The sequence below is a fragment of the Microtus oregoni genome, unplaced genomic scaffold (genome assembly GCF_018167655.1).
Source record: "Microtus oregoni isolate MIOR12 unplaced genomic scaffold, Mior012 000035F_ref0000213, whole genome shotgun sequence".
Lineage (NCBI taxonomy): Eukaryota > Metazoa > Chordata > Mammalia > Rodentia > Cricetidae > Microtus > Microtus oregoni.
Window position 1 is genome coordinate 17,027,069 of NW_024543094.1, and position 72,089 is coordinate 17,099,157.

Consider the following 72,089-nt stretch of genomic DNA (forward strand, 5'->3'; position numbering starts at 1 on the left):
CACAGTTTATATCTTGTTCACTAAGACTATCTGTTTTACGCAGTCACATGTCTTCATTCTGGTACCATTCACCTCATACAAACCACCCCTACTTTAAACATACACACTTGTAATTTCATCTGAATTTTAATAGTTGCTTCATATTACCCATCCTCTACATCAGTAGTAACATAGCTGTTTCTCTTATGAAATTAGGAGAATTTTCTGGGGCCAAGGTAAACTGTTCCTCTACCCATCTTGTTAACTGTGACAAAGATAGAAACTCTGAAACTCTCATTATGCGTACGATATAAAACAAAAAATAACATTTGTCCCAGATTCTTTTTCTATTAATTTCCATGGGTGAAGATATCTATAACAAGGTCTATAAATACAGTGCTGCATTTCTACAAACCATTGCAGAGGTGTGAAATCAAAGTGACTATAACATTGTCCTCTTCAGTGGTTGAGGTGATTCACACTGAATTGCCTATAGAGATTCCCTAAGGTTCCACTGTCAAAAAGAAGCACATTTATAGGTCTTATAGGTCCCTGCCTCCTAGAAGACCAAATGCAAAAATCCGTAACAAAATAAGCCATTTGAAGTATTCATGACTTTTTAAAAAAATTATTATAAGAGAAGTAGTTTCAGAAATTAGCATCTGAATCACTATGGCTGTGGCTAACCTCAAAGGAATATTGTTCACAGCTGCCAGGAAAATAGGGATGCCAGCAGTTTAGATGGACTGAAAATAATTGACACCTCCTTGGGAAGCATTTAAGATACCAGCGAAAACACCTGCCACTGTTCCCAGAAAAGAAACATTTCTGAACAATTCTGCCACCCCCATCTCAACTTCTCTGTATTAACACTGACCTGGAGAGGCAAAGTGATTACCTCTCTTTTATTTTGCATACCAACTCATCTTTTGAAGGTTCCATAGTAAGAATAGCAAAAAATTTAAAAGAACAATAACAAAAAAAAACTATAAAAAACTAAGGCTCACAAGATTTCCCTTCAAAAATGTATTTCTTGCCAAGAATAGCTACATAAAAAATGAGCAATCAGAAAGAAGACACATAGGGAGTTTATCCATACCTATAATATAGCTCTCATGTATAACCAGACACGAGACTCTTTGCCATACAATGTGAGTTTGTGTTTGAGAGTCATCCATTCTCTACTGTTGTACGTGTACAATCAAACAGTGCCTGAAGAAACAACCAAAGAAGTAACTTTAACTTGAAAAGATTCAGTCTGCCATTTCTAAAATCAACAGCCAAATAACAATGGAGCATAAAGACAGCCTATTCCAATAGATTTGAAGACTTCAAGTGGTTTGGTTGCTACTGAATATCCAAAATGTATGCAGTCTATACGGAAATGAAGAACTTGCCTTTAAAAATAAGTAATCTGGGGTTGGGAAGATGTTACAGTAAGTAAAGTACTTGCTCTAGAAGCGTAAGGATCTGTGTTCAGATCTCCAGCATCTCCATAAAATAACAGGCAAGGGCGGTCATGTACTCCATTATTTCCAAACCTAAGGGATAGAAGCAGGGTGATCCCTAGAGCTTATAAGCTACCAAGTTTACCCGAATTAGTCAATTCTAGTCAATGAGTTCAGGTCATTGAGAGACCCTGTATCAAAATTTAAAGTGGAAAGTAATGAAGGAACACACTTAACATTGATCTCTGGTCTAAGCACACACACACACACAAACACACACACACACACACACACACCATGTATACCATGCATGCACATAGATAACCCAAAAAGAAACTGAAGATGATATTTGTTAATTTGGGGTAATTTTATGTTTAATTTTGGGGTTAGTATGGAGAAATTTGTATATGTGTGTATGTGTGTTTGAAATATACATATAATAAAGTCTAATATATCCAATATAAATGAAGTAAAACATTATAGACAAAGCTCATGACAATGGATGGACAGGCCCATGAAAGAGTCTCTATAGTGCAAAATCAGCAAGAAATATTATAAAAAGTGTATTTGCTAGACCCTGAAAACTTTGTAGGTAAACTAGGTATCTAGGAAGACCACTTTCCTGTTTAGGTCTGTACTCCATTTATTTATTGGATTATTTGTTTTTCTAATGACCAATTTCTTAAGGAAATTCTCAAAATCCTTAGACATCAGAGAAATGCAAATCAAAACAACTCTGAGATTCCATCTTACACCTGTAAGAATGGCCAAGATCAAAAACACTGATGATAACTTATGCTGGACAGGTTGTGGGGTAAAGGAAATACTCCTGCATTTCTGGTGGGAGTGCAAGTTGGTACAACCCCTTTGGATGTCAGTGTGGCGATTTCTCAGATAATTAGGAAACAACTTTTCCTCAAGACCCAGTAATACCTCTTTTGGGTATATATTCAAAGGATGCTCAATCATGCCACAAGGACACGTGCTCAACTATGTTCATAGCAGTTTTGTTTGTCATAGTGAGAATCTGGAAACAACCTAAATGCCCCTCAACTAAAGAATGGATAAGGAAAATGTGGTACATTTACACAAGTGAGTACTACAGAGCAGAAAAAAATAATGACATCTTGAATTTTGCATGCAAAAGGATGGAGCTAGAAAACATCATTTTGAGTGAGGTAACCCAGACCCAGAAAGACAATTATCAAATGTTCTCACTCATAAGTGGTTTTTAAACATAAATCAAAGAAAACCCCCAAGTCATAATACCAGAGAACCTAGACAACAGTGAGGACCCTAAGGGAGACATACATAGATCTAATCTACATAGGTAGTAGGAAGAGACAAGATCTCCTGAATAAATTGGGAGCCTGGGCACCTTGGGAGAGGGTTGAAGGGAAGGGGAGAGGCAGGGAGGGAAGCAGAGAAAAATGTAGAGCTCAATAAAAATCAATATTTTTTTTTTTAAAAAAGAAGACCACTTTCTTTTATTCTGCTTTATACTTCTTCACAGTGTTCTCAGCTCTAGGATTTTCCCTTCCCTTAATAAAGAGGGCAACAGTGAAGACAATTACAGTTGAGGGCATTATTATCTAAGTCTATGGTCATAGAATATACATAAGAGGGGAGTTCTTCATCAGGCATACTTTGTGGCTGTGCTCCAGATAATGACTCAAAAGCTCTGTGATAGGGCCAACAAAGTTTAAAAAGTTCTCAAGGAAGATTCAGGACCATTCACACTGAGAATCAACCACCTAGAAACATCCATTGGCCCCCAAGCTGCATATGGTTGATACTATGATAGTTCTTCAATTAGTTGAACACCCACCCTAGGGTCGCTGAAGGAAGCAGAGATAGTTGTAAGAAACATGAAAAATCTTGACCAGAGGATGGTTTAGTAACATCTAGAGATCAGTTAGTGATTGGACTTATATTTGTTTCCTAACCCTTCTTGTTTCAGGTACTGAAAAATAAATAGGGAAAGGCAGAAGGTTTAGTCAATAAAGTGTTTTTCTTAAAAGCACTGAATTTTATCCAAAGAACCCATGTTTTAAAAAAATATATATGGCCATGGTTGGTGGCACAGGTTTATACTCCCAGTGCTGGATAGATAGACAGAATAGAACCCTGGAGTTGACTGGCAACTGCCCAAGCCTACTTGGCATGTTCCAGGCCAAAATGGACTTTTCTCAAGAGAAGTAGGTAAGCACCTGAGGAAAGTGCTTTTTTATTTTTAATTCTTTCTACCCTTCTTCCCCAGTGTTCCCAAGCCTTGCAAAGTAGCAATAAGTCTGCTTCATTTAGAACACTGCCTCTTTCATCACTTATGCTCAGCCCTTTGGCCAGCTGTAGATTTCTGTACTGATCACTCTCTACTGTAATCAGAAGCCTATCTGATGCAGACTGTTCATGACACTAATCCATGATATAGGCATTGGTTTTTGGAAGGCAGTTTGAGATCTTCTATTTCAGACCTCAGGCAGATATCAGAATGCTTTTATGCCTAAGTATTATATAGTTGCTATATAGTTTTATAGGTTATCAGATCTTTGGCCTTTACCTTGAACCTATACTTGACCTGATGAAGAGAGAGCTTCGCCTAGACAAATGGTTGTTAGATCTCACTGCATGTAGAAAACCACTCTTCCCTCTGTGTTGTGCTTTTCAAGGCACGACAAGGGGTGTGCTCAGTGTTTGTTGGGGTGATTGCTGAGTATTGTTTCACACAGTAGGCTTCACATTCTACAAAAAATGAAGCGAATACTACGTATTCACTTATATTTGGAGAACCTATCACCACACGTCCAAAGCCCTGCTTACAATCTGTCAGCAATGAGGACCTTTCATCCTGAAAGTTTGTCCTCCACTGTGTGTTTTTAGCAGCCTTACTAGGATCCTGCTGTGTCTGTGCGGTTCCCACAGACCAATACCGTCTCATTAGCCTGTTGACATTTTCAGCCCAACGTCTGTGGACTCCAGCCGTCAACTCACTTAATGGGTCACACTTCTGCACTTGATATCTCATTATTTTGTCAGTGGCCCAGATTGAATCCTGTGGATGGAAGGCGGCCTCCTATAGGAGTGTTTTCAACCCATGCCATTTTAATTTACTTTGGGAAGAACTATCTGTATGTATCCAAAATATGTTCTTTCATATCTCACGTCACATCCAGTTACTCAGGGAAAAACATACTAATGTTTAGCTGTTCTGGGATTCGGCAAATAAAGCATCATGTGACCACCTTTATACTACACAGCTCACCTTGATGAGAATGTGGGTGTGTTCATATCTATGTGTGCTTCCTTTCCTCTTTTGAGAACCAGCTAATATTAAGGCAAAATTTATTTTTGAGAAGGAAAAAAGAGAAAGAAGCTGTAATACCTTTTGTGAGCTACATTCACCCCAAGGCATTTATCATAAAATGTACTTTGTTTCTGATTCCATCATTCTGACAGCCAGGATGGGAAGCAACTACGTTGGGAAATTGTCAGAAACAATCTCAAGCAAAAACTGTGGTTCAATTCCATTTGAATGTCAACAATAAAAACAGAGGAAAGCCTTCATGAGCAAATGTTCAAACTTCAGGGGAAAAATAATCAAAGGACTGGTTATTCCTATGTACTCGCCTAAAGATCCATAACGTTGTTTGATGTGCACATGCAATTGAATGTAACCTTCTACAAAGCTAAAATGATCAGAACAAGAAAATTCACCATTTGAAATATTTGGGAGGAAAAAAACAGGCTTTCTATTATTCTTTTGTCTGAAACTTTTAAAGAACAACAGTACCCTGTGAAAAATACAGAAATAACACATATGTGTGTATAAATATATATAACATATTATATATATGTATATATATAAATATATGGGAATGTTTTCTCATTGTCTTTTGTGTTATAATAGGAAAAGAGAAAGTATACCAGTTTACCAGAACAGGTTCCAAAAATGTAATTCAAAGAAAATAAATACGACAGTTGTAAATCATCAATCACTTCTCATGACCTTTCTTATTTTAACCATAAGAGAACAGAGACACAACTGGGCAGCAAGTCACAGAAGAACTCGTAAGGAAGTTGTACCAGATGAAGCAGACACCCAAAGGTCTCTTCTGCCTATACTTTTGCCACAGGCTTGTATGGGATTTTATTTCTGTTGTGTCCTGGCTATACATTTTTAAAAAGCACATAATGGCATGCAACCCAGCAGGGTGGGAATCTGATTAGACCCCAGTAAGGCACTGATAAAAACAGGAGGCATGTTCAAATGACATGACATTTTGAATGAGCAGCAAATGTGGATCCTGGTGTGTTTGGCTTTGTGTTTGTTCTTGTTTCCTTGATTCTTAAACCAATTTCTTCTCAGTGGAAAATCTGCTTTCCTGAAACAGCTCCTAGGATGCTTCATAGGTCACATGCTATTTCCAGGACCTGGGAAGAACAGCGTGTGTTATGAATGAAATGCAAAGCATCAATTCTGAATCTCTCAGTCCATGGAAGCTTGGGTCAAGTTATTACCTTTGATTTTACTTTTCAGTTGTTATTAAGTTCTTTCTTTATTGACTATCTTGCTGGCTTCTGTGCCAATCAACCTCAGTTCAGCCACGCATAATTCCTCCTTGAACATTAGAGGTGAAATGGGCTAATCAGCCCAAGCTTCTATTGCCTGTTGAGCTAAGACTCGGTCCTATAATTTCATTTCGCCTCAATCAATTCAATGCAAGACATGTTTATCCTCGGCACAAAGCCCATGCAGGCCATGCTCATCGTACAATTTTCAGAAAACCCCACATAGTACCTGTTCTCATGACATAAATGTGAGTGGATTTCCAGGCATGTCTTTGGACATATTTACTTTATATTTTAAAGTATTTGGTGAAATTGAAGCATTTGGGAATTATGTTATTATGAAAACTGTTTGTTAGATGATTAGTAGTGTTATTTCTGATAATGGCATAGTAAAAATGTCATGTCTGTATCATGACCTAGCTTGGGGTAATAAAGTGCTTCCTTTATAAGCTGATATATTGGATTCAAAAATTTAATATAAAAGATATTAAGGGATCAAAATGAAAGAACTGATGGGTTATTTCTATAAAACTCTCATTCAGGTATATTGATTCAGTCAACTTAAATGCCATATTCACATGTAAACAATAGTTCTCTAGTCTTGACATGCTTTGACTAGGACCACAGGTAGGGCCTGGAAAATTTTCTCTGCTCTTACGTTCTATCTGTACCTAACATGATTTCTCTTTCTGCATACTTACACCGAACAGCCACATTTCAGAAAAAGGAAATCAATGACAAAATCAAATGCATATATTTATTATTTCAATCCTGAGCAAAATTAAAATATCAGTACGAATGATACCACTCTTCTGGACCATGCTTTCTATGATCATGGCTGTCCTAGGTAAGTCTGGTAGGGGTCTTACTTTTAACATTTATTTCACAAGTTCTCTTGTTCATTCTACCTTCAATTAAAATCTCCTCACTTTTGGAAATCACAGATTTTTGTTCTTTGTTTGTCTCACAATAAGTCAAAGTGTCCTCATTTTGACCACCCACATCACAATAAACAAAAAGTGGCTATAACCATTATGGATTTAAAAAAACAGAGGGAAATCTTCAACTGTTACTGCCAGGTTTTTGCATGCTTTTAGCACATAGGCGTCTTCTGGTTATGTGCAAAACACTGCATATGCACAGAGAACTTGTCAGCTACAGAATGCTTGAGGCTACAGACTTCATAGCAAAAGGGTTTGCATGAGCAGATGTTTATGCCCACACTTCATCAGCTAAGACATCACTGCACATTTGCCTAAAGAGTAAAAGATAACAACTGAACATATGCAGGAAGAACAATAGAAGACTGTGTTACCCAGATTGCTTCAAATGATACAATCCAGAAAAGGTTAGGAGAATGAATAAGAAGAGTGATGAACGGTGCAGGGTTTTTTTCATACCGAGGTTCATTCTCTATGCCTCCCAGAAGAACAAACCCCTCAAAGACTTCTTTAACACAGAATACCCAGATTTTCTTTCTCCTTTCAGGTTTGGGAGTAATGAGTAGGTTAGGGTTTCATGAATTCTGGGTTACAAACATTTTTTAAAAGCATATAGGACTGACATGTCAGGCTAGGGGAAAAGAAAGAAATGAGCATTTCCAGTGTGTCCATAACTTACTAGTTAAAAATAGTACTTCCTCATTTAATCCTATGATGTCATTGACTCCTCCCCACTCTGATTTTTATGTGAAGAGTTGGAAATTGGAGCAGTCCTGCTCCTAGAGTCACAAAGCAGGTATAAGTAGGATTCAGGTGGCTGTCATTTTCCATTCTGCTGAACCACTCCACTTTCAGTAAATTCTGGAGCTGTGGGGTTATTGAAATGCAGGAAAGAAGAAAACAACCTTCTAAAAGTCAGAGTAACAACTTAGCTGTGCATAACAGGCACAAGAAGGTAGAGAAAGCTTCGGTTTGAGTCAGGGGTGGTACTGTCAACATGCAGCATCAATCAGGCATATCCCAGGGAGGATGCTGGCTTCAGAGTGCCAGCAGAGGTACTGGAGTTTACTGACTTGCTCAGTGCCACCCCCAGGCATGGAGCCACCCTCCTTGTTGTACCTTGTAAGTTCATTCTCCCTGTTGAGATAGAACATGCCCCAGAGGATCGAAATTTTGTGTATGGGCCTGGCGGTGGCGGCGCACGCCTTTAATCCCAGCACTCAGGAGGCAGAGGCCTGCAGATCTCTGTGAGTTCGAGACCAGCCTGGTCTACAGAGCTAGTTCCCAGGACAGGCTCCAAAGCTACAGAGAAACCCTGTCTCGAAAAAACCAAAAAGAAACAAAAAATTCTGTGTGTGGTTACAGGATCCTGACATGATAAGCTAACAGATGGCTTCTGTAGGCAGGTGTTTTCCTCATCGACATCCTTTTCTGTTTACTCTTCTTCAATGTACTTAGATTTGCATTTCTTCACTTGCCTTCCCAAACATTGGCGAATTCTCTCCCTCCACTCTCGGTCCTCTTTATTTTGAATTCTCTTCACCCAGCCATTGTCTACTAAGTTTTACCTTTCTAAAGAACATGTGACTTTTAGTAGTCTGCATCGTCTCTGGAATTGAGCTTGCACAGTGTGCCCACCATCACACCTAGTGCAGATCTTCTTCTTCTACCTGCACAGAAGCAGTCTACTTGGTCATCTTTGACCCCTTCCAGCCCTAAGACTTTCGGCAATAAGTAATGGCTTCTTTTTTTCTACTCTTTTTCAGTATCCCCACCCAAACACTGTGATTTCACCATTGTAACTAATCATTGCTGGCGTGGATAGTGTGCATAGTGTCCAGGTAAGTCCAGTTGTCTGGTCCTGCTCGCCTCCATCTCTCTTCTACACTGCTCTAGGAATACCTTTTCAAAATCTCAAAGACGGCGAGTGATGCTTTGCTTTTCTAATACCCTGCTTTCATTCTCTAACCCTGAAAGTGATGGCTCAGAGTCAAACTGCTCACGTAGGATAGCAGCTTTCGATTCACTGGGAGAAAAAAAAATAGTATTAAACTGAAAACCTGTGCATACTAAACGCAAGGAAACTAGTTTTTGGAAGCAGGATTTATTTTTCTCATAAGATGAATGTTAGCAATGACATAAAGAAAACATCTCACCTATGGAAGAAATTTATGAGAAAAAATATGAAGGAAGAAATTCAATGTCTGGGGCCAAGTTAAATTAAAATTCCAGGTAAAGAGAAATATCAGGGCAGCACCTCCTAAATTAAACTTAATTGAACTAGATTAAACTGAATTAAAATTGATTAGGTGAAGTCTGACATCATTATGAATCTTTATAATAATAATTAATAATGTTCATTGAACACCTGGTTGATATGGGATATAACACAGCCCCGTCCCCTGAATTAATAGTCCACATTAAGGAGGTCTATAAGAGTGAGCTGAAGGTCCTGGAGTGATGGCTCAGTGGATAAAAACACTGGCTGCTCTTACAAAAGATTCGGGTTCAATTTCTAGCACCCAAACGATGGCTCACAATTAACTGTAAGTCCAGGTCCAGGGTATCCCAGAACCTCTTCCAGTCTCTGTAGGTACCAGACACAAACACAGTCTACAAACGCACAAGCAAAACACCCCTACACATAAAATACTTTTAGAAAAGTGAATTGGAAAACTGAAAGAAGGCCTAGCTTCAGGCAGACAAGTTATGAGAGAAGGGACTGCATCAAAAGGTTTAGTTTCAGACTGGAAATTATTGCATAGAATGATGTGCGTGTGTGTGAGTGTGTGTGTGAGTGTGTGTGTATGTTTGTAGTGTATTCAAATATTCATATGCTTACATATATCAGTATATGCATGGGGTTCAGAAAAGAGTTTTAGGCTTTCTTTTCTATTACTCTCTACATTATTCCTTTAAGGCAGGGTTGCTTACTCAATCTGGAGGTTACATTTTTGGGGCAGTCTAACAAACAACAAGTACCAGCAATCCTCCTGTCTCAAGTCTCCTCTAATATTCAAAAATAGGAGAAAATAATATCTATTTATGTATTTACACACAATATGTGTATATACATAAATCCATATTTATATTTAAGAACATATGTAAATGGACATACATAAGCCACGGTACATCTGGAAGAGAGAGGACAAATTACTGGAGTTAGTTCTTCCCTTCTATTGTGAAAATCCCAGGAATTGTACTCAGATTGCCTTAACCTGCTGTGCCATCTTGTCAGCCACCCTCATAAATTCTGTGTAAATATTCAGCAGAGAAATGAGTTTCTGGAAATTTACCCTTTCTGGTAGTTACTTATAAAGGTGGGAAATTATTGGTTTTGTTATAATAGAAAACAAAATTAAGTAAACAAGTTGTATAAAAGTAGCAAACAAATATATATATATATATATAATTCTAGTTTGCATTTAGAAAGCATCAGTTGTTATTGGATTTAAGTTTTAATGTTATTTTCTTTTATTTTTACAATAGCGATTTTGGGGGAATGTTTTAAAAATCATTGAATTATTTTTCTTGTACATCTTATAAATACTGAGATTATAGTAGCAGTTCTGAGACCATCATGAGCCACGGTAGTCCTTTGGTATTAAGTAAGCTGGATTTCAGAATGTTCCTTTGAGAATCTAAGCTCACTTGCTTTATTATAAGGTCATAATTTTAAAGGATAAGCCTAACCTTCCTGGGAATAGAAGTTTTACATTTCCTAATGTCTGCCTCTTTTTTTTTTTTTTAAGATCCACTCTGCAGCTAAAGATGGGGTTCCATCTGTGACTGGATCTGTTTCCTCTCTTTGGGGCACTTTGGAGAATAGATGTGCCCTGCCAATCATTACCTTTCACTGACGGTTCTTAAGCTATTCCTTCGGGGAAGTTGACAGTGGTTTATTCACTGCAGAATTGAAGATGTCAATCATTGGTTCAGCGAGAATATGTTCCCTCTTATAAAGAGAGGCTTTCAATAAGCTAGCTCACATGATGGCCGTGGCCTGGTAGAGGTACAATGGTCAGAGCTGTGGTTCTGTGACAAGAGTGCTTCCTCTGAAGATCCATGGCCCCTCCACACATGTTCCCAGGAGGGCTCTATAAACAGTGGCAAGTTGTAGCTTTCCATCAGAAGCATATACAGCAAACACAGAAGGACTCCTCAGAATTTGGAAATACACTACACAAGTCAGTAGTGGAACGGAACCTTTAGTCCATGGCTCTTGTCTTAGCAGTGAAAAGATGACAAAAGTTTTTTTATATTAGTAATAAATACTTAAATATAGGAGTAAATCTGAAGGAACTTGTGATTTGGCAATGTATTTTTATATCCTATAGCCAAGCCAAATCCTATGGAAAAAATAAATGACTAAAGTTCCATAATATTAAGAACATATAGTATATGATAAACAGCATTAAAAGAATAAAAGGTAAGCCACAGACCAGGACAAAGCATTTGCATAACAAATATTTCATTAAGATAAGAGGTTGCAAAATGTAAAAAGAGCTCTTGAAACTGAACTCTAAGAAAGCAGCTCAATATAAACTGAGTAAATAAGGTGCATGTGAAAGATACAGAAGGGCACATTTTCATCAGCCTAAGTCATTGGAGGCTGGAAATAAAGCATTGAGATCCCACTGCTCATCTGTGAGAACAGTAAAGACTCAAACACAGACAACTTTGAATACAGGTGAGAATGTGAGGTGGTGGGAGCTCTCACGCACACCGAGGAGCAAAGCTAAAAGAAACAGCAGTTCTAGGTGACAAACTGTCCATTTATCATGATGCTTCAAGGCTAACTGTATGATCCAGCAGTTATATATCATAACATAAGAGTTATGTATGCTCTTAGTTATTTCTCAAAGTAAATTGAAAACATATGACCATAGGAAAAAATCTATACATGAATATTTAAATATAAGATTGACAATAGCAAGAATTAACAATTGGAGACAATCTATCTTTCAACACAGGAAGGACTATATAATGTGGGGATACAAATGAATTTTACAGTGATAAGAAATGACCTATTAGCCATAAACATCCATCTATAAATGATATATTCATGGTGCTTATTGAAAACAGCTAAGCTGAAAATGATACCAATGGTACAATCCCAACTGTATATGACTTTGTAGAACACTGGAGAAAATTCTGTAGTCTTTGGTCCACAGGAACAGAGAAGACTACTGGGGCATTGAAACTATTTCTTGTGGTATGTAGTACATAATGTTATTGACTTAGTAAAATTCATCAGAAAGCAACTAGCATAATAATAAACTATAATGATTTCAACTATTGTCTTTAGAGAGTACTAATGCATCAATATTAATTCATCAATTATAACATATATGCAACACCATTGCAGAATGTTAATTGGGGACACTAGAGATCTGGGAATTTAGAGATGTATGGAAATCTTCAATTTACTGGATTTTTCTGTAACTCTAATACTGCTATAAAACACACAGAATATTTAAAGAAACATACCACCACCAGCTTTAATACCTAATATTCAGAAACCTAATATCACCATATCCAGTGTTTGTGGGAATCCTAGTCATCATTAGAGCCAAGGATTATTGTCTGCAGTAAGAAAATGTAATACAGTAAGAAAATATAATCTCTGGTTATTTAGTCAGACAAAGAGCAAATTTTGTTTTTTTCAATTTTGTTTTTTTTTCAAGCAGCAAGATATCATTGTGTTTGCTGAAATGTGTACTTGTCAAGTATTTTTTTTCTGACTGACTAATGGATACTCTATCTACTTACATCACACGAACACTATTTTACCTAAGTTTGTCACCTTGAGCTACTAAACAAGCTGGACACTCTTACTATGTATTTGATGGTTGATTGACATGCAAAATACCTAAGATGCTCAAAACACACAGCTTTCAAAAATGTCCTAATGAGCAAAGTTATGAGAAAAAAGTTAGTGCCTTTTCTAGTGTTCTCGGCATATCTTAGGCTTTCCAGGAATGTTATCCAACTTTGAAAAGTCAAAAATAAATTGGTAGACTTGGCAACACAAAGAGCTTGCAACCTCATGAGATCATTCCTTACAGTGAAATGAATAACGAGTTGATAGCACTCAGATGTATTTGCAATACAGTGAATTGATCACGTCAATTTCTGCCTATTCAAGTGAGGGTAAGTCACTGATATGTGTTGAATGAATGTATTCTCTGATCTACAATCATTCAAGAATTATCTGGTAAAGATAATTTTCAATGTGTCACTTCTGTAGTGTCCCTGGGAATTACTATCCACAACCAAATATGATAGGTAAAGCAAAACAGCACATGAGAGGTACAGAGAACAAGAAGACATCACTTGTGTTCTCACTTATGGGCACATTGACGCACTAATAAATCTGGAAAATACAGAAATAAAGTGAATGGATATATTTAGAACACATATGTAATTGTATGTTTCTTTGTGAATATCCCAAATGCACATATTTTATTCACGAGTGCCATAGTGAGAATTTAGCAATATAGAACAAAGGAAAATAATACGAATTATTAACTAAACAAAGTGAACATTTGCATGACAGCATAGCAAGTGTTAAAAAGTCTTATTAACACAAATCTCTAACTAAGATAAAGCCACACACAATTCACAAATGTACATATACATATATGCACAAACATACACACAAATACACATATATCCACATTCCCATATATGTACATGCACATATATGCACATACACAGATACACATGCATATGCATGTACATACACACACAAGCACACATATGAAAGATTATTAGGATAAAGTCATTAAAACAAACAGGATTCCTTCTCAGCCTCACAGGGAGACATCATAGACTATATTTTTTAAGTTTCATCATATTCTTTCCCTCTCCCAGGAGAGCTAATTTCTTCACTGCACTCTTGAGTCATGACAGATAATTAGGAAATCTGGTCAGGCTTTTGTGGGAGCATATTTCTGCAATTTTTATATTGTTATAAAATAGCTTCAGGGGATGCACACATACAAAAAAATGGAAAATAAGGGCAAGAGTACATTAGCCTAAAGTATAGCTTTATTGTTTTCCATCTGTTGTAATTATGAAAATAAACTCTTTCGTACAAAGATCAGCAGGATAAGTCATCAGAAAGATGTTGTGTCTAGCAACATATCTTGTTACGTGTTATAAATAAGAACATATCATCTGTATGGATTTCCATTCTCTTTTCCCCTTAGGAGCAAAGTCATTGCAATCTTCCCATTAGAAGAGTCACTACCTGTCCCCAAACCAACAAAGCTTCAGGGAATAGGATTTGTTTCAACCAAATCCTTCCTGTGTATGCGATTCAGATTTGCATTTTCACCTACTTCAAGGTGACTGAAAAGTCATGATTTTAAGAAAAGAACAATTTAAATATCATGTTTTTCAGATTGTACTTTGTGTCTACACAGTGAGTCAGAATAGTGTGTGCACTTTATATCGAGAGTGTTAGTGTGCCCAGTGAGATTCCTTCAGCTAAGTTTTACAGCAACAAATCAAGCCAGGCAAATTCGGCTTTGTTTGTCCTGAGGCTTAGAAATTGACAGTACCTAAGGTGATGGATCCTTTCATTAAACTGTAAGTACTAACTGTTTTAAAACTGTATGGTGATTTCATACCTAAATTGCTATTATCTCCTTCTTGAAGATGAAGCCTAATTGGCATTGATGATGCATAAACAGTCAAAATTAAAGTTTTTTTTCTAAATATTATATTTACATTTCTCTTAAATTAATGCTTTATTGACACATATTGAATAATATTGGCACTTTATATGTTTTTCATTAATAATAGAAGAGGGAAAGTTAGAAAAATAGGATTTTAGTTTTTGAATGTATTCTTTAAACCACATGGAACCCTCAAATCTAATTTTTAGAAAATTTAAATGTAGATTCTCCATCCTGTTTTAAAAATGCAAACTCATACAGAGATGGTTCCTAAGAATTATTTTTTTCGATTCTCTTAACTATTATAGTTCTCAGACATATTTGACTATCTGCTACTCTCAGAAACTCATCAATTTTATGGATTCAATACACAGCTTAAAAATACAACTAGTAAGTGGCACAGCACAGAGAAGGAAAGAGGGTCCCTTGGTTCCCCATTTCCTCTAACTGTAGTGACAAGACACACGAGGGCACAGTCTTACTGCTGTTTTACACAGCGGAGTAACAGTGTGTTCTTTCTAGTTCATGACCCACATGAAGGCCCGACGACAGCTGAGTCACAGAGGTCTAACAAGCTCACTGTCTAGAAGACAGACAGCTCTAGAACACTGTGAACCTTTACTTTAGAATTCCCCACAATCCGAGAACTGTTTACATATTTCCATTCCCATGTTTTTCAGTTTGAGGTGTTTGAGCAATGAATGCTGTATTTCTCTACTAATACTGGATCTGAGTTCAGTTTTCTAAAGACTGTTTACATGCTGAGAGTGTAGACCAGGAAGATGGCAACCGATACTATGGAAGAGCAGTAAGGAAGGTACTTCTCTAATTTATTGATTGCAATTTAATAGTAACATACTTTGTTAATTGGATAACTTTGTATCATATGTGCTCTTACCATCAGACCCATGGAACTTACTGTATTCCATTTTATGGACTTAGTTGCTTCATATAATCTATAAAACTATGATTTTTAAAAAACTTCACTCTGATGTAGCATCTCATGTTAAAAACCTAGGAACATAGTGTGTATCTTAAAAAATGATAGGATTCTAATGTCTCTCCCATCTCCGGCCATGTGATCCAAGTGAGTCCAAGGGACTGACAATTCTAAATGATGTTAAATGCATTTTTGAAAAAAGTAATAATTTTCAAATTCCACAAAGAGATAAACAAGGAAATTATCAGTTTATATGGCATGTTTTATGTTCATTTTGGAAGAACAAAAGCACAAGTTTTTATAGAGAGCATGTATTACAATCATTGCTGTTAGGACTGAGAGCCTTTGCTGGAGAATAATTCTGTTTAAATTTTGTAACTTTAAACTTTATCAATATTTATTGGAAAATGGGTAATATTTGCATCTTGGGAACAGAAATTGAAGAATAAATGATGGTAAAATAAGGATTGGTCAAAGTCAATGAGATGAAATACCTCCTAGTGCTTGTAGGAAATGAGAAAAAAGTAAATTACCCATGCATGAGGAAAAAACTACAGACATAATAAAATTACCTGTGGATGATATATATATATATATATATATATATATATATATATATATATGCTGAATAACTTATTTTGGAGAATAAGAAGGATTACTGGATAGAAGGATCACCCTCTAGTAGATGCTTTATGATAACTCTGTGGTTTAGGAAGACTTCTTTTAAGCAACAAAGGAAACAAGTATGATAATGACAACAGAAAACACTGAACTTCCTAGTATTGTGTTGGGACTCTATAAATAGCACACCATGGTGTAGGAGGCTCTTTGTCTATTTGTTGCTTTCATTGGTTGAATAAAGAAAGTGCCTTGGCCTTTTGATAGGACAGCACTTAGGTAGGTGGAGTAGACAGAACTGAATGCTGGAAAGAAGGGCAGAGAGGCAGAAAGCTGCCATGAAGTTGCCAGGTCAGATATGCTGAATTTTTCTCTGTAAGCCACAACCTCGTGGTGACATACAGATAATTAGAAATGGGTTTAATCAAGATGTGAGAGTTAGCCAATAAGAGATTAGAACTAATGGGCCAGGCAGTGTTTAAATGAGTACAGTTTTTGTATGATTTTTGGATGTAAGCTAGCTGGTCGCCGGAACGAAATAAAGGGACCTTCTCCTACAACACCATTTTCAATGCTATGGAGTCTGAAGAGCCGATGTACCATGGAATTGTAAGCTCTCAATGTTTTCATTTTTGAGAGATATTCATCTATGTGTATGCTTCATTCCTCAACTGTGGCTTGTTCCAGGCATGGTGAGCTTTTTTCTCTTCTTACTATGATCTAGTTTCCATTTCCATGTCTCCGCAAACCCTTCCACATGCTTCATGTCATCTGCCTTTTTTGTGTCCTTTGAATTTTCAGAATGCAAATGTGTCTTTTTTTATTTCATCATTTTTTATTTTATTTTGTTTTTTTATTGAAAAAAAAATTCCGCCTCCTCCCAGCCTCCCATTTCCCTCCCCCTCCTCCCACTCTTCTCCCCCTCCCACCACTGCTCTCCCCCTCCCTCTCCAGTCTGAAAAGCAGTCAGGTTCCCTGCCCTGTGGAAAGTCCAAAGTCCCCCCTCTCTATCCTGGTCTAGGAAGGTGAACATCCAAACTGGCTAGGCTCCCACAAAGCCAGAACATGAAGTAGGATCAAAACCCAGTGCCATTGTCCTTGGCTTCTCAGCAGCCCTCATTGTCCGCCATGTTCAGAGAGTCCGGTTTTATCCCATGCTTTTTCAGTCACAGTCCAGCTGGCCTTGGTGACCTCCCAACAGATCAGCCCCACTGTCTCAGTGGGTGGGTGCACCCCTTGTGGTCCTGATTTCTTTGCTCATGTTTTCCCTCCTTCTGCTCCTCACTGGGACATTGGGAGCTCAGTCCAGTGCTCCAGTGTGGGTCTCTGTCTCTATCTCCATCCATCGCCAGATGAAGGTTCTATGGTGATATGCAAGATATTCGTCAGTATGGCTATAGGATAGGGTCATTTCAGGTTCCCTATCCTCAGCTGCCCCAGGAACTAACTGGGGATATCGCCCTGGGCACCTGGGAGCCCTCTAGGCCCATGTCTCTTGCCCACCCTAAAATGGCTCCCTTAAATAAGATATGTGCTTACCTGCTCCCCTATCCAACCTTCCTTTATCCCAATCATCCCGTTTCCCCAAGTTCCCCCATCCTCCCCTTCTCACTTTTCTCTCCCCATCTCCCCTTACCCCCCTCCCACCCCACCCCCAAGATCCCAATTTTTTGCCCAGCAATCTTGTCTACTTCCCATAACCAGGAGGATAGCTATATGTATTTCTTTGGGTTCACCTTCTTATTTAGTTTCTTTAGGATATCAAATTATAGACTCACTGACCTTTATTTATGGCTAAAAACCAATTATGAGTGAGTACATCCCATGTTCATCTTTTTGGGTCTGGGTTACGACACTCAGGATAGTGTTTTCTATTTCCATCCATTTACATGCAAAATTCGAGAAGTCATTGTTTTTTACTGCTGAGTAGTACTCTAATGTGTATATATTCCACACTTTCTTCATCTATTCTTCCATTGAAGGACATCTAGGTTGTTTCCAGGTTCTGGATATTACAAACAATGCAGCTATGAACATAGTTGAACAAATGCCCTTGTCATATGATCGGGCATCTCTAATATTTATTCATTTTAAAAAACAAACCTGATATTACTTTTTCTTATTATATGACTACAATGCCTTGAAGAGAGGAAAGGTTCATGAAAAAGTAGGAAAAAATTCTTGTGTTTATGTTCACAGATAACCACAATTCACAATTATATATAAGCAATTCAAGCACTCATCCTACAAACAGTACTCTAGGCATCACAAACTTGGGAAAGTATCGTGAGCATTATTTCCACATTGTCATTTTTTTCTTGTTGTTGTTAATCTCAGTTAACATGTGTGTTACTCTAAAAGTTTGAACTATGTGAATTTATATGCCAGTATGATCTCATAGTACATAATGCAGGCATCTTCAGATATGGCCTTCTGCTTGACAACATCAGTAGTACCTCTAAATTACATGAAAATGGCATGCTTGAGAGTCACTATGTTGGACCTTCATGTAGAAACATGCCAGCAATGACCACAGCAGGTTTGATCTTTGCCTTCCTTCTGTGAAAGTGTAATCATGTGGTAGCTATAACGAGAATGCATTTCCATATTTGAGTTCCCTTACCATAAGTGGAAAGGACATGGACAGTAGCTTGCTGATCCATCCAGTCCCCAAACTTGTGTCCATAATAACTCCTGGTCAGTATTTTGATTTTAGTAGATGCCTAAATTATCACTGCCCAAGACTATATAATAAATGGGGAGGTGTTTTAGATTCATTATTATAAAAGTTGTACCAGTTTTTCTTTTAAATAAGTGAAAAAATTTGAATAAATGTATGAAGAAATGTCATACGACCACTCATGTGGTAGAGATAGGGGGAATCATGAATTTAAGGTCAACATAGGATACTTCATAAATTCTAGGACAATCTGCACAATGACATCAAACTTCATTCCTTTCTACCTCCCAAACAGCTCAATTCAGAAAATAAAACAAACAAACAAACAGGTTATCTTGTGGCCTCACTTATTCTACAGCAATGATTCTTTCCAGAATCATTTGGTTATATAATTTTTGAATGGCACCACTCTATATGCGCCTTACATTGAATTGCAGCAAAAATAATTTCTCTTAGAGTATCTTGACCCCTCTGTTCAAGTAAAATATAGAGGTTAGGGTAAAAAGAATGTTAGATTTTAATTAATGTCTTTAAGGAAATGACTAAAATATGTTGAAATATTTCCATAATAATATTTAGTTTAATGTAAATCTGAGATTGCAAAAATATTCTTTATGTAAGATTCTTAAAGCAGTGTAAGTCAGTGAAGCTCATTATCATAATTATGAGTGTGACCTGACTGTGTAAAGGCTTCAGTGCTGTGATTGTTGAACAAACTCATTTATTAGATTTTGTGGGCATTTCAGAAGAACCTATTCAGAATAATACTTTTCTTTAAGGTTATATTTTATTTAATTTTTTTAGATAGTATCAGAAATTTAGCCAGTGTAGATTGGCTGATGCTGCGTTCCTGTATATATATATATAGAGAGAGAGAGAGTCCAAATATTAGCACATGATAGGAATTAACCAATGTTGGCATGAAGACATTTCCAGATATGTTTTTATGATATTGCAAAAGAAAGGGTTGTTATCGTCTATAACAGTACACTTTCTGCTTAAGAGGTACCTCGTAGCAAGAAAGGCTCACGTTGCCAGTTTGCTCTATGATTTATGTCAGTCTCCCTTGACAGGAAACACCTTCTGTGCTTATTTGATGGTCTTGGTCTATTTTCTGTTACTGGAACAGACAGACACAAACTTAGTAATTTAAAAGTGAAGCAAGTTTATTCAGCTTACAGTTCCGGAGGATGGGAAATCCAAGGGCACATCTATGTTGTCTGACAGGGCTCTCTTGCTTTGCGGAAGTATCACAAGAATATGGAAGCAAGAGACAAAGAAGAAAAATTTGGTTTTACAACTCACTTTGTGATCAACCTACTTTGATCACCCTAACATTAACCCACTCAAGAGAACTTAAATACCCTGTTTCAATACCTCCCAGTATATCCCATATCCCAACACTGCTGCCCTGACATCAAGCTTCTAACAGGTGACTTCGGGTGAAACTACCAACTTCAGCAATGACTTTAAACAACCTAATCTTCAGAAACATGGTAATTTTAGAAGCGGGAAACCAGAAATAAGACAAAGATAAAAAGTTTCTAATGGCAAATCAACATTTAACTCCGTAGTAGTTTTCACGTGAGGTCTCACATCAACATGAAAAGAAAATGATTTTTGTGACTGTGTGCCTAGATAGATCTCTTTCTTGTGTTTCTAATTGCAGGTTTTACATCAAAGAAAAATGGAGGAACTGATGTGTTTTGGTTTACAATTAAGATCCTAGATTAATGAGAAATGCCAACTTAACGTCTCATTGTAGATACAGGGTAGGGAATGCCACCATCTTTCTAGTGATGTACTAATGATTTTGAGTAATTACTGAACAGGAGTTCATAGATAATATCAGCTGACAGAGTTACAGGCTAGCCTTAACAAAATTTAGTTCCTTAACTAGAGTGTTATTAGTCTGTATCATAACTCCATAGTCATAAAAACAACACTGGATGTTTTGGTCTTTGTTTGTTTGTTTACTACAAGGTATCATGTAATTCATGCTTGTCTAAACTCTCAAAGTAGTAGAGAATGACCTTGAACCTCCGGTCCTCTCGCCTTCACTCCCCTACTTTGAGTACTATGATTGCAGCTGTGCATCTCCACATCAAACTAACGCAAGTGGAATATCTGAACTAAACTAGTAATAATAGCTGGTTTAGTTTTATTAATGTTTTTTTTTATTTTAACTATTTTTATGCTTTAAATTTATTTTATTTTTGTTGTGCACATTCTATGCCAAGTTAGAGCACACAACGATCTGTGGGATTAAAGTTAGTTCCTCTCTGAGACCTGATTTCTTGTTCTGGATGGGAATGTTTAGGCAGAGGTTCTCAGCATTTTAGAAAGCTTCCTGTTGTTAGGTAATACAGTGACTCAACTGTGGCTAACTTTTGTAACAAGTTCACCAGGTAAAAACTGCCTAGCCTCAGGAAGGCTTGAAGCTATTCCTATATTTCTGAGGAAGATATAGCCTTCCTATACGCATTATCCCACAGCAGTGAGTGAAAGCAAATTCTTCTTCCCTACATTATATTTTATTATAACAACGAAAAGTGTTGTGGAAAAGTATACCATATGGTAAAGTATACTGATATCTTGGTTATTTTATAACTCTATGTATATAAGCATTTATAATATATATGTAATATTAATATTACAATTTCTAATCTTTAAAAATATTCTTTGAGGGCTGAAGAGGTGGCTCAGAGGTTAGGAGCACTGACTGCTTTTCCATAGGACCTGGTTCTATTCCAAGCATCCACACGGCAGCTGTTGAAAGGGTTTGCTGGTCGTAGGTTGCAGTCTACCATGGCCGGGCAGCTTTCTCCAAAGTTCTGCAACATGAGGAGTCTGCTGTTTCCTACCTGCCTTTATCTAGAGAATGCCCCTGGGCCAGAGGACTGGCCTTATCTGAAAGCTTTCTCTAAATCAGGATGTCTGATCTGTCTCTAGAGTGCCCCTTGGCACAGTGTCCTGCTAGAAGTCTTTCCCCTGCTGCACACATAGTAATTAAGACTTGTATTGGGAGCTTTTGCCATAGGATCCTGCTGCTTCATACAAAGCCTTATGATAATAGCATGCCACTTAATGCAAAATAGGGTTCTTCCCCAGTCTTTCCAATCTTATGTATTTACTAGACTCTGAAATAAAACTGAACTGATTCACCCAAGTTGTATCAGGGAGGACTGTCTCCATTGTACCCACAGCTGTCCCAACCCTGTTCCCTGCTTCTTTTCCTTCCACCCTCATGGACTAATGCACCAACAATCCTAAGGAGGAAGCAGAGCCACATCGGTAACTCCAGTTTCAGCGAATGCACCACCCCTACAAACATACATAAAGGCAAAACACCAAGGCACATAAAATGAAAATAAATAAATTATTTTAAAACACATTCCTTACATGTATTTTGCTTAATGTTAAGTTTTTGCTTCTTTGAATTCTTGTCACTCATGTCTTTTTAAGTGTGTGTCTGTGTGAGTCTTCTTCTCCAAAGAGAAATCTATCTACTCAACTCAAAGTGAAAATCTTTATACTGATTATATTTTAGAACCAAAATTACTTTTCAAAATATAACAAATGTGAGTTATTCTTTGCAAATGTGCACAATCTAAGAACAAATATGATCAGGTAAACAATGTTAATTCTAGTAAAGTCAGTCCTTGAACAATGGAAAGTAAAAAAAAAAAAACTCAGCATCTCAAGAATTTCTTTTAACCAATGAATCTTGGCAGGAAATAAAATTGAAGGGAATTCTTTTTTATCATTAGTCCACAAGGCTGAAGCCTTAATGTCTTTTTAATATTTAAAATTTTTTAATGATGGTTTAATATTGTGTTGTATAGTTCTTAAGAGCATGAATCCTTGCTGATTCAGTTAACATGATGAAACTATTTTCAGTGTTCAAACATCATAAGATGATATTAATACTCTAAGACACATTAGAATGTATTTCATAATAACATAATAACCATTGAATGGGACATTTTCAGAATAAAACATGAAGTCTTTCACTTGGCTGTCCCACTGGAGAAGGCTATCTTTAAAAAAAATAGTATTTTATAGTTCCCCAAAGAGCTATGAATCCCATATCTGCCAAAATAGATTAAGCAGTTGGTTTGGGAGATAAGAGCTCCACAGGGAAAACATTTAGGGTCCAATTAAGTTTGGATGTCGACAAAGCTAAGTGGAAAGGAGGTCCACGATGCCAGCCTACGAGGTAGGATTTACAGCCACTGAAGATTGCTTGATAAGTACTAAAATTGCAGGGCAGCTCAGAGCCTGCTCCAACTCTGTGTTGAACAGCCATTCAATTGCCCTTTAAGTGTCCCACAATTATGATCACTGACTCTTAGAGTCCTTCCAGGTCAACCTGTTATCTTTGTGACAAATTCTATAGAACCTCCTAAATATCCTAAAGCAGGACGGAAGGAAAAGGGGGTAGCCATCCTCTGTTTAAACTCTTCCAAGGAAGAGGAGATTACTACTTGACAAGGCAGAAAATCTTTTAAAGGAGAGGGTTTCTTTAAAGTTCTTAAATTGAATTAGTTCTTCATATTCCTCATGCTAGATTGCTTATATTATAGAGATATACATAATGAAAACCCTCCATGCAGGATGTACAGCAACTACATGGAGGTTTTAGCCTATAACCCATTAGTAAGTACTCAACTAAGGGTGAAGTTAGTCTTTCAATAGACTCTTCTGTCAAATAGTGTTAGAAAAAACAGCATTGCTAAATATTTCTAATCCTATGGGATTTCTTAGGAAATGAGGGCGTCAAACATTTAGACATGCCGTAACAATGCAATTTTCCACTACAATTTAGCTCAGGTGAGACTAAGAGCAATTCTGAGCAGAGCCAATGCTTAAATGAGCGGGGATGACAAATGGAAACAAAAGAGGCCCAATGAGATAGAATAGCACGTCAGAGAGCAAAGCTAGATCAACACACAATGGACACAAAGGCTGCCCCAACTAGCTTCCCTGTAATATGTCAGCATGCAGTCGTAATATTAGAGTAAAGGTGAAAAATGCTAAGAACAGCAGAATAGACAGCTTTTTAAGCTATGTGAACCATAGAGAATGAGAAACTACTGAGGAACGTTAAAGAAACCACCAATGGGACCTTGTCAGTTATCAGAGCACTGAAGGGCCCAGACCCTCACCACACCCTCTCTCCCTGCTTTGGCAGTGATGACAGACTGTAAGGAAGACCCAGCAAGAAGTAGGCCCCTGACTCAGCAGGATGTGTTGAGACACCAACCTTGCCCAACATTGACCTTATTGCTGGGAAGAAACTGCCAGGTATCCTCCATGTGGTAAGGAACCAATCAGAAGTTAGCTGGTGGGCTCTGGATGTGCTTTACTTATGATGGTGGAATGCAGTAACACCAGCCTCCACCTCAACAAGCACAACATACGAATCCTCGCCAGTGGGTATGAAAGTTTTCTAAGTTCACACTTGTGTTGGTACCTATATGGGGTGGGGTGCACACTTTTTGGAAGAACCCAGTATGTGCTATCATCTTTAAGAAACACAATTTACATGGCCCATAGGTCCTACTTCACTTTTAGAAAGCTCCAGTTTCTAAACACAACTATCATTCTTCATAGTGTTGTCTCCTTTTAGAATTGTCCTAGATTTCATAAAAATCACAAAGTCACCGGCTCTCCATATTCATAAATACTAAATCTGAATTTGCTTTCCACTTTTCAGGATGCTTGTGAAATGGTCCTTAATTTCTAAGCAGGTTATTAAATTTTCCTTACAAAATACAGTAGGCTTTTTAGTGTTTTCATTGTCCTTAACAGAGAAGAAAATGCATTAAGTAGAATACTATTATGCTGTTTCTTTTTCTATTCCAGGGGAGTAGAAATGTGTGTTCCAGCAACTCTTTGTTTGATAAGCAAATTGTCCTTTCAAAGAAAATAGTGTTCTGCTTTTTTTTGTTTGTTTGTTTGTTTTGGTTTTTGTTTTTGTTGTTCAGAACCTGTGTGTGTGTGTATGGGTGGTCTGTGTTTGTGAGTTGTGTTTGTGTATGTGTGGTTTACATAGATGCAATCATCGTATCTCTGCTGAATAATTGTGGGAGTCCTCTTTCCTTCTAGTGCTGTTGACCACCAGGTCAAGAAAGGAAGGAGGCATAAGGGGTGACAGATATCTTTGTACACAGCCCATGAGCACAAAGGAAGACAGCCCTCAGGGAGACAGATTTCTCGGAATCTGTTCAACTTTATTCCAGAATGTAAGGAATATATAAGATTGGGGAACCTGAGGACAAATCCTAATTTGCATTAAGTGCCACGCTCCTGTCATAAGACTTAGTATGTAGTAGTAGGGTCTTACAGCAAAGCTCCTTAACATAAGTCATCTTAACATGAATCTGTGCCAAGAAAATAAATGGGAAAAGTGTACTTAAAGTACACTTTTGCAGTGTACTGCAAATGACAAAAGAAATTTCCCATGGTTTGGAAGAAATGGTCTGGAAATGGAAACAGGAAATAAGGAGCCTTCAACCAGTCCCTCAGAAGCATGTATTAATTGGATCCGGTTTGACAAAACAAAGTTTTGCTAGTGTTGGGAGATGAACATGACTAAATCCTAGTATCCATGGAACTATACATGTGATTTGTTGTATTAAGAAAATCCAAAACTTAACCATTCTAATTCAAAAACAACATAATGTGTTGGATATACATCTCCTCAATTTAATCCTCTTCGCTCTCATTTCCCCAAAATGCCTCACTATAATGACACAAAAATCCAGGAATGTTTGTAGGTACACAATTTCATTCCATGCTTCGATGGGGACATGAAATGGAATACTGCCAAGTGACCACTAGGGAATTCTTGAGAGCACCCTGACTTGCAGTTGCCAAGAGATAAAGTCAATAAGCGTGGAAGCTTTCCAGTTAAATGGCTGTTTCCAGGTACCAGAAATAGAAGTGGCATTTACTAATGGGGTGGGAGATGTCTTGTTTTCTAGTAGTAGTCTGCATCATGGTAGAGTTTCAACCAGTGGTTTTGCCTTGGCAATTCCCAGGTACCTTTGTTGAGGAAAAATGATGACCTTGTACAATGTGACTATATGTGTTTCCTTATGTGAAGACAGGACCTCTGGGCTCTTAAAATGAACAGAAGTCTTGCCACCCACTTAGCAACATAATTGAGGAGCAGGTGTGTGGCTACTTCACTTTGATTACTCTCATTAAACAAAATTAATATAATGATTATTTGCAAGGTACTTTTGATCATACTTAGAAACTACGTGTAGAATTATCAAATGTTCTTTGAGTTGGGAAGAAGGTTAGTTTATTAAGTTGGGAATAAAGTTATACATAATGTATCTGTCTTCATTAGGGTTTTTTATTGCTGTGAAGAGACACCATGACCACAGCAACTCTTAGAAAGTTAGCATTTAAAGGGGATGGCTCACTGGCAGTTACAGAGGTTCAGTCCATTATCACCATGGCAGAGAGCATGGACATGTACAGGCAGATGTAGTGTTGGAGCCAAGAATCATATATATTGATTGAGAGTAAATAAAAAGTTGACTGACTGTCACACTGAGGGAACCTCGAGAAAAAAAGGCCACAAAGCCCACCCCCACAGTGACACAACATCCCCCAACAAGACCACATCTCCCTAGAGTATCACTCCCTTTTGGGGCCATTTTATTTCAAACCACCAAAGTATCATTTATTTCTTATCACATTTCTGACTTGGTGCATGGGATTATCCTATGCTCTTTAAATCTTGATTATGGTTAATTTGCTTATGAATCCATAGAGTTAGTATTTTTTCATATCCATCTGTATAGACTGTAGATTCAACCACTAATTGCCATAAAAACAAGATACATTGATTTCTATATCTGAAACTTGCTCCAAGCTCTACTATCTCTCTTCCACGCATTTAAGAGAGATTTAACTTTGTGAGAGTAGGAATTGTGCCATAGTGTCCTCTTGGGCTCAGCAACTAGAATATTCTCTTTCACATAATGACATCCTCAACCAATTTTTAGATTGATTGCTCTAGTAACTCTTAATTATTCATTGATCTTCTAAAGAATTCCTTATTTGTGTGTGTGTGTGTGTGTGTGTGTGTGAAGTATGTGTATAAGTGTTTTCCTGAATGTTGGTATATATACCATATATGTGACTGTTGCCAGATAATGCACGAAACAATCCCACACCAGTTAGGATTTAAAGGGGTATTTATTTTAGGGGTAAAACTTACAAAACACCAACCGTCAGGGAAGGAGTCTAGTCACTGGAGCAGGAGCCGGAACCAAGGCCAGAACCAAGAGAGAAAGCTGAGGCTTGCAACTCTTTTTTAAAGAGAAATAGGCCATGCCACAGTGAGCTGGTATTTCAGTGGCTATTGGCTGAAGGAGCGGAAGGTGCTCCCGCAGTAAATACCCAAAGATGGTATCAGATACCCTGGTACTGGAGTTACAGTCAGTTGTAAGTCACCATGTGGGTGCTGGAAATAGAACCTGAGTCCTTTGCAAGAGCAACAAATGGTCTTAAATGTTGGTGCATTGCCCCAGCCCCTGGCCTGAAGCTGAGAATGGGTCAAAGCATGCCTAAAACTCACAATTTTCTCATCCTGAGAATAGCAGGAGGAGTTTGGCTGCTCCCCTGCTTTGTTCAGGTACCAATAGACTTCATTGGGCACAGATGTACCCCCAGCTCATGTAGCAACAGATAAATTTATGCATCAAAGGCTTCAATGACTAATTGCTGTTTATCTGAATGCTGAAACATCCAGAACTGGACTTTCTTTATTTTCTCTATGACCTTATAAGTTTCCTTCCCTTGGGCACTGCTGCTCCAAACTATGCATATGAAATACCCTCAATGTTCCTTCCCAAGCCAATAACATATAAACATATAGATCCAGCTGGCCATTTTTTTTTGGAGTTAACTATCTCCTGCCTCCTGCCCCCTCCTACTCCCTCTTAGCTGTCTTTCTACACAGTTACCCAAGCTTCATGTCCCTCACCCCACTTTCAGGCTAGTGTGCAATAGTCTGCAATAGTCCAACCATGGCAGACAAAGCGTGAATTGAGTCTGACAAGCCCTTATGTATTGATTGTAATAGCATAGAAGAACTTATAAACCTTATAGTCTAAAATAATCATTTTGTGCACACTATTTTTACAATTACTATAACAAGCTCTCCCTTAAATACTTCCTTGAATAAAGTAGGTTGTTGGCTTGTTTTGTGTTTGTAGATATATGGTGAGTCTATGTTTATGTATGTATAGGTGCAGAACTGATGGGGCTGGAAGAAGACATTGGGTGTCTTTCTCTACCCCTATATGCCTTATTCTCAGGAGATGGGGGTCTCACTAACCTGCAGCTCATCATTTGACTAGACTTGATGGCCAGAGAGCTCCTGACCTATCTCTTTCTTCCAATGCTGCTGTTACAGGCACATGTAGCCATAAGCTAGCTTTTACATCAGTACTTCAGAGTCAAACTTAGAATCTCTTGCTTACTCAGCTAGCATATTATACACTGATCCATCTTCCCAGCCACAGGAACTATTAATATTACTAAGTTTTGAATATGATGGCCTGTCCACAAAGGTTTCTATTATTTTTAATTTTAGCTAATTGTAAATTATATTTTAAATCTTTGTTAAAATTAATATTTGTGCTTATTTTAAACTTTTTATACATTTATACAATGATTTATGGCATTATTACTCTTCATCACCCCCTTCTAATTCTTCTTGAGAGACACCAAGTCTTCTCCCTCTAGAATTTATGACCTTTTTTAAAATTATTTTTAATATCCCGCTGAATCTTATTAGCACTGACCATATATGATAGTATGGAGCCTTCCACTGTTGTATTGGAAACCTACTAGCAACCACATCCCCAAAGAAAAATGGCTCTCATTTTCTTAGCAGCCATCAACTGCCAACAGTTCCTTAACTAATTATGAGGTTCTACATCAACTACTGTCCACAGCAAAAACAAGCTTCTCTGACCAAGGTTGTGAGCAATACAAGTCTATAGGTATAAACAAAATATTAAGACAGATGTTTGACAGCATGACTATTGTGCTAGTTTAACAGCACCAGCAGGTACCCTCTTAGGGCCTATGACCTCTCCTGCCATGAGCTTTTGACAGGTGTAGTAATAGGCATAAAATCCTTCCTGTGGTCATCCCTGGAGATGCAGACACTTGAAGCTAGCCCTCTGCACTACTCTCTGCATTTCTACCTCCAGCTTCTCCCATGCTTCAGTGCATTTTCTTCCAGTGACATCAGCTTATGCTCTCCTCGTTGGACCTCATTTGTAATGTCCTGCACATTTTCCAATTCCTGTTGCCTGACAATAATGATTATTTTTCCAGCTCCTGATTGATGTTTACAGCACCCTTTTCACACAGCATCTGCAGATGTCATTTTCTGCTCATTCTTGTATCATTTAAGAGGACAGCGTAAAAGCACATTCCAACAGACCGCATACCAAAATCTTAGCCGGAGATCTAGATTTTACTTCATATTGAAGTGATAGTATCTTATTCGTCATGTATTCTTTTTTTTTTTTTTTTTTGGTTTTCATGCATGTGTCTGTGCCTGTACTTGTGCATGTGTGTATGTGTAGGTCTTTGTGTGTGTGTTGGTGTTGGTGTATGTGCATGTGCTCACACATGCTCATGTTTGTCTGGAGGTAGATGGTTCTGATTGACTTATGACCCCCAGAATGTCTTTTTCCCACCCTAGCACTGGGCCACCATACCTGTCTTTGTTGTTGTTGAAAAATACTGGTCCTCATGCTTGTATGGTAAGCAGGTTACTGGCTGAGCCATCTGCCCAGCCGTTATCATGTTCTCTTTGTATTAAATATCTTACCAGTACTTCAGTCATGAAGCAGCACTCCTCTCTAGGCAAACATAACAGTAAACATGTCAATAATTTCAAAGCAGTTGATAATCTTTAATGTAAAACAGCCTAACACCATTTTTACAATAATCCTCCCTTTCTGCCTGTCCTGAACTATTTAATTCTTATCTTCATACACAAAGTCTCAAATCCTAGTTCTTTAACTGATCTCTGTTGTTAACTGTCAGAATTTATTTTTTTTATTTCAGCCTCATATGAAGGGAGAAAACTTCTTTATTAATTTTTTTCTTGTCAAATTTTACAGTTGGATGCCCCAACCAGTGTGTACATGGGGTATGACTCTTATATTTTCTGAATATGAGAAAGAAAACGGAGCCTAAAAATAGAAATATACTCTCTAACATATCACCTCCCCAATTCCAGAAGACTTTTCAAAAATAATTGCCAGTGTTCCGGTAACTTCATTAGCTTTTCCCTTAACACTGTAGTAAGTGTGTCAACCGGAGCTGCAGAAACGATACAATTCAGTAATTTGAGAAGAAATTGGGGCCAGCTCCTTTGCAGTATCATAGACTTTATGCTTTGCTTTCTTACCTCTTTCTGCCAAGTTCTGGCATTTTTCCACTTTTCATTTAGACTCCCAGAGAGTTTTCATACTAGGACTCACCCTTCAAAATGCTGTCTCTCGGGCTTTCAGGCACCTTCAGGCTGATATCTAACTTTCCCCTTTCTCCTTCAAATTGAGTAAACACTTATACCTTTTCAGCCATGGACATGTGGTTGCCAGTGTGTTAAAGCAAATAATAATAATAATAATAATAATAATAATAATAATAATAATAAAATAAAAAAAGGAGATTTGGGTGTGGAAAATTATGAAGCACATTTGTTTTTCCGGGATCAGCAGACATGGTACTTTCTTACTGGACGAGAAGTAAACGGGAGTGTCCTTTACAGTATCAAACAGTGTGAAAGGCTTTGTTCATACAAGTGAGCTTTCACATGGTACTTTCTAGAAGCTATACTTCCCTCTGGGCATGCTTCTTCTGTATTTTAAACATACAGTTCAGAGATATTTTTCACAATACTTAAATAACAGAAAAACATTAATGAAGAGTCAACATCAGTATCTCTTTGTTAAATATTTTTTTAATTTATTTATTTATTAAAGATTTCTGTCTCTTCCCAGCCACCGCCTCCCATTTCCCTCCCCCTCTCCCAATCAAGTTCCCCTCCCTCGTCAGCCCAAAGAGCAATCAGGGTTCTCTGCCCTGTGGGAAGTCCAACGACCACCCACCTCCATCCAGGTCTAGTAAGGTGAGCATCCAAACTGCCTAGGCTCCCACAAAGCCAGTACATGCAGTAGGATCAAAAACCCAGTGCCATTGTTCTTGAGTTCTCAGTAGTCCTCATTGTCCACTATGTTCAGCGAGTCTGGTTTTATCCCATGCTTTTTCAGATCCAGGCCAGTTGGCCTTGGTGAGTTCCCGATAGATCAACCTACCCCTGGATCTTTGTTAAATATTTTTAAGTTTTTTTGCTATTTTTGAGATTATGATATAATTTATCTCTTCCTTTTCCTCCATCTAAACCTTCTCATATACCTTTCCTTGCTCTCTTTCAAATTCATGATCTCGTTTCTCATTAATTGTTAAATGCATGTATGTATATACGCACATACTCTTTAATATAGCCTATTTAGTTTGTATAATGTTACTCATACTTGTGTTTTCAAGTCTTACCATTGTCTAATGGCTATTTAGATGAATACTGCATATATTACTCTAAGTTAAGTAGCATGTGGCTCTGCATACTTTAAAGCTACCTCTCACACACAAGAATATACTCTTTTCGGACATATGGTGTATTTCAATCTTATTCTTTCTCCACCTCTTACTCATTTCAGATCTTTCCACCTCTCTATACCCCTAACTTCATGTTCTGTCTATCACCCCCTCTCCCCCTACTCCTAAAAAACATAAAAAAAAATGAAAAAGACCAAAGGAAACAAAAAAATCAGAAAGACAACAACGACAAAGGATATCAAAATAAAGCAAAACACAAGAAGCATCTTCAAATGGAGTCTAATATGTATGGGCCAACCATTCCTAGGCATGGGGCTTGCTGTGGAGTGTAACTGATACCCAGTGAGACTCTACTGGAAAAAGTTGATTTTCCATCTCCCAGCAGGTATTAATTGCAAATAACTTGTGGATTATGGATGAAACTTGTGTCTACCTCTCTTCCATACTGAGGTTTTGCCTGGTTTGAACTTGTGCAAGACTTGTGCTTGCTGTCGCAGCCTCAGTGAGTTTATATTTGAATCAGCCCTATTGTATCTGGGGGATTCTGTTAGCATCAGTGCTTTCTTTTGTTTTTTTGAGATTCTAATAAAACTACCTTTTCCCCTCCCCTCCCTCTAAACTCTCTCATATACCACAAATACCTCCCATATATTTCTAAATATAACCTAATTGGTTTGTATATAAAAAAAATCAGAATGTTGACATTCATAAGGATATTTTAAGACAATAGAATTTGTTTTGTAACTTTGTTTTGAAATTTCCATTATTCAATCCTGTATATGTTCTGCAAATAGAAATCTTGGATTCTGGAAATCATTTGTTGATGCTTTTATTTAATTCTTTTCTATAATGTAAAATTACCCTATATAGGACTGTGTGGAAAAAATAGAGCAGTAAGCGGAATGTGAAAGCCTAAGGCCTTGACCCAGTATTTTATTTAGGGTAGTGGAGGTTGGCTTTAGCGCTCCCAGCATGCTAAGGATAAGCTCCCCTACAGAGCTACCTATCCAGGTCTACAGCCTGGAGGGGAGAATTTATTTAGCATAACACATATAGCCTAGCATTCACATAAAGCATTTAGACAAATAAAAATCATCTTTGGCCATTTACAATTAGAATTTTAAATCAGAAGACATTTTTATAAACTTGCTAAGTAACCTTTAAAATGTTAATAACAACAATAATTTAAATATGTATGCCTTTCCTTTTGTTACTTGGAAAAATTGAAGTATCTTTCTTAGTGACTTTCTATTCCCAACCCTTCAAATGTGGTGAGTGACAGTTAAAACATAAAATATTCATACCAAAAGTAATCAATCTGCTTATGTATCAAGGTCAGTTTTATTGTAAGTGACATTTTCCCTCCAAATAATTTACTTTTTATAAATTGCATTATACAAACAAAGCTCTCAGTTCCATCATGGATGAAAATAATTATTAGGTTCTAGAAGAGGAATTACTTCATTGATATACTATATTGATTTACAGTAGTTTAAATCTGAAAAAAAATGTAAACTAAGAGAAAGTTTAGAGTTTTCTATTATACAGGTACATACATGCTCTCCACATCTATGTCACATGAGCAGGTGTGTTATTATAACAAATGAAACTACATTGACATATCATTATCATTCAAAGGTCACAGTTTGTGTTAGGGGCCAAGGCTTGCATTCTGTTCTATGTGTTTTGACAAGTATATAATGATATGAATCTACCATGTGGAATAATTCTACTGTCTTCCAATTCCAAGTGTTCTATTTATTTGTTTCTTCCTTTCTCCTGCAGACCTAGAAATCACTAAAATTTTGACAGCTTAATTCTTTCCTTTTTGTTTCCAAAATGTCATGTGACTGGATCATGTACCGTGTAATTTTTTTAGATTGGCATACTTCACTTAATAATATATGTTAGAGTTTCCTGAATATATTTTCATAGCTCATTTCATTTTAATAGAACAGAAAATACCCAGTTGGCTCAAAACTCAGGCCAACTATAGAAGTTGAACATCATGTTAGAGGAACCCTCAATGCAGTGTCTTTAGTCAAAGTCACCCATAGTCTCAAGACCAAAGCCAGGTAAGCAACCATAGCTTTAGCCTCCAAGAAATACACCCAGGTATCAGGCCCACTCACTGCCTGACCAGTCCCTATATTCTCAAGGCCAGTGTACTTCTTGGTGCCAGATCAGTCTTGTACACCAGATCATCTCTGATTTTATAAACATTCTTCTGGAATAAGTTCAAGGTCTATTGATAGTATCTCCCAACCAGCAGGCCATCAATAGCTATAGGCAAACTCTTCAGAATTTATTCCAAGCCTATTCATCCACTTAAAAGAAACCAGGCCATCTGCCTTCAGATCTCCAAAAGCAAGTCTAGCTGAACAACATACCCAAGGGCCTGCCTAAAATTTCCCTCTCAGCAGACTCAGGAGTGAAAGGTATTTCTAGACAATGCCCATATTCAAAACTTGACTTAGTCACTTTTTCAAATCTATGGACATCAAATAGCTACAAAGATAAAGAGCAATCTGACAGAGCCAGTGGATCCAAATCAACTCTCAGTAGAAACCTTAAAAATAAATGAAAATGGATACAAATAATCTGAGAGTATAAATCTAAAAAAAAAAAAGCAGAAAGTATCTGTGGCATTGTTTTTTTTTTTTAAAATCTGACTGCAAACATCCAGACAAGAAGGTAATAATGGACTAAACAAAATTACAAGGTACTGAAGATGCTTGGCACAGAAAAGGATACAATGAGCAAGAGACAACCTATGGGCTGGGAGAAAATATATCTAAAGCCTACATATGAGGATATTAAGACGCCAAATATGTAAAGAACTGATCCAATACGATGGTATCTGTCGAATAAGCTAGTTATCATGGACAAAATACCCTAGTAGGAATTTCTCAAATGAAGATTTACAAATTGTAAACAAAAAAGAAAAAATTGTCAGCCTTATTAATCATAGGAAAACACAAGTTAAAACTATAATGAGACATCACCACACATCTTTTAGAATGAGTATTACCAAAAGACTTAACAATGTTGGTGAGGACATACAGGAAAAGAAACTTCAACGGATATGAATATAAATTAATACAGTCATGGTAGGAAAATATATAAAGTTACTCAAAACCTCAATATAAAATCTACCAAGCTATCCATATAGGATGTAGACTTCTGGATATTAAACCATTATAATAAAAAGATATCTACCATCTCATATTCATTGCTTAGTATTTATAGTATCCAAGGGATGAAATCTACTTTAATGCTCAGGAACAACAAAAGAGTGGTGTAAGATGTGATGTGCACACACAATACTGTAGACTGTTTTTCTTTTTATTTATTCTTCTCATACATTTTCATATATAGTAAGAATTTCTTTTGACCACCAGCTCTCAAATAACATCATGGAGACTTACTATAAAGTACGAAAACTTAACCTTACTTAGACTTGTTGCCACCTAGCTCTTAAGTCTTAAATTAATCCACTTATATTAATGCATGTTCTGCCAGTCATCTTATTACCTCTGTTCATTATCATACATCCTATGTTCTCCAAATCTGGCTGGCAAACCCTGCCTCTCTTCTTCACAGAGTTTCTATCTCTTCCTGGAAGTAACATCAATCTTCTCCTGCCTGGCTATTCATTGTTTATCTTTATTGAACCATTAAGAAGGTGCCATGGTAGAAAAGTATTTTTACAGTATAAAAAAAATTGTCATACAACATTTCCCCTTTTAATCTAAATAAAAAAGGATAAGCTTTGACTCTAGCATAGCAAAACTATATACAATAAGAATAATTATCAAGAATTTTCTAAATAAAAAAGAAAAGTTTTAACTCTCACACAGTAAAAATTTTATACAAAAATAACAATTATCAGATAAGAATTACATTCACAATACCTAGTCCCTTAGTATTTTCCAAATTCTAAGTATTCTGTTATCTATCCTATCTTGGTGAGTCCAAAGTTTTATTCCTAAATCACTGGCTATCATAACTTCTATTACCAGCCTAAAAATATCATTTTAGACCTTAAAGCATTTTTTTAGACAAATAACTTAAGCTTTTCTGTCTCTCAACCATATAAACTCATCACTTGTATTACAAGTCTAAAAATATCCTTCTAGACCTAATAACATTTTCTTAGATAAATGACTTAACTTTTTTTATTTCTTTCAATTTTATAAACTTTACATCTCTTTTGTAAGTTTCTTTTCTGAATTTGGTTACAAAACATATAGTATAACTTTCTAGTCTTCAACCCTCATCAGTGACCCAAAAAGGATAAAATATTATCTCAGTGAACAGAAAGTGCAGAGAAAGCAATTTCAAAACTATAGAAATGACAGACAGCTGGCTACCTGCACAGCAAGCAAAGGTTTCTCTGCAGTGTTGGGGTTTCTATCTTCAGCCTACTGGCCTAGAATATCTGACAGACTTTTCTGTGGAGCAGGAATTTTAAAGGACTGTCCTACCTTGTCTTGGTAAAGTTCAGCAGTCACCTTTTTTTTGTGTATTGCTTGTCAAATTTGGACAACATACTGTCAGTAGTCAAGGCTATGACAGTTTCTTGCCCAGTGACTAACTTTGCCACAAATGAAAGCAAATTCCATATGGAGGTTCTTTAATGTCCATCATCTTCTCTGAAGTAGATTAATGTTGTCTTAAATGCCATGTTCTATAGATCCCTGAAGTATACAAAACCACCGATTTATACAAAATAAATTACTGTTTGACCTTGAAAACTTACCTAACAGGACTACACGTTTGATTGTATAGATGGCTGACTAGTAACCTGCATTTCTTAATTATCCTAAGTAGTTTGTAATAACAGCTTTCAAAGACTAGAACTTTGCATTACATTTTTAAATGAGCTAGATAGGTACAATAGCTTAAACAAGTGTAGAAATATACACAGTATGTTATAAGAAAAATAACTTAAATTTGTATCAATACACAAAATTACCTTAAACAAGAGGATAAAATATGTACAGTATACTGTAATAAAATAAACCTTAATTTTAGAACAACATACAAAATTCTATACCAATATAAAATAATGGTTTAAAAGTAGATGCAATAATATACCCTTTTATTCTATCATTCTTAAATTCCCCCTTTTCTTCCTTTTTATCCTTTACTGCCATTTTTTTCAACTGTAGATAGGAGGACAGAAGAAAGAAAAGAAAGGAGAGATCCCTGAATCTAAAATCTAATCACCTTTGCTTGTTTTTTGTTTTTTTTTTTCCCTGACAATGATCAATAACAAACTTCAATCAACCCATAACCCACTGAAAATTACCTACCTCACCTCTTGGGCTGCTCTGTTCTTAAAATTATTTCCTATTGTCTGTGGTCAACAGCATCTCTAGAGGACCCTGAGAAATTTGGAATAATGGTAAAGTCCTAGGAGAACTAGTTGCATCTTTTATTGTCCAGTTCCTGTGTTATAAGAAAATGTAGGATTTATCTGAATTCCTGGCTGGAGTAGTCAACCACAGATCCACTCTTCCTCTGTTTTGTGTCAGAAAAGGGCAGGCCTCTCAGGGAGAATGTCCAAGTATGGCATAACAAGTTACAATAAGACTAGGGATGTACATTCATGTCATGGGTGGATGAGGTGACCCAGTAGGAGGAAAAAGGTCCCAAGTGCAAAAGAAGAAAATCATGCTACTTGAAAGATCACAGATAAATGGGGAAGGGGTCATATGTTAAATGAAAATGTCTAGTGAGAAAGACAAATGATGCTTCACTTCATTTGTGCAGAGGAGATAAAAATGCTGAACTCATGCTTGCAAAATGAAGATTACAACAAACATGGCAAGAGAAAAATGGGAAATTATGATTAATGAATCCAAAATTTCAATTAGTAGGAATATGTTCAAAAGAACTGTTCTGTGGTAACAATGCATTGTATTGTTTAAATCACAATAAGGGTATATCTTAAGAGTATTCATTCTGAAAATAGCTGTATTAGGTAATGTACATATACTTCAATTTATTATTCCTTGATGTATACCCATCATCATGCTGTGCACAGTGAACGTGAATTTTATTTATAATATTGAACATGACCTATCACCTAAAAAAGCTTGGAGAGTAAGCTTTTTCTGGTCAGCTCTTGAGGTGGTTGAGGAAGAAAAGATACTAAACACTTCAATTAGGTATCCATGTTTCAGTGAGCCTCAGATAAAAAGGGTAGCTAGAGAAGTCTGGAGTTCTCCTAAGTCGATTAATTGTGGTTAATTAGCTTCTTCTGTATCAAATTTATTAAGGAACAGAGGGTGTTTTGTGTACTTCAAGATGGCTCCTCTCTATTCCTTCCTTTGCTGGGATGTAGGGATAGCCCAGCCCAGCCGCTTACACTGGGAGCAGAAGTATCTTTTGGTTTGCTGACTGTGAGGGTCTTTGCAGGTTCCAAAAAAAAAAAAAAAACAAAAAAAAAAAAACTCTCAATTGTGCTAGTGCAGTGGTATGATCCAAGCTCTTTGCAGTTTTCATCCATGCTGAGTGTTGTGCAGTCCTGTAGGAGATCATAAACCTGGCTTTGTTTTGATGAGTTATGCTTATCTTTGTCTCCCCATCTGCTTCCTGGAGTTGGTAGTGATAGTTTGTCATGTGTCCTCATTTCTCTGACAGGTCTAGGAAAAGCTGATTATATTTTAGTTTCTTTCATTCTTTCTTTCTCTTTTTTTGTTATTGTTGTTTTGATTTGGTTTTACTGGATATTGACAAGAAGTAGACACTCTGAATTCTTACATGTTGTGCTAGAGAAAAGAAGTTGAGAGAAAGAGGGGGGGAAGGGAGGAGAGAGAAAAAGAGAAAGAGAGATCAGTAAACACTCAGAAAGCAGTGTTTAACTTTCTTTCCTGAAATCCTGCCTAGGAGCCCCTGAAACCTTCTATAATATGCTTAAAATGAAAGTATTACAGATGGCATTGAAAAAAAATCATGTAAATATCAATTATTGTCCAATATCTAGTGAGAAAATAAAAAATAAGGGTCCTTGTAATTAGAGCGGCTCCATGTGCTGACTACATTTCCATGGCAGTCACAGGGCTGCACTATTCATTAGATGACGACTTCATTATAGGGTACAAAGCAGAAAATGCCAGCACTGTCTACACTGTGAACTTGAATACGTGAGCCTATGAGGACCTGAGATTAGTTTCCTTCTCCTGAAATGCAGAAAACTTAATTACATATCTGAGAGGCTGTCAGAAGACAGAAATAGGAGTCCCCTAGTTGTTAAAGTCCCAGGAAGCAGATAGAACTAGTATCGTATCTTATATAGCCCCCATACTGATGTTTACAGAATGGTATGCAGAGTGCTGTACTACAGTGCTTTAGAGAATGTAGAGAAATGAAGATGCTAAATACCAAGTTGAAAATTTTGGGACTTCCAATTTAGAAAGGGGGACTCAATATGAACTTAGATATACATATATGAGGTTGTGCAGAAGGCACAAGAGACCATGGTCATAGATCCAAATTGCAAAGAAATGGAGAAGTTGAAGGGACATGGAGCCACTAGAGATATCAACTGACATACTGATCCAAGGCACAACTAGTTTTGTGTGTCCTTAAATCCTCTTCTGAGTGCAGTGTCCACTTGTGATATAAAAAACAGTGGCTCGGTGAGGGCAATTCTAACACCAAAATAAGCTGAAGCAGGAGGCTTACACATTCAATATCTAAAAAAAGCATAGCGACATAGCTTTTGGATAGTGCTTGCCAGCATGAAAGAGGTCCCAAGTTCAATCCCTAATAATCGTTTAGTGGCAAAACAGCAGGTTTAAAGAACATGCTGGAGGGTATCAAATGTCAGGCTAAAACATCTAGGAGTCAGTATGCATGACATTGTGGGGTCACTGGAAAAGTGTCATGGCTTTAGTCAAGGTAAGAAAACGTTAGTGTTGACTGACTGATACAGTGTGGTAGCATTGTGTTTGGAGACTCTCAGGACAGATAGTAATGAACACATTCATTGGTGTCCATTCTGACAATAAACTCTGAGTGTCTATGATTCTAATTGGAAAATCACCAAGAGCAGTCCAACATCTGAGATCTACAGAAGTCAGATAGGTATGGGGTGCCAATTTTAATCACAGGGGTAGACTCAACAAAGGAACCAATCTCCCTGTGAACAAGGTAGAATTAATCACCCAATTCCTCCATCTCAAACACATCTCAGTTTATCTAATTTTCATAGCACCTTGGGAAGATGCACTTTACTGTTTCTATTTAGTAGATAAGAACAATAGCTTCTGTAGTGAAATATGTGAATTTGGTTATTGAGGAAGGTCTTGGGTGTAATCCCTGGTGACTATTAGGGGGTCATAGAACATCTTCAAGCCTTTATTTACTAGCTTTCCTTGTTGCTACAAGGAAAACATCTCATCTTGACAGCTTGAGAGTGGAAGGATTTATTCTGAGTCACAATTTCAGAAGAGTTACTTCATCTTGGCAAAGAAGTCATGCAGGAACAGAAAAATTCAGGTTTTCATGAATGAGTAGACAGTCAAAAGAATGGTGGCACCCTTCTAGCTCTCTCCTCCTTGCTAATTAATTTATCCATGCTTAGAGCCCACAGAATAGCACCCTTCAGTTTCAGGATGGTTCTGCCTGTCTCAGCTCACCCTTTCTGGAAATGCCTACATAAGCAAACCCAGAGAGGAACCTCACCAGTTTTAGATGATGATAGGCCGGGTAAAGTACAGTGAAGATGAACCACCAGGGTTACTGCTATCTGTCAAGCATCCTCTGTCAAAAATTCTCCTCTTGACTCCCTCATTATCCTTTTACATAATCAATTCCACAGCAGTGGGAGGACTGAATCAGATTTGGGAGATGAACTACAGTAACCACAAATTCAAATTCTGTGCTTGACTAAGGCTATCTCCTCCATCTGGAAAGCCTATTCACTACAATAAGGAAACATGCCTGACTTTTTCCCTGTCTTTAATGTTAACTCACTTCACTTAAGCAGTTTTTCTAAGTATCTTTCTCAATCATTGCTTCCTGTTTATGGTCTCAATGACTCCTGACTTGCCGGCACATTGTGGAAATATTTATGTTAAACTGGAAAATTATCTCAGTGTAGACCCTGAAACAGATATTTGAGAAGAGTTACTTAATATGAAGGCTGTGTGGAGTATCACTGGAGAATGAAGAGGTAATGCAGAGATAGACAGCAGGTGGAAAAGGGTGTGCCAACTATGCTCAGGATCAGAGCAGGCAATAGATATTAATCAGGAGATCTTTAAGAAAAGGTGTGAACACATCCCCATGCTCTGTTCTCCCTTGACAGCGGCAACATAAGCTAGAAACTACTATGGCATAGCACACACTGACCTACAGCTCTGTTGTGATAGGAGCGGCGGGCTATGTTCCTGGCACCCGGCCGGCTGCCCGCATGGCTAGTTTTACCCGAAATAATTACATGGAAACTGTATTTTTTTAAACATTGTTTGGCCCATTAGTTCCAGCCTCTTATTGGTTAGCTCTTACATATTGATCTAACCCATTTTTTAATATTTTGTGTAGCACCATGAGCTGGCTTACCAGGAAAGATGTTAACCTGTGTCTGTCTGAAGTGAGAGAATCATGGCGACTCACTGACTCGGCTTCTTTTTCCCAGAATTCTGTTCTGTCTACTCTGCCTATCTAAATTCTACCCTATCAGAGGGCCAAGCAGTCTTCTTTATTACTTAACCAATGAAAGCAACAGATAAAAAGATGACCCTCCTCCATCAACAGCTTATGCTCAGAATGTTAGCATATTACACATAGCTGTGGTGTTAGGCTCAGAGTGTTAGCACATTACACATGGACCTACAGCTATACTCAGAGTGTTATGTTGTAAGAGGAGCGGGTTGTGTCCCACCACCAAACTAGCTTAACCCCTGAAATAACCACACAGAAATTGCGTTAATTAAATTACTACTTGGCCCATTATCTCTAGCCTCTTATTGACTAACTCTCACATCTTAATTTAACCCATTTCATCTGTATCGCCACTTGACTGTGGCTTACCAGCATGAGTCTAACCAGAATCCGTCTCGGGCAGGAAAACCATGGAGTCTTCCTGTCTGTTCTTCTTCCCAGAATTCTTTTCTGTCTATCCAAATTCTCCCCTATCAAAAGGCCAAGGCAGTTTCTTTCTTCAACCAATGAAAGCAATACAAATACAGAAGGACCTCCTACACCAGTGTTAGATATTAAGCATTTCTGGCCAGAGTACACTAGCCGACAGACTCATTTCTCTGGAAGCCAAGCCTCAGCACAGAGGCTGAAATTTACAATCAAGCAGTCTCCTAACATGGTAGGGCCTGAGTGATAGAGGCGAGGCACACACAGTTGCCTTAGTGGGCAATCAGCAATGGTGAGTGCCCCTGGTAAACAGCCAGTCATAGAAAGCACAAGAGACTGTGGAATTGAAAGAACAGAATTGAGCCACTGGTCCTTTGACTGAGGACAGGTAATAAACTCCATGTCTCTGCTGACATGTCATGCTCCAGCACAGAGAGCCTCTGTGCAGAATACTAAAGCAAAACACGTTGGCCTTTTTGTGCAAAAGACATTCTCCTTGCCCACTTGTCAGCAGGACAAGAGCAGTAGGCTGTTTCAACAGCAAGACTGGTAGGTCTGTGTCAACCCAGGCATGCTCCATGACCTGGCGCTGGATGGCTTGATTAATTGTGAACAAATGTTCTCAGAGATGTCAAACCAAAATGAAAGGAAAGAGAAAAAGCTAATGAGCCATAAAAGATCCTGAAATAACCTGCAAATGAATCCAGTGTTCCCCTTCCTTTAAATAATGATCATTCGCAGTGATCAAGGGTGTCGGCTTTTCCTTCTAGTTGCTGAAATGCAAGGTGATGCCTTCATACCACTTATGGAAGCCTCACAGTAGCCTCTCAGTTCAACTGAACAATATTTTTTTCAGCCATACATGACTATTTAAACAATTGCATTAAAGTCAAAGCAGGAAACCCATGCATCTGGAATAATTTTGAGGTTTACTGAACAGTGGTTTTGAATTTCTACCCTAATATTCAAGCAGATTTAGGCCTGTGATTCCAAGCCCACTGGTACCTTTCTGAAGAACTAGATGGGTAACTGGATGTCTATAACTCATGGTTCCTATAGACAATGAAGAGAATGGTCATGATGTCTCCCTAATGAGTGCATGTAGCTTAAATGAAATAGCATGTATTAAATATTATCACTGGAGTTGTCCTCAGAGCCCAGCAGTGCGGATTCTGATCTCTACATCACTACAGCAGCTGAAATGATGGCAGCCATAGCTGTGTTACTTATAGCACCTGTTGTGTACTTTTCCCCCTTCTAATACTGAATAATCAAGAGGAAAGAGTTTGTGGGGAAACGGATGGGAATTTTAATTCTACGTACTAATGCAATTGTTTGTATTGTTGCATAGAACCAAATTCTATCTACAACATCTAAAAGAGAATGGGCTTGAATCTCTGGACAAATTACTTGTCCAATTATGCACAAGATCCTGGGTTCAGACCACAGTATTATAAAATAATAATGAATGAACAGATGAATGAAAGAAAAAATAAATAAACTAATAATGAATGAACAAATTAATGAAAAAATAAATTAAAAATGAATATAAACATTTGAAACTCAACAAAACTTAAAAGACATCAAAGATTGTTTTTTCTTTAAAGAATATTATCAAAATCTTATTAAAACTATTAAATCCTTTGAGAGGGATTAGCAAAATGGTTCATTATAGTACTTATATCAGGCCCTCACACTCTCTTGGAACTCTAGCTTCCAGAATCCAATGCCACCCTCTTGCCTAGGTAGACAATGATATGCATGTGATACAGCACACCTAGACACATATTGATGCTGAGCTCTTCCTTGTCTGATTTCCAGGGAGTTGATCTGACTGGAGTGGTGAGGGCATACAGAAATGACAAACAGAGGAAGTCCTGGATTGCATTGACTTGTGTCTGTAGTGGATAAACCACAGCACACCAGAAACTCAATGGGTTGATTATGGACAGTTGAACAGAGAGGCTGATTTGCTGTTGTTGCATACAGCTGTACAAGGAGGCAGGGTTCATGGTTTCCACTGTATCAAGGAGGCAGGTTTAGGTACTCTTGTGGGAGCAGTCTCTGTGGGGCAGCAGTCTTCAGGGTATATAATATCTGGTGGCAGGGAGGAGGGAGAAATCTGTGGTAGACATTTTATGCATACCATACACACCCAACTTCAGACCCCTGAAAAAGCCTTTACCATTTCTCTGAGATTCACCATAAGCAGAAGAGTGGGGAAGGCTTTGCCATTTTGTTTTGGGTCTGAGCCTATCCTATATTCCTTTCCACGGCCATGCCCATGTCAATAACGCAAACTCACTCAGGATCTCACAATCAGGGCTTCGTCTATTCCCTAAGACATACACATGCCCATAAATAAAAAATAGCATCATTTAAAAAAATGATTGACCATTCTATCATGAGAGGAAAATTTAAAAATTTTCAGCCATTCTTTAGACCAACCAACCATGTTACTATGTCTATCTTTAAATTGAGCTGTAATTCACTTAACTTAATAGTTTTAGTGCCACGGCATCTGACAGGAAAGCAAACTCCGATGTCTGTATGGTCTGCTATGACCCCAAATTTTAAAATGCAAGAAAATAACCTTGTTATCCTGAGGGGAACATAAAGACAGATAAATACATGTAGATTATCATTGCTCAAGGTAAGCTCAGAATGTTCCAGAGCTAAAATCATTAGCTCAATAGGAAACTTTTTTTTCTAATTTATAACTCTCCTTTGAAGAGCACTTTTTGCTTGTATTTCGTGATTGCCCTAAAAAACAAATTTTTCACTTATGGTAAAGAAAAGCTGACAGCTCTGTTGCTGGGTTTTTCTTAACTGTGACCGAGTAGCTAATCCAAGTTACTAGTGAAGAGGAGGCTTATTTGGACTCAACGTTAGAGAGGACAGTCCGTTATGGAGAGCAAGGTACAGGAAGAGAATGGAGCTCTTTGTGGTAACAGGAGCATGAGATGGCAACGCACATTCTTTCAGAATGACTTGGTCACGTAAAATCTATTTTACCGTGACAGGAAATTCCATATGTGTCTTTAATTAATACTTTAAGGAACAAATTATTGAGATTTCCATGACAAATCCACTCTAGCATCCCAATTTCCATTCTGATTGGACCCCTAGAAGGACCTCAGCCCATGATAGGCTGGCATCCCTATTTTCTGTGTTAACATGTAAAAAGCACACAGAGTGGAAGCATGGAAACAAGGAAAATGCTTATCTTATCATGATAAATACTATGTTGGAGCCAGTTACTTTTGGCTATCAAGACATATTATAAGCCAAATTCATGGTTTGCCTCTTCTGGTTTACTGGGAACCTTGTGATTCACCTGACCTTGAGATTTTATGTGACCTGCACCTAGATTTGTTTCAAAATTGGGAGTGGAATGGGCATATCACTTTGGAACAGATGCATGCCATTATTAGAATAAGACTTTCACCACTCTCCTACCATGGTGGCTGTCATCACTGTCATTTTTGACACAATGGAATTACTTGGAGCCACCACATGGAGAATAACTGTCCTGGCATGTGGCATCAGCCTACGGCACATTCAACATGTATACATGATTAATGCTACTATCTTAAGGCCTGGTGACTGCAGAAGCTTTGCTTCAGGATAAAAGCCCACCCTGATTGATGGCCATGGGCACAAAACGTGCTGATCTGTTTGTCCCAAAAACAACATTCTAAGTAGGAAACACAGTCTGAGTGTTCAACCTTTGAGATTAAAAAGGGGGAAGAGCATCACAAATTCCATAAGTTTGAAATCTCATGTATCATTTCCTTCTTCAGGCAGTCCTCAGACGGGTAGAAATATGAAGAAATATAAACTCGTGATTAGATTCTCTCATCTCTAAGTGGAAGGTCAAGCCTCATAATCTCATTATCAAAAGAGAAATACAAATAATGAATGTCTCAGAGGACTCTAAGTGGATGAAAGCTATTTTTCAGTTGTAATCTATTTTTCTTGCATCATGATAACTAAAGAAAACTTCCATAGAATTCCTAGCATTTTAGAGTAGAGTTTTTTAAAAAGTCCAAGCTCCGTTTCATTCCCAACAGCAAGACAATATTTTACAAGCCAAAAACAAAAGCAAAAAGCACCTCATTTTATAATGTTCGTTTGCAACTATATCAGATTAAGAGTGTGATTATTTTGCAATACTATTGGGATGTTTGTGTTTGGAATATTTTGCCTTAAATTATAGAGTAGGATTCTTTGCATTCCTTTTGTAGAGCTCCCATTAACATGTCAAAGACACGGGCAACCATCCTGGAGGAACTGAATGAGTACAATGAGTAGCCCTTTACTTAGACAAGACAAAGAAAAAACACTAGGGCCAGGAAACACAGATAGCAGTTTCAAGAACAGTTCCATGTCCAAAGTCAAAAGAGCAGATACATGAGTTTGCAGGAACCCAGTAAGTCTGGATTTACCCTGATGGTGTCCATTGTTTCTTAATTACTGTATGAAGCCCATTTCAGAGTTCATGGTGGCAAATACTGTTTTAATCTCCTACTAAGGCTCAGTCTTCATTGAATCTGAATGTAACAATGAAACCATTTTTAGTCTACCTACCTTTTCCTCTGGGCCTGATGACCCCCACCCCCCTTTAAGATAGCTATACTTATACTATTTGTTTTCTATGCTTATACTATTTGTGAAACCTTAAAAATTAATTATCATACTTTTTTTCTAAATAAGAAAATTTGATTTCTTGTTCTCTTCCTTCCCTTCCCTTAACCCACCCCCATCTCTACCCCCTCTGTTCTTTCCTATCCCCTTCCTTTCCCTCCTTCTACTGACACTTCTTCACACCTTCATGCATGGCTGGTTTTTGAAAATTTTCAGGAGGGTCAATGAAATTTCTGCTTGGAAATAATTACTTTATAATGTTTATAATTCTGTTTTAAACCATACTTGTGTTAACCCTTAACTTTGCCATAGCAGCGGTGTCATGGAAGTTCTTCCCCATACCTGATGATGAAGGTCTTTGCTGCACACCAAGCTATACACAGCTGCAAGGACAATTGGTCAGTTGTTTCATATAATGACTGTTCTTCAAATAATGACTAGTTTTATTTCAGAACAAGGACCAGTTAATGAATCCATGCAGGCTCATTCTTTTGAGAACTAGGACCAGTATATGATTGCAATGTATAACCACCATGTACAAGGTAAGGCACTTTTCCTGAGCTGATGCTAAGACTAAAATACGTACTTCTATACAAGATATACAGATGTGGACTCAGACCCATGATGGTAGGTCACCTTAAGAAGACGCCTAATTCTCATGCAGCTGTCCTGAAAGGCCAATTAACCAAAATTCTGACTGATGTCTGTGAAAATCACCATAGATGTTTGGTAGAACCAGAAATTGCATCCTGAGAAGAACAGATTCATGAGCCAGCAATACAGCAGGCAGCAGTTCAAAGCACAGGCTGGCCAGCAAACCAGAGTTCAGTGTGCAGGCTGACCAGCAGGTAGCTGGTCTATTAGCAAGCAAAGGCAGGAGAAGAAAGGCACCCAGGGTGATGGTCATTTCCCAACATTTCTTTCACAGTGGCAATTATTATAAAAAAAGAGGATAGACGCCAGGCAAAATTTGACTTGGATGTCAGGATTGATGACACCATACACATATCATGAAGGTATGAAAAGTTTTATTACTTACATAATGAAGGTTTTTGGGTCAGAGCACAGCGGGCTACCAGAGCTGGGTAGCAATGAAAGATATAAGAAATGAAAGAAGATAGACTTTGGATTTCTTTATAGAGGGAGTGCCTGGCATTGGTTGAGGGGATTTGTGGGTAGATGGGGACTTGTTTCTTTGATTTTTCTTGCCAGTGTGAAAATAGAGAGTAGTGAGCTGACTTGCTCAAATATGTGGTAATAAGGGGATGAAACTTCCAAACCGTTAATAGTAAAAGCACCAACAACTAGAACCACACTCAACTGCAGAAATATATGTACCTTTCAACTGTTAAACATGCTAGAATGAAAGACAGCCTCACATTGGTGAAGGGTATTTTTGGCAAAACACCAAAGGCATAAACCACAAAAGACAAAACTGCAGTATTGTATGTTATTGGAATTTAAAACATCTGGATAGTAAAAAAACTACAGATTCACAATATGACAGATTCAGACATAAAAGACCACTAAATGCATCACAGTGTTGGATGAGTGTACATGGGAGAGAGAAGAAAAAAATATAGAGAATAAAGTTAATGCCTTTAAAAAAAAAAAGGGTAAAGTCTTTAAAGAGACAGAGTACAGATATTTATAGATTAAGAAAAATACAGAAAAATAAGCCAGACCCTGTGGATTGCATCTATCACAATATGGTATGATAGACCACGCCCTCCTGAAAGGTTGCTATGAACACCCTCAAAAAATTACTTCATGCAACTGCCAAATGAGATGACCCTGGCACACAGGTTATACCATGAAAGACCTAATTAACAACGCCCCCATTCAGCAGGAAGCAGTTTGGAGAGAAAAAACTGCGCTCATGTTCCCAAATATTGTTTTTAAATGTTCTTTTACATTTAAAGGGGGAAATGATATAAGTATGAATAATTTGCATTGGTATGGATTTTAAGGTCAATTTTGTTATATGTATATGCATATTTTTAATCTTGATTAAGGTATTGTGATTATGTAGTTCATTTAAAAATGTAATGTATAATTAGGAAATATAGGTTGTTAATGGATAATCATCAATAATAGTCTGTAATTCTTGCTTGACAACTGTTTTGCTATATGTAATTTTACTATGTTAAAATGAAAGTCTTCTTTTTTGTTTAAACAGAAAAAGGGGAAATGATGTAGGAGTGATTTCTTTCTAATCTGTTGCTTTAATTGGTTAATTAAAAAAGAAACTGCCTTGGCCCATTTGATAGGCCAACCCTTAGGTAGGTGGAGTAAACAGAACAGAATTCTGGGAGAAAGAAGCTGAGTCAGGGAGTTGCCATGATTCTCCCACTCCAGACAGACGCAGGTTAAGATCTTTACTGGTAAGCCAGCTCATGGTGCTACACAGAATATTAGAAATGGGTTAGATCAATATGTCAGAGCTAGCCAATAAGAGGCTGGAACTAATGGGTCAGGCAGTGTTTAAAAGTATACAGTTTCCGTGTAATTATTTTGGGTAAAGCTAGCAGGGTGGCGGGAAGTAGCCCGCTGCTCTTAATACTACAAAAGACAAGTCACTGAGCTGTAAATATAAACTCAGTTGGTCAAGCAAGGGTTCAAACCTAAACATTAAATAAATCAAGTCTGTAAATGTCTGTCCTTCCATCTTTCAAAAGACTGAGGCAGGAGGATGAGAAATTCGATGCTGTCCTTAGCTACACAGTAAGTCTGGCTCAGCTTGGGATCTATGGTATCTTGTGTCAAAAAAGAAAATGGGTTTGGTGACAGGAGTGATAGCTCAGTCAGCTTGCAAACATCAGGACCTCAGAAGCCACATGAAAAAGAAAGCAGGCATGGTTGCAGCAGCTTGTAATTCAGCACTGTAGGGGCAGAGACAGGGAAATCCCTACAGCACATTGACCAGACAGTATGGACTTCTTGGTGATTACCAGGCCAAAGCCGTGTATCAGATGATAAGGTGAATAGCAGTTAAGAAGCACTAGTCAAGGTATACCCTCACACACGTGCATGTACATCCACATGAATGTGCACAAATACCCATTTCATCAATGTGTATAACAAGTTGTCTCATAAACACTTTTAAAGTTTTTATGTTTTTATTTATTAATTAGTAGGGACGAGCCAAGGCATTCACGTGGAGGTGAAAGAACAACGTATAGGGGTGGCTTCTTTCCTTCCATCATGAAAGTCCAAGGGATTTCACACACATTTTCAAGGTTAGAAGCAGGCTGAGCTGTCTTGCTGGCCTAGATCATTAATTGTATTGAAGGTTTGATTTCAAGAAATGCATTGCATTATTTATGCAGTTTATTATATTATAATATAATATATAATGGTTATTTAAAGAAATAGGTTTTCCTAAACTTTAAATTTTTAGATATGTAAGGCTTTATTTTTCTGTGGACTGTAAAATGCAGGTCTAGTTTTCTAGATTCTATATTTAAACTAGTAACAATTAGGGAGAATTCACATACATAAAGTATTGTCCTCTGCTTCCAGGACATGGTTTAGTCTTTTCATTGTTTTTTTTTTTTTTTAAAAAAATCTTGTATTAGCTCAGCTTTATCATCATCTTAAGTCTTGGATATGATGGTGCTGGCTCATTATTATATTTGTTTTTGTATTTTATAGCATTTATAAAATGTTCTTTGCGCATCTGCTATAAACTAGTGAAAAGCAAATATCTCATGTTTTCTCTTGTTTATGACTCCTAGGTTGTGACTCATGTATATATGTATTATATAAATACATATTTATAAGTATAATATGTATGTATTATATATGTTTGTGTATATAGCATAGATATATATGCATATATATGTATATATACATATATATATGTATATATATACAGAGAAACATGAAAGCAGAGGGAAAAGTGGAGAAAGGAACTTGCAGGAGGGTTAGGGAAATTGGGAGCATATAAGAAGATGAATATGATCAAGGGAAGGGAGTTATCATTCTGAAAATCAGTGCCATATAAAATGAATATCTACTTCATTTTCTTAAGGAAAATGATCTTGGCTCTGCTTAAGTGATTTTCATGTAGAGTCAAGGGAGCAGGGATTACCCATGCATTCAATGATATCTGAAAGCAGAGCACAGTTCTCTGATTAGATGTTAATAAATCTTGCCTTGTGACAGAACAGAGTAAAGTGACTAAGGATGCCATTGATCACAATGCAGCAGTTGCATTAGCCAGCAAGTGGTTTTTACACTGCGGTGTAACGCACAGTGGCCTTGCTCTTATCTACTCGACAAAAGACAAAGTGATCTCGGTTCTGTTCTCATTTTATCATAATCACAGGGTGGCCTTGTCGTGATGTTGTTTTTGAAAGTGTGTATGTCCTTCAAGATGGTGTCAACTTCTATTTGTAGGCAGATTATGAAATATAACTGTGTCATGTATGCATACACATACATAATGTAAATGCTTCACAATGCAGACATAACGCTAAAAGCAAGCAAACCAAAAGCATATTTACTAAAAGAGATCAAGGGCAAAGAACCTTTTCGAACCTGAGCGCTCTTTCTTTAATCAACTGATGCATAAACCCTGACTTGTTGGACCTTCCAAACAAGCACTGCAGTCTCTTATTTTCATTTGTTCTAAGAGAGAAGGAGCCAATGTTGCAAGTCTATACTGAGAAACTGAGAAGACAAAGTAGGGAATTTGCATACCTTTCTGGAAACAATTAGAGAAAAATGAAGACTTTTAACAGGAAGGTGCAAGAAAGAAATGTTTGGCTTATAAAAATGGCTGGGAGGAGGCTGGAGAGATGGCTCAGGATTTTCAGAGATCCTGAGTTCCCACCACCCATATCAGTTGACTCACAATCACCTGTAGCTCCAGTTCCAGAGGTTCCAATGCCCTCTTCTGGTGAGCTACTGTTTCAAGTGTCATTTGTATTATATCCTCACATCTGTCCAGCCATGTAGATTGTTAAAGAAAATCATCAAAATTTAAAGAGAAACCACCTTTCCATTCTGACTCATGAGCGGAGCCAACAACAGTCCTCCAATGCAGAGAGTACCTTAAATGATTGACACAAGTGTTCCTTTGGTGTTAGTACTCTCTCTTAAACAGACCACCATCCAAACCCGAGTACAGCCCTGTCTGAATGGCTATCCTCAAAATGTGCACACCTTCCCTTTTGTGGTTTTCTATGAGTCCCAATGTCTTGTTTATATTTATTACTGAAAAAATAGAAATAAAAATAGGCAGACACACTTTTGAACAGCTTCTCTTGAGAGTATCCTGTCAATTTCTGGAAGTGTTAAACCATTCCTACAGCAGTATCATCTAAGATCTTTTCTTGAGTACCACATCAAAGGACACTCAAGGGATAGGAGGGAGCTTCAGCATCTCGGGCCTGGCTTCAGAATCCTAGATGGTCAGACTAGAAAAAGGTTAGCACTATCAGAAATTATGGAAATTCCTATAAAGAGTGAAGTTGAATCTATAAAGTGTAAAAATAATGACCAAATGATAATTGACTCATCGTGGTAGTACTTTGAAATTTGGCTCCTATAAATGATCATTTGGTAAAATTTTGGAGAGAAAAAGATTTGCAAAAATCTAAATGATGAAGACTCATCTGTCATCTGCAAATGTTAATAATAAAAATCATAGCAGAATTTATGACATGTTGGGCTCTTTAGGAGGATGTTATAATATTCAGAAGAATCATGTAGAATTTTATAAGTGCTAAAAATAAAGTTGAAAGAGGTTAAGTAAATTGTGCAGTGTAGCAGTAATATAATTGATAAGCAATGTTCCTAACTGATGTCAGTAAGTATGGAAGTTGATCTAATTTATGCCAGTATATTGACATTCTGATAGATTTGTATTAAAATGACTATTTAACTTAATAACTATTTATTGAGCATAAAGTGAATGTTAAACATGAATCACGAAGAGGTGAGTGTGTGTGTGTATGTGTGTGTGTGTGTGTGTGTGTGTGTGTGTGTGTGCACAACGTACATGTTTTTACTCTGGGCCGGCAGGCATGTGTTTACTTGCTAGGGCAGTTAGTGGTCTTCCTCAGTCACTATCCACTGTGTTTATTTATTGATTGATTGATTGATAAATAGTCCCTCATTGAACCTGACTCCCACTGATTGTTAGGACTAGCTGGCCAGAAAGTCCCAGGTTTCATTCTGAATTCACCCTCTAGCGCAAGGATTGTTCTACAACAAGTCCTACCAATGTGCTGATATTTTACGTAGGTTCTGGGGAGCAGAATTCAGGACCTGTTGGTTACAGGTCAAGCACTTGATTCACTGAGTAGTTTCCTTAGACCCACAAGGATCTTTTCTTAAATTTAAATGTGTAAGGTGCAGAGTGATGTGAATAAAAATCCTGCAACAATTGTGGCAGTCAGTCTGGCATAACCACTATGAGAAGGGGCCAGTCAATTGTCAAACCTGGACAAGAATTTGGAGAAGACTTTTCTGAAGTTCTATGCAAGATCTGTATTCTTAGGCATCTTCCACATCAGTTATACAACTGAGAGAAGACACGGTTTATATCACCAGGCACTGCTCTTTCTGAGATAATACAAACGAAAACGCTCCACAAATAAGCTGCAGTGGTCCCAGGGCACAGAGTGTTAAAGATGCTGCATTTCTCAACTCTGATTTTCTACAAATAAAAATTGTCCCTATCGCTTTCATAAAACCAAAACTGAATAAAGCATCCCTATATGATTGAAGAATTACTGAGCAGAGTTCCTGTGTGTTCACTATTAGATTGCCCCAGCTGTCCAGGCACAGATTCATGAGTGGATAAGGTCTTCTGATAGCCTTTCTTTAAACACTGCTTGTGCTGGAGACCAGCTTTGTGAGTTTCAAATATCTGTCTTTCCACAAGAGTGGCTTTCCTGTTTTTGATCACACAGGCCTTAGAAAGCAGCTCTTCCAGACCTCAGAGCCTGGCTCCCATTTTCTGGTGTGGCACTTTAAAGACAAAGTGATACCTTTTCCCTTCCTAGTTTATTTCAAGACTAAGTGTTTGCATTCTAATCATGAAAAGCTGGAGAACTCTGACCGGGATATTTTGGCTCTGACGAGGTTGTCTTTTTGTTGTTGGTTCTCATTGCCCCTTTCCCTTTTGTGCAACAGTAACCAAGAGCTCCCTGTCCAGGCTGCAAATTGGAGATTTGAATGACTATGCTCTCAAAACTCTTTAACACTCTTTTTTTCTACTTTAATCAATTTAGAAGTTGAAAAAAAAAAAGAAATTGAAAGCTTAGATTTTTTTTTTAAAGTGCTAACTTCAAAAGTCAATTTCTGACATTAAATGAAAATCATATCTGGTATAATGGCTGGCTTAATACAACCTATTATGGTTATAGAAATCTCTATTTTTATGTCTAACATCTATTCTTCTGCAAGCACAAAATATACACAGCATTAGAAACAATTTCTAATTCCCAGGTTATTAATTCTGAAAGTAAAACTGGTCATTCTATTTTCATTTGATTTTATTCAAGCCTTCTGTAAAAATGTAACTTCAAATGCATGCTGACTTTAGCTCTTTATCCAACTATATGTATGTTTGACTATTCCAAACAAGATACATTTTAGAATTCATAAATGACCCTATTAAACCAATTTACTTAAATTGTTTTCTCTATTCTATATTTACAATATTGGATTGTGTGGCCTTTTTATTTTATTTTAGGTAACATTGTAATTCTTGTTTCTATCATTTATACTATTGGAATTTCTAAATTTCAGTTTAGATTTATCTTTGATAATTTTTATCATTATTGTCATTCTAAGATAAAATAAAAATCCTAATTTATTCTACAAATACAAATACTATTTAAGCTTTGTTGACATTTTATAGGTAGAGAAACAAGAAACATTTTATACCTTCACAGCTTCTGAGTTGTGTACCATATGTGACGTGTATGAGTGATGTGATATGCAAGTGAACTGGTCATGTTCTGAGATTTAACAGTAAAAATTCATGGCTAAGTGAGTATAGATTATAATTTTGCCATAATTTTTATTATCAATTAAGAAAATACAGTAGTATGTGGGTATTACTCAGCTAGTAGTGTGTGCCACGTGAGCCTGAGGAGCTGAATTTGATCCCTAAGACCCAAATGTCAAGCTAGGAATTGTGGTGTGCTCTTTTAGTTCAGGCTGCAGTAAGGCAGAGAGGGCAACACACCTGGGTTTGCACAACAGGTAACTTAGCCAATTCAGTTATTCCTAGGTCCTAGTGAGAGACCCTGTCTCCAAAACAAGGGACATGGCTCCTGAGGAGTGACATCTGAGGTCGGTTGTTCTCTGTCCTTTGCAAACATGTGCAAACACACACACATGTGCATACACTAGCTCATAGATGGAAGGGCAGATGAGGAGTAAGGTAGACAGATGGAGGCATGGTATAAGACTTCAGAATTCATATAAATGGGTTATTTGGAATAGCGCTTACAGCTCACTCATCTTTTCAGTTAATTTCAAATCACTTCAAACTTTCTGAACTAGTTTTTTGAACAAGCCTATATTCTTTGACTTAGGATGTCTCACTCAGTATCTATGTCCATAACTGGCTAATAGCTTTTTACCTTCATGTGGATAATCCCAGCAACAGTTCAAACAAGACTTCAGCTCCTTATTACGGTAGTGTGTTATAGAAAAACGATGTCCCCCAAAAGCAAAAAAAAAAAAAAAAAAAAAAAACCCTATAAATAGTAAAGGGAGACATCTAAAATTGACCAAGGTTTCAGAAAGCGAACTGATGAATGTCAGCCAGCATACTCCTAGCAGTGAAATTCTGATCATCAACTGCTGAGGCTTGGTGCAGAAGCATGTGTCTAGAGACCAAGAATCAAACAGTACCTGGGCACTAAGAAGAAACAATCATCCCGCAAAATTAGAGACTATTTCAAGGGTATGAAAATACAAATTGGAGGTTATGGTCACCAGGGCAGCTAGGACTTGAAGCACCAAAATTTTGTTGAGATGAAAAGTTCAGCCAGCTAGCTGTGGATAGTGTGGACAGCTACAAAATCAATTCACTCATTTTAATTCTAAAAACAAAAAGATACAGAAATATTGCATAAAGATTAGATATTTCTATAGTTTAACAATTAAAAATATTCTGAAGTTTTAGTTTATAAGTTGCTATTAGGAAGTGGGTAAGAACCTGGTAAACACTACTAACTCCTGCTTGGGACTCTGTAGACTATATTCTGAAAATGGAAGTCACCTAAATACTTACAGGGTGACTAAGTGATTAGTCAGCTCAGATTGAAGTGATATTTAAGTGATTGATCTTGAATGGACATGTTGTCACCATTTAGAATAAAAGCCCTATTTTGAGGAGGGCAAAACAATCCAAGACTGCTTGCTTCAGTTTATCAAAATGACATGTGATATATACTCACCAAATAATTCAACATAACAAGAGCTAGGAAATTCCAGCTAAGAGGAAGAGGCACACAAAAGATCTAAATACAAATCTAAATAGGCAAAAGAGAGGGCTTGGTGGGTAAGGGTAAACAACAATCTTGCAGAATGCCCCTGTTGGTTCCCATCATCCATACTAGCTAGCTTATACCCTCTTGTAACTCCAGTTACAAGGTTCTGAGGAAGCTCAAGTGTCTGAGAAGCAGTAGAGCCTATGATACAAGTTTAAATGTGAGTCCAAGTCCAAAAGTAGAAGGAAGCAAATACCCTGTATCAGTTAGTCAGGAAGAAACTTCACTTATTCATGCTTTGCTCATTCTGGCCATTAACAACTTGAGATTCATCTTCAGTGAGGAGGACAGGCTGTCCTGCTCAACCTACTTAATCCAATGTTAACTTTACCGAGAAAAATGAATATAGGGAAAAAGACAGATAACATTTAACCAAACATCTGTGTAACCCATGACCACTAAGTTAGTAAAATTGTTATCCATCATATTCTTTTATGCTATTCATTTGAGCCTTTAACATCTTTTAGGGAAACTCAAGTGAATACTCTCCTAGGCTTCTAAGAACTACCCTACTCATCCAACTAGTGTCCTTATAGGCTGTTATGTCATGCATATTCACGATGTACACATAAGTGGATAAATTTTCATTTACTGAGCCTTAAATTCCAACAACTCAGTCTAGCACCCTAAAACAACCACAAAAAACTTCACTAGCTCCTGTTCGTAATTACCAACTGGCCCTATCATTTCCTTGCTAATGCACATTTCCATAGACCCTGCATGGCAATCCAGTTTATACTCAGATTTCAACCTCTTCATCAGCCCAACATCTGGGACAAAAGGTGGGCAGCTCTGAGGGAACACCTGCTGCTTTTTTCATCCTTGAATGATATTTTTTAGAGTATCTTACTGTGCTGTCCATTCCTATACATGTTACTCTATCTCTGGATATTCAGATGAAGATACCTGATCAACCCTTAAAAGATATTCTTATAAATGGCTTTTCCAAGTTTTTAGGACCCTAAATTTCCTCTTCCAGACTCTGACCTTCATGTAACAGGCCTATTGTGGCTGCAAACGCAAACATCTCTAGAGATTTTCTCTCACAATTAAGTCTATAGCCTGCTGTTCCTCTTGTTTGCCTACCCAGAACAGGTGGTAAGGGCTTTTAAACCTATCAGGCAGGCTCTTTGGCCAACACAATTAGACATTAACAGCTGTCTGTTCCAATCCCCCCCCATCTCTCATTTTCCTTCCAAAGGGAGCCAATACAACTTGGCAGAAACTAGCCAATTCTGACTTATTCATAGAGTTTGGTTCCACCTACATTTCAAGTATTACATCATTGAGCCCCATGTTTCACTGGAGTGAATAATTAAGTCAATAATGGTGAGATCTTTAATGATAAAGTTCATAGTTTAAAATAAATCTGTATCCCATTCTACCTTGGAGCCTGACCCCAGTACATATCTTACCTCTGTTTTCTCAGACCAATTTTGGAATTGCTTGTGTTAGTTTAGGTCTTCTATAAAGCAAATATCAAACCAAGATTAACATGCATTTTAGTAGGAAAAACATCCATGCAGGAGAAATAGTGAAGAAAACAAAGAAATTTGAGGATACTGTCAGACCAGGATGCAATTTTGATCCTAACTCTTAAGTCAAGGGCAGTATGTAGACATGCCTTAGACTAAAACTGGTCTGAGGAATGGTGGGCAAAGATTAAGGGAATTGCCAAGGCAAGGCTACCTTTGATAAGAGTATGGCATCTCTCTCAATATTTCTGTGACCCTTGATCATCGAAGCATATAAGATCATGAGGTCAGGAACTTCTGACAAATAATAATGTGCTATATTAAAGTTTGATAATATAGTAGATTGAGAGGGCCTGTCATAATATGTTAACAAAGGTAATGGACCCATTAAACAGTTATACTAGGATTTCATAGAACTTTGGACAAAGTAGGCAAATAATGTATTACTCATAAGCATGCTGCACTTGGTCTGCAGGAGAGGGGAAACTGTGTTTTCATCAGTACTAATGATCAATGTTTGAAAAAAATTAGAAAACAATATGGATTAACCTAATGGAATTGACTTTTTTGGCATTAACCCTATCTATAATGAAGCATAAACCACACAATTATAGAATGGATTAAGTAAATGAGAGATAGAAAATATATCAAAACTCTTAAATGTGGATTTAAGTGAATGGTGAGCTGTTTAATGTATTTGAAAAGCTTAAAAATCCACAACCAAAAGTTATATTTGAAATTGTCATACAATAGAGAAGGCTGATCGTTTATATGGAAAATTGTGAAGGGGAATAAAAGTATGATAATTCTATGAGTAAATGCTGTAGAACAGACACACTTGGTGTTTTCCAATGAATTTGCATACATGAGTACCGACAGTGCTAACTGGATACATAGTAAAATTAATTACTCGGTGCACTTACTGGTTGGCACTGTGTTATCTACTCCAGCTTCTAGAGAAGAGGTCACTTGCTTCCCCCTGGGGAGAAAATGGAATTATAAAACTTACAGAATTCCTTTTCTATTTTTCTATTCTTTTTATTCTTTAAATGCAATTATTGCATTCATGTGTGTTTCTTCTGCAGAATTACTGAACTAACAATGTTTCGATAATATGAACCTCATGGACACTGAGCCAAACATTGTGTTCTTTATTCCCAAGTGTTATATCTTAGCTTTCTATAAACTTTAATAAACTCCTTTTCCATTATTTTCTCAATATCTTTTAAAAAGTATTCAGTTTCTATCACATATAAAATTTAGTATTAGTATTTCTATAGTAGCTTTAAATAAAACATATAACTTGTGTTATGTATATAAATTGAATACAAGTTACCTAGATGAAAATCAATACTAGTAAGGTATCGGGTTCAAGAAAGCTATAATTCACAACAAAACATCTGAACAAAATTGTTAAGAATAAATCAGAAGTTTTAGAAATTTAAAGTTAATTTTATGACACTTGGACTCTTAGAAATATTCTTTATTAAAAGTGGAGAATTCTTTTTGTAGCTAAAGTCTAAGCAGAGAACAGAAATCTCCATATGTTCTTTAATGGTATTGGTGAAGAAGCTAGATTTAAAAAAGTAGGTTGACGGAGCAAAAGCTAGAGAATCAGTAAAAACACAGAAGGATGGTTCAGTAAATGAACTCCTTTAGAGAATCAGTAAAAACACAGAAGGATGGTTCAGTAAATGAACTCCTTTTGAAACATCACATTACATGATTATGTCAAAGTCTATATGTCCCTCCCACCTCTGAGAAATGAAATATCAGTTAGAAACTTTAATACTTCAAGAATATTTATGATTGAAGTAAGTTAATCACCTCATTCCTTGCCTAAAACCGGTATATGTACTCTAGATAATAAAATTGCCATTATCTTTGGAAATGATATTCTTTATATGTAGTTCTCCAAATTTCATTTGTTGAGTGAGACTTTACTTGATAATGGAAAATGGCTAGTAAGTATAGTATTCTTTTATAGATAATTAACAAATACATTTAAAGTCATCTCTGTTATATACACATGATTAAATTTTAGCATTAGCATTGCTTCGTCTTAATGTTAATTATCAGTATTGAGAATCATATTAGGATACTGCACTCACTGCTTCGTTGTGTTACTAGTTCATGTTGTTTCTTCATTTATATTTTATATTTTATATTCATTGCATCGATTTATTATTAGGAACAAAAGACTAATTTTAAACAGATGTTTTAAGTGTGTTATTGACCTTTGAGAATATAAGAGGAAATCTCATATTAGTCATTTAAACAGTGAACAAAACACATTTTCTTTCCCAGGCTTCAGTGTCTCTAAATCATTGTGACTAAGGGGCTAATTAAAACATTATTTTAAAATCCACCATTTGAATAAATTTGCTTCTAGTTATCAGTCTCCCATGAAATGTGTGTTCTCTGAAATCTACCCTCCTTAAATATTTTGAAAAATTTATACCAACAACATGCGGTTTTAATTACAATTTATAGACTTGTGTTTAAATTGCATTTTAAATTAATTTGGTTTGTTCTTAAAGTTAATTAACTATTCGAGAGAATGTTTCTTGGTGCAATTGAGATAATAGAGCAGATGCAGAGATTTATTGGCATCTCTTGGAAGCATCCCAAACTTAGACATTTTCTTTTATCATGCTCGACTAACCTTTAAAACCACATGCCTCCTATAGGAGAGATGTCATTTTATGTTTTAGTGGGCACAAAGTGGAAGTCAGATAGGCAATGTCAACGTTACTACCTTCAGATTTTCATGTGTGAGTTAATGTGAATAGTACTTGTTACCTGAACTCTGTCATCAGAGGTGACTATCCCACAAGTGGCAGAGTATAGCATCAGAATAGGGGTTCATGTTTTTGCCTTAATGATATGAATTGGTTATTTCTTCTCACCAGATTTACTCTCCTTCAGTTGTTCAATCCTGTTTCCTTCAGGCAATTAAGACCTATTAAAGATGTTTCCCGATTAAAACAAGGAGCCTCTGGGGAGAGAACATCAAACATTTGGTCATTTTGCTGTTGCACAGCCTTCAAGCTCACACTTTCCCATTCATTTGCATGCAGTAGTGCAGTGAATGGTGGGGGCGCTGTGGGGGGATTGTTCTCATCAGCATGCTCCTCAGGACTGAAGAAGCAGTCAGTAAATATGTATTATGCCTGAGCTTCATGAGAGTCGTTCTCTAAAGTGCTTCATTGGGATCATCATGGTTAACTCTCATAACAACATATTGGCCTAATTAGTACTCATTTCCTATCTACAGTTGAAGACAGTGAAGCACAAGAAAGGTAATCATCTGTCTAAGAACCCACTGAAAGGAAGTCTTTAATCCAGGATTTATCCTGTGGATGCAGAACCCCTTTGTTGTAGTAACGCTGGCAGCAGTAGTAGCTTTTGGTGTTTTCCATGCTGCAAGTATCAGGCCTGGAGCCTCAACCATATTACACACGTGCTCTTCCACTGAGGTTTACACCCTACCCAACTGTAAGAAAAGAATAGGAGACATAAGCTTTCTTAGATATTATGCAAACTATTTCACAACAGACTATTTTTACTTACAGTGACAATGACATTACTCAAATTGTTGTCATGTTCATCAGAATAACTCTTCATAGCTGTTTAATGTTTGCTTAGTATGTTTGGGCTGTAGATTAGCTGGAAAAACCTGAGGGGCATGGTTAATATCCTGGATCCCATCTCTAGCAGACTTTAACTGGTTTAAATACCTTAAATGGTTATGTAAATTCATTATATTAGCCCACAACTACAATAGGAGAATAGGAATATTATATCATTTATTTTCATGTGTGTGGGAAAGTGTGCATATATATGAGAATGGATGTATACAGAGATCAGAGGAATTTGTATGACATAGGGGCTCTCATGGGTCTAGAATTTCACCAACTAGCTGACTACCAAGCTCTAAGGAATCACCTCTCTCTGCCTCCAATCTTGCCACAGCTAAGATTACAAGCGCACACTACAGTGCCCACATTTTTAAAAACTATTTTTGAGAATATTTTACATACATACTGTATTTACATAATTTCTACAGCTGAATCTTTTGCATCCTCCTCTTCCATTGTCCTTTTGACTCCCTCTCTAAGTCATGACCTCTTCTATAATTATTATTTTTACAAACATGCATACACACACACATACACACACACACACTAATTTAATTCACTTGGAGTTGCCCATATGTATATGTTTAAAGCTGACCACTTGGAACTGGATAACCTCTTAGGTGTTTGTCCCTGCAGAAAGCTTATTCTCCTTCTCTCAGCAATCAATTGATTGACTGTAGCTGTTCAAGAATGGTTAGGACCCTTTGAAATTTCCCCTATTGCATTGACATGACTTTGGTAGTGTAATTGTGGTGGTCTTGCTTAGGCAACCACATTGTTAGCTGATATTTCATGGATATAGCATCTCTGTCATGTCTAGAAGACACTTTCTAGCAAGAGGCATCTAGTCCTCTGTGTCTTAAAAGTCTCTCTGCTTCTATTCCCTGATGTTTCCTGAACCTTATAAGCTGGAGTTGTATTGAAGATGTACTGAATATACCAGAGCACCTTGTGGTCAGATATTCTTTGCATTTTGTTCAGTTGTGGAGCTCATCAATAGCCTCTGTCTACCACATTTTTAATGAAGGGTGAGAGCTAGTTACACTTATCTGTGGGCTAATGGATGAGTATTTAGAATAGTACTTAGAAATTATTATAGCCTTAGGAAAATGGAAGCAGTAGGCTCTTCTCTAGTGTTTACTACCTCTCCAGTCAAGAGCAGTTGGCTAGGTCTGCAATACTGGACATGAATTGTCTACAATAGAATGGACCTTAAGTCCAATCTGACAGGTGTTACTTACCTCCAAGATAAAAGCATCATTGGATTATCTTGTCATCTCAGTCATTGTTATGGCTCATAGGGTTTATAGCTAGGTAGGACTGCAGATTGCTTTTATAGATTGGCAGCTTGCATAGTGCCATCTGATTCTAGGAGTTTCTCTCAGGAAACAGTTCAGTTCCAGCTCAATTCCTGTGTTCAAAGCATGTGATGTCTTCAACGGTAGAATATTACCTTCAAGTTCTTAGATACAGCCAAATATTCCCTCCTTTTTACACACCTACTGGGAAACCAGCTCAGGTCAGCACATTTGTGGGACAAGTGCTTTACAGATTAAGCCATTCTTCCAGCTTAGAATATTCTTTATGATATATGTATATGATATATACCATTTATGTTATCATATATTAGCATCTTAATAAAAATGAGGTTTTGTGTACACTAATTTATTTTCTTAAAATTCTCACACATGTGATTATGAGCATAAAGGCATGACGTATTTTATATGTCTTCTCATGGCTTTTATGTTAGTTAACTAAAAATAAAAGTTGAGAGTGACCAAGGGACTCATCCACACAGTGGATAGAAAGCAAAGACAGTGCCATCTCCCACGGGATGAGATCTTTCCACTCAAATCATTATTGCAGAAACTGTCACTCAGTATTCCAGTTGTCTTGGTTTTCTGTTTGGTTTTACATTTTACAAACGGTGTTTATAGCCACAGCTGCTCATGAACTATTGATGATTCTTTATAATTTACTTTTTTAGGAGTTTTTCTCAAAGAATTTAACTGCTATTGGAAAAACACAGTTTTTCTATTGGAAAGAGTCATATCAGGTTCCCAGACAGCTTATAGCTTCTGGGACATTCTTTTTAACAACTAATTTAGTATGTTTTGGGCACCGGCAAAATCAATACGACAAATTGTCTACATATTGATTGCTGAAAGTTTAGAAATTTATAGTATTATAATGATGAAAATTAAAGTCCCTTTATAGCATAGTTAACCTCTTGTTATACTAATACTAAAGAAAGAAAGATTAAATGTTCGTTATATTGCAAAGGATCACATATAACAGAATAATACATACATACATACATATATACATACATACATGTATATGCATGTGGTATGGTTCACAGGAATCAGTTTGATCTTCAGAACATGTAAATGTATTTTAATAACTGAATATAGTTTGATTTTAAATATACTAACAATGATATGAAAGTTAAGATATATTGGTTCTACATTCAAATAACCAACTCATAATTGTATTTTTAGAGTCTAAGACTATATCTATATATAGGACTATATATATATAGTATATCTTTGATACCAGCCCTTTAGAAGCAAATGCTAGGCTTGAGACTAGCTGTGCTGTGAGTTTCTGACTATCCCAGGCTATAAAAAAAAGACCCTTTTTTTCAGCTGGGAGGGCGGTGGCGCACACCTTTAATCCCAGCACTAGGGAGGCAGAGGCAGGCAGATCTCTGTGAGTTCGAGGCCAGTCTGGTCTACAAGAGCTAGTTCCAGGACAGGTCCCAAAACTACAGAGAAACCCTGTCTCTAAAAACAAAACAAAAAGACCTTTTTTTGAAACAAAAGCAACACAATACTTATTAATTAAATTGCATCTTTATTGAAAATCCACAAAATTGTATGTCATTGTTCCCTAAATTCAGCAATAAAATTATTTAGAATTGACATATTATTGAGTGTTACAAGTAATATGAACATAATTATAAATGTTCTGGGGCATGGAAACAAGAATTATAAACAAATAGGACTTGAACTCTCGCAGGTTTCAAGATCCACAGATGATTCTAGGCTCAATCCCTTGTAACCTTGAAGAATGATTCTGCAAGCTGTTTTCTTCCTAGCACTGACTTTCATCAAGCAAATCTGCTTTCATAACTGACACACAAAGGGATTATTTATTATTGAAGGACTTCATAGAGTAAGTATTCCAGGGTGTGCTGAAAGTCAACAAACCTAAAACTTTTCAGTTCTGCCTATTAAAAATCAGTGCTGTGGCAGCTTGACCCTTTAGAAGACTTCATTATAAAGATGATTAAATGTTCCACAAAATGTTCTAAAGCTAAGGCATTTAGGTGGTAAATAACCATAGTTAACAAACTCCCAAGAGCTGCCAAAGAGCAGGTGCATAAAAAAAAAAAAAGCCAAGAGGTAAGGTTACTATGACCATTCAAATAAATGTTCCAGTTTAACCCAATGCGACACAATCTGGCTGGCTACCAGACCCCACAGGTAGGGTCAGTGTCCCTAGAATTGTGGTCCAGGATCATAGTATATTGGAGTTAGACTTGGGTTCTGTTCTTGTAGTAGAAGCAAATTTACCAGTTTCCCAGTGACTCTTGAGCATGCTTTGATAGCCCAGTGTTAGGGCTCTTGTTTCACTGACATACACAAGGCTGACTCCCAGAGACACACTCCCTACGCATCCATGTGTGTCGGGTTTAGTTCTCAGACTGTCAGATTCACAGACCCACTAAATGATTGTGCATTGATCCAGAAGCAACTATTCTTTATTCTCTGCAAGGGGTGGAAGATTCGGGAATTGTATACTAGGGAATGGATTTTCATTTTTGTAACCTTTATGCTCCAATATAAATGTCTGTGCACTCGCTTCCCATCAGATAGCATGTGTTTCCTTGCTCCATCTCAAAAAAATCTACTACTAATCACACATATAGAAAAAGTGTTTCCTATATATTGTTTTATCTTGTCTAGCCAAAAGTAATAATGGTATATTATCAAGGCACAGTGAACTTCAGTCTCGTAAACCTAGAATATTTATGGTTATAAAGTTTTAATTTAGTGATGATCAGGCAGAATATTTGTACCTAACATATACTTACTTAAAAAAATAAAAACTATAATACACATTAGATAGATAATTACTGCTGAATAAAGTAACTAGAAATAGTATTCTCAGATAATCTGTATAGTAAATTATTGTTCTCAGGTAATAGACATTGCTGAATCTAGTGGAATGCACTCTATCTATAATGAAACATAAACCTTGAGATTAACTTTATCAAAATAAAACATAAGTCACACAATTATATAGAATGAAGTAAGCACGTGATCAATAGAAACACACTGAAATATTTAAGTGTGAATTTAAGCGAAAGATGAGTTGACTGGCTAGACATATGAAAAATTTACTAAAATTATGAGACTTAAAATTACATTATAAATCTTCATATAATAGAGACCACTCATAACTTTATGGGGAAAGATACTAAGGGAAAAACTAGTGCCACAATAATTCCATGAGTAAAAGCTGTAGTACAGACCACACTTGATGTTTTCTAGTGGATTTGCTCACGAGTACTGACAATGCTATCTAAATAAATGGTATAATTATTCAGCATCCTTACAGATTTTACATAAAAATTTCAGTCTAATATCCCATGAGGGCTACTTATGAGGCTTTCTTACAGTGTGATTATGATATAATTTAACCCTTGAGTACATATATGAGTCAAAGGGCTCCATTTTATAGACTCACTATTACCAGCTTGAGTAGGAACACCACAGTTATCATCTGGGAATTTGAGATGGTATTTTAAAAGTATAAGTGAGTAATGACGGCTTATTCATTTTTATAGCAGAAAATATCTCTGAACCTTGATTTTTTACCAATCTTGAAGGTACTGCTTTACATTGAATCCTTTTGGAAGTACTTGTTAATTTGAGAGACGATTGGTTCAATTACCTCTCATTGCTAATGAGACCATAAAAGAGAAAAAGAAAAAGACAAAACATAAGGAGATGAAATGAATGCATTATCAATGAATTGAGAAACTATAAAGACAGTTAATAAGCCTCTGAGGTAAGTCATTAAAGATAAACTTTGGCCCCCTTAAACAAATAGTTGTCAAGTATTCTATATTAATTAATTTATTCTTATTTTATGTTCATTGATGTTTTTGCCATGGGTATCAAGTCCCCTGGAACTGGAATTACAAACAGTTGTGGTCCACCATGTGGGTGCTAGGAGCTGAACTCAGGTCCTCTGGAAGAGCGGGTGGTGGTCTTAACAACTGAGCCATCTCTCCACCCCATCAAACATTCTAATACTATCCCAGTTCAGAGTTCATTCACAAATAAAAACATAGACTATTTCGTATTCAGTGGTGTGCTGGAAAGATGCCTTGCCAGCATGAGGCTGTGGTTTGGACCCCAGCAGTCACATCATGAGTCGGCAATTCCCCAGAGGCTTGTAACCCCAACTCTAAGAGTTGATGCCACCTTGGGGCATTCACATACATACACAGGTGCACATGTACTCAAGTATGAATGTGCACATACGTTCACTTAGATATGCATGTAAACACATAACGAAATATTTGGAAAGGAGCTAAACATTCAATGCCTTTTTTCTTTAGGAACTTGGTGCAGGTACTGAGTTTTAAATGACTACTTTGTTGTACGTTGCTCATATCCTACAAGAAGCTAGGTATTAGTCTTTATTACGGAGTGCTCTGCCGATGGCAATATCATCTATCAGCTGTGCTCTCAGGTAAGTTGAGAGAATTAATCACCAGCAGTCCTACAGCATAAGAAGTATTAGTGGAATTTCTGTAGGAATCAGGAAAATTATTAGAGAAAAATATGATTTCATATAAGGTATTATAAAACAGAAAAAAATAGCAACAAAAGAGTAAATACACAAATGTTTTTCTTATATAATATGCTTCAGAAAGAGAAAATGACAGCTTAAAACAAAAACACAATGTACTGTAAATTTTTAAAACTGTAGTCAGTCTAAGACAGCACTAACAAAAATACTAAGTAGGGAAACTTTAAAATATGTGTTCAGAGGGTTTTTATACCCTACAGGAAGTAATATAATACCAATTCATGTAAGCTTTTCTTGGCTAAAGATACAGATTCTGTACACTAAATTACAAAAATAATACAATTGCAAAAATATCAAACATGCAAAATATTACTAATATGAAAGCAAAGGAGTTAAGATGGATCATAAGAATGTAATCCAATAATAGAAAAGAAAGGAAAGGATGAATTCACATTATATTCATCAAGATAGTGGTGGAAGCCTTTGCTCAAGAAGGTTCCTTGTAGTACAACACAGGATAGATATCAAAATCAAGTTCTGTTTGATTGTAGAACCTGTGATCTTTATATAGGACCAGCTCCCCAAAATAGAGTTACTAAAGGACTCTTAATAACATACTCCTAAAACCACAGACTTGAATATTACTCAGTCCCCATTAGAGAATCATCTTTTAACTAAACTATATGCAGCAAGTTTAGGAGAACTCTTCCCTACATCAAATGTCATTATCAAAGTTCTCCCTTCAATGTTTAAGGATCTATTAAAAAAGATTTTGATACAAAGATGGATGGACAAGCAAAAATCTGAAAACAAAATGTAATGCAACTTGATCAACAGAGGCTTTTCACGTATACACCTAAAGACATGCAAAGGATTAGATTTCATAACAGCATTGAAAGTAGGTGAGATGTTTCAGCAGGACAAGGTGCATGCCACAACTCCTGACAATCTGCATTTGTACCTGGGAACCAGTAAAAGGAAGAAAACAGGTGTTGTATCAAGTTGTTCTCTGACATCTACCTGTGTACCACTCTACACACAGAATAAATAGTAAATAAATGTAATTTTTAAACAGCCATGATAATCATACAATACCACTAGAAATACACGACAGGGAGATTTTTATGAAAATCATCTAATAATGCAAGAATTAATTAAAGCACTACCAAATAAGATATGGTTCAAAAATGTTTAAATAATAGAAGATATTTTAAAATTAATGATAAAAATGAAACAAAATTTCTGCAATTGTAGCTACAGAAATGTTTAAATAGAATCTTATAACTTACATGTCTATATGAGAAAAAATAACTAAGGTCTCAAATCAATTACCACAGTTTCTTGATTAATATATTATAAAATGTATGTAAATAAAAATGGCCCTGAAAGTAATCAAATCAAGAAAATAATAAATCACAGAAAAGAAAATTAAAAAATCCAAAAAGATGATTCTTTAGAAAACATTTAAATCCATGTACATCTTGCCTGAAGAATGACAGTGAAGTAGAAAACACAGATTATTGTAAAGAACACAAAGAGTGATGTGACCAAAGCTTACACAGAAGACAAAAGGACAAGCAACATCATTAACACAAGTCTGTCAGGAGATCCCATAGCGGAGATGCAGTGAATACATTTTTTAAAAGATGTCAGCTACTTGTTTCAGAAAATATGATGCAAATTAAGTAGCCTTGCTTCTTTCAGAGAAACTGAATTTAAAGGATGAAAAGAAAATAGTTAACCTATAACTCCAATTCCTGGGGCTCTGAAGGTTCTAGCATCTGTGGCCATTCATGTGCATATATCTATCCACAAACAAGCACATCTACATACCCACCCTCAGACAAGCACACACACAGACACCACAGACTATATATATCAAAACTACTTAGTGGGTTTAAAGAAACTGTAGCATTCAAAGAAAATAGGCAGAATCTAAATGAAATGTATATGGCAGAAGCAATTGGCTTGAAAGTAAATGTAGTAATATTAATATTTGGAAAAGCAGATATCACTACACTTAAAATAAAAGTATACCACTTGAGACCTGTTTTAAACGGATTTAGTCATCATTTGGCATGAGATAAACTATTAATTATTATTATAACTGGTGGGAATTCACTTTGAGTAGAAAGTTCTAGGTTAGATTTGGTTGGTTAAGAGCAAGTTTATTAAGCACAAGGTCCTGGGTTCAGACCCAAGCTCCAAACCAAAAGAAAATAAAACAAGAAACTGTATGGCATAATAAGATGATGACATATATAATAGCAGCAAAACCACAGAGTTGTTGCAAGAAAATATCATCTCAAAATGTGTAACCTTTCCTAAGGAAATTAAAAAGATTAATTTTATTGAGATAGAAACCATTGTGTACCTTAGACTAAGACAATCAGTAAGTACTGTCTAGACATTTAGCCACCCAAAGCTGGTCTGTAAACTGTTCTTCCAACACAAACGCAGACTGACCAGGTCCTCCAGTCTCGAGGGAAACATTGTCTGGTTTTGCTGTGTCCATCTTTTTATAGCTATCTCTATCTCTCTGCCTCCTCTCCATTCCTGTTTCTTCTTCCTTTATTCTCTCACTTTCTCCCTCTCTCCTCTATAACCCTCTCTCTCTTAATGTTTTTTCTGTTGTAATCATTGTCTTTCAATCTATCATTCTTTGTTTCTTTTGTTCTGTTTCCCTATATAATTTTCCCTCTGTGTGTTTCTTCTCTTTTCCTTCTTCTAGTCTTCTCCCTCCTCTTCTTACTCTTCCATTGTCATCATCATCACCATCATTAATTATTCCCTCTCTTGTCCAGCTGTTCCTTCAATCTTGTGTCTACCAGACCATTTCTATAAACATAATCACAGTGCTTCCACACAATAGTATTTTTAAACTGAAAACCCCTCTCCACTCTACTCAACGTCTTAGTGCACACATTTTGTTTCCCTGACTCCGAATCCCCAGCCAGGTTTCCGCAGCTATCTATACCAGAAGTTCTTATGAAGACCATCAATATTTTCCTGCCCGTTGAATTGAGGCATTCTCTCCTTTGTTTTTCCTTTTTTCCCTTTGTTTTTCTTTAAAGGTAATTAGCATTTGTCATTACTGGTCACTTCTTTGTGAATAGAATTGTAAATACCCATTTCTAGAAAAGGTACCTTCTCTTCCTTTGCCACTAGCTTTTATAGAGACTTGACATAAGCTATGTCTGGCCTAACATATATATGCACATGTGCCCATGAACAAATTGACATACACACAAACACACAGACATACTCACAGATGCACTCACACATAGATAGTCAAATACACACACACACACACACACACACACACACACACGTATGAGATGGGAAGCAACCCATGCCATGTATTGTCTGCCTGTCTGAAGCTGCTTTCTAATGAACAGACCTTCAAACTTTAGAAAGACTGAACAGTAACCTTAGCTTAGCTGTACCTACAAGGTGGAAGTAGAGGAAGGATACAAACTCCCCTCTTCTATGTTCTATGCCTTCTTTTGTGTTGGTTCTTTAAGTTCACATAAAAAATGTACTCACTTTTGTTGACCATCTGACTTACATTTTTAGGCATTCTGCTTCTTTTCTGTTACTCATGGCCCCTGCTCCAGAGTAAGAGAGGTTGGCATGCTAAAGAAAGGCACACCTGTGAAAGAGTGCCAGGGAACCACTCAGAACAGATAGAAGGAAAGCCTCAAGGGAATCTGAGAAAAAACACGATTGATACTCAGTGCTGTACAAGTGCTTGATATGGTTGGATCTATTTCTGAGTTCTAGCTTCTAGTTAACTATTCCATTCACCCCACAGCCAATGCTCTACTGTTTAATTACCATAGATGGTGGTGAAATGTCTGGTACAAAGAAAGCCTTAAATTTTATGGACTTTTATAAACATTTTAGAATCAGTCTTTCATACTGCAGTACAGTAAAACTACTTTATGTTAATGGCTTTCACAGTACCTACTTATAAACTGTGGAAAACCAGCTTAATGGGACAGAACCTTTCCATCAGATATGATGCTTTGAGATTCTCAAAATCATCTGAAATATTCACGTTGTATTTATTCTTCTGGGTTCATTTATTCTTCTGCTATCATTTTGAAGGGTTTCCTTTTACTTCCATTTATTAGTTACGCAGATAGATTAAAAGAAGTCTTTGTGTCCATAGCCCCATCTTTATTTATCGAACTTGTGGAATCCACATTATGCTTCCATTGTTCTATCGTTACTCTTTTGAACTTCCTATCTCCTTGGTCCCTATTTCATAAGAAGAATATTCCTTTATGTTCCCTCAACCTGCTACATTCCCTAGGTTTCTTCTAACTATTCCTTTTGAGATTTTCAGCATGGTGTTGAGTGAATGCACTGGTGGGAATTATTTTTGCCTCATTTCTCTATTCACTTGATCTGATGACTTCTGATGTTTCACAATTAAAGGTGATTTTAATAAATGCACTGTATCAGGCCAGGCGACTCCTTTTGATTCAGAGTCTGAATTTCATGAATTGATTATTAATTGTATCGAATGATCTTGAATATGTTTACATGATCAAATATTTCCCATTTGGCCTGTTAATGTGATGAATTACATTATTCAGTTTTCTAATATTTGAATGCATTTATGTTAGAACTCTACATTTTCATTGTGAATTAAAGAACCTGTTTCGCTGGAGCCAGTTCTTGAAAATTTTCATCCTTTTGAATATTAACTACATTCTTTTTATTTGTTTCATCAGGACTCTATGTACACAAACCTCCAGACTTCTTATTACATATTGCCTAGTTCTAATCTATGCAGTTGTGGTTTTTATCCATTTATAATGCCATGCATATTCTAAGCATTTTGTTTATATCTATACTGAAAACATGACTTTTTTTCCCTTGTTAATGGCTATCTGATATTAAAGCAAACTATTCATTCTGTTTATTATTCTAATATATATACATACATACACACAGATATATATATATATATATATATAGCTATATATATAGCTATTGGTCTCTGCATCTGCTTCCATCAGGTGTCTAGACATTTAGCCACTCAGAGGCAACGTTTCTGATGATGACTGGACTAGGCATTCAGCTATGAGTACAGCAGAGCATCACTGAGAATCATATCACTGTGTGTTTGTTTGCTGGCAAATCTTGTTTAGTATCCTAGATTTCTGGACTATACAGTCTCAGGTTCCTAGCCATGCAGGAAGTGTCCATCATAAATTCCCTCTCCTGGCATGGGCCTAAAATTAGTCCAGTCATTGGTCGGTCACTTCCACAAGCTCTGAAGCACCATTAAATTGACTTATTTTTGTATGTTGATCTCTCCCTGCGACT